This window comes from Biomphalaria glabrata, chromosome 9 (genome assembly GCF_947242115.1).
Source record: "Biomphalaria glabrata chromosome 9, xgBioGlab47.1, whole genome shotgun sequence".
Classification (NCBI taxonomy): domain Eukaryota; kingdom Metazoa; phylum Mollusca; class Gastropoda; family Planorbidae; genus Biomphalaria; species Biomphalaria glabrata.
Genome location: NC_074719.1, coordinates 4107499 through 4168446, shown reverse-complemented (window position 1 = coordinate 4168446; position 60948 = coordinate 4107499). Strand labels below are relative to the sequence as shown.

The window sequence follows — 60948 nt, the reverse complement described above, 5'->3', positions numbered from 1 at the left end:
ATATATTCTAGATCAGTGTTACCCAGACTTGCTCATCCTGCGGGCCATTTTAATTTCCAACAGTCTTGTCGTGGGCAACATCAACGAAAAGATACAAAAACACACACACACACACAAACGAAATGTAAATAGCCTGAAACTATTAGAAAGTAGAAACCTGTGGATCTAGTACCCGTAGTTTAACTATCTTTTATTAGCGGCTAGAATCAAGAAGGCCGTTTTATGTTGTTCTATTTTTAATACAGATATTTCTTAATGGAACAAGCTTGTTGGCTTTTTATAATGTTCCGCAAACAATTAAAGATCAGTGCGGGAATAGAGTTACAACAATATTCTACATTCAGAGTCCCATCTCATAACATATGTTTGTTTGTAAAATGTTTTACATGTTTCGGATGTTCCTTCAGAGTTGAAGATAGTTTACTTCCTAGTCCAAACCTCCCGCAGGACGACGGGGAATGGGAGCGGGCAGGGTTTGAACCCTCGACCGTCGATAAATCCGAACGACAGTCCAGCGCGCAAACCGCACGACCAGGCAGCCATCCATATAAATGTTAAAGGCCATGGTAACGATCCATTAGAGAAAAAATTAGAGCCCCTAACTTAGGTGAAGATAAATTTTTCAACCACTTAATGTTATACACAACTTTTTGGCGTCGCGAGGGGTCACGGCCGGAGGGAACCACATCACTTGCTGGCCGTATTTTTGGGCATCACTGATCTAGATATATGAACAGAACACTGTGGCCCTTGAAGTAAAGTTGAGAGCAGTATTGACAAGGGAGATCAATCTGGTTTATTTGTAACTTAACCAAGACAACAAAATATCATTGACTTAGATCTCGATCCAAAAAATAAATAAATTAGAAATGGTATATAGATCTACAATCTAGATCTAGAAGTCTATATATCTATGTTCTATAAAGCATTTTCATCTTCTTTCATTCTTAGATTCTATTATACATTTTTATGGGTTATATGAATATATCTAGAAATACCGGTACCATAACTTAATCCATCATTATCATAAGATGATAAGGGCCGTAAGTCGTAAAGGCTAAAGCTAAGGGCAGTAACTTCAGTAAGGCCCTAATTATAATTTATAATAGGCTAAGGTAAGTGTCTCATAAAAATTCAAATATTATAAGTTAATATAACATTAACAATAATTCAATAATAATGATATTATTATATTAGTCTTCTTAGTCTTTAATAATTTCTTGCCTGCAGAATCTAGTCTAGTCTCATTACCAGTATTTGATTATATATTTATTAAATTAGTATATCTGTATATGTTATATGATAATATTACTCCAATATTATATATGATTATGATATATTAGATGAAGATGATATAGATATAGATAGAAATTGACAGATTAATATAGATATCTAGAATTTTTAAAATCTAGATTGTAGTTCTAGAGTTAATTAAGTTAATAACTCAGTGACAGCTAACAAACACCAGTCCTCTTACTTATCTTATATAATACAGTGATTACAGACGTTACTTCAGTCAAAAAAAAAAGATGATTACATCCTATGCATCATGCATTCAGTGATGCATATTAACCAATGACTTAAATTCCTCTTCTACTCCCACCAACAAATGACTTTAACTAAATAAACTCTCATACAAGGACAACTAAAATTAAAAGCATTACAATAAAAATCATGTGTACTGGTACTGTTCACATTCATCTTGGGAATATAAAAAATGAATAAAATAAACACCTATCACTCTTAGTATTAATAGCCGGAGATGTAGAAACCCAGGACCTAGATCTAAAGATAGATTATCATAGATGCAACATCTGTAAAAAAGTATGCACCATGAAACAGAAAGCCAATCAATGTGACACCTGTGATGAAAGGTACCATTCATCATGTCTCAATAAAAATACATCAGTGTAATATGCATTAGGCAACAAAGATCCATCATGGCACTGTGTACCGTGTGGGTTACCTCAGTTTACATCAGGACTGATGACTCCTTTGATTTAGACACTTGTAACCCATACAACATCCTAAACACCATCCCTAACCAAACTCACCAATCACTAGCCAGATCCACTCCTGTTAAAACTGCTAAAACTTATAAAACACTCATTAAAGAAACCTACTTATGCAGTAATACCAAAGTACCGGTACTTTAAAACCTTAGTGATAAATTTTCAAAACATTAGAAACAAATCAGCAGACTTAGAAATCTTATTAGAATGTGAGAAACCAGACATAATTGCAGGAACAGAAACTTGGCTACATCCTGAAATTTATAATGCTGAAATTTTCAATACCGGTAGTGATTATGAAATATTTAGAAAAGATAGGACTGATAGTCATGGAGGAGTTCTTTTAGCAATAAAAAAACACTCTTATAATAGAAGAAATTACCTTACCTAACTCAAAAAATAGAGAATAAACATGTTGTAAAATTAACACCACCTCATAGTAGGCAGTATCTACAGACCACCTAATTCTAGTTTAGAGGACATACAAGAACTATGCAATCAGTTAACTACACTTAAAGAAAAAAATAAAAATACAGTATTTTGAATAATGGGTGACTTAAACCTACCTGATATAAATTGGAAAACACTAACCATAGAGAAACACCAAAACCTTAAGAACATAAATGAGCTTTTCATAGAAACGTTACACTACCTAAGTTTATATCAAATCATTAAAAAAAAACAACTAGATTAAACAACACAACAGATCTCTTCTTAACCTATAGACCTGGATTAGTGGTAGAATATGATATTTTCCCTGGTCTATCAGACCATGATATCATTAAAATACACAGTCAGATAAAAGCAGTAGCCCATATAAAACCCCCCCAAAAAAATCTTATTCTGGAACAAATGCAACCTAACACAACTACACCAAGCTGCATTAAACTTTCAACAAACATTCTTATCAGAAAAAAAGATTAACCAACCAGTCAATGGTTTTTGGAATTTCATTAAAAACTATCTCAAAAACATTATAGAAAATCATAAACCAACTAAATACACATCAAACAAAATAAATAAATGCTGGTTTAATAATAGATTAAAGAAGCTCTGTTAACAGAAGGAAAACCTATAAAGAAAATTTAAAGAAACTAAGGCAGACAGAGTTTATAAAAAGTACCAGGTATATTAAATTAAACAACTAACCAAAAAGTAAGCAGACAGCTGCTGAGTAAATACATAAACAATGTAATATCTAAGGATAACAACAAAAACCTATGGTCATACATATTAGTCTAAGAAAATGGAAACAACAGGCATAGCATAATTAAAGGAGAAGATACCTTAACACATAATGATAATGAAACTAAAACAAACATCCTAAATAAATACTTTGCATTGATCAGCTTTCTCAGCCCTAGGAGACAAAGACATATTACTTATTTGAACCAAGTAGACAACATGAAAAGGGAATCCAAAAACTATTAGCAAACATTTAACAGAATAAAGCATCTGGACCTGATGGTATTCCAGCTAGATTACTCAAAGAACTGAGCAATGAGCTAGCACCAGTGTTCAAAATACATTTTCAGGCATCTCTTAACTAGGGCAGAATACCAAGGGACTGGAAAGAAGCTAATGTCACCCTCCCCCCATTTAAAAAAGGAGAAAAATCTGACCCAGGAAACTACAGACCATTATCACTAACCAGCATCACATGTAAAATCCTAGAACACATAATATGAAGACCTAGACAAACATAATGTTTTTACTCGATACCAACATGGCTCTAGGAAATATAGATCATGTGAAACACAACTAATAGGACTAATTGATGATTTTTGAAAAGTTTAGATAATAGTGAGCAAATAGATGCTATCTTATTAGATTTTTCCAAGGCTTTTGACAAGTTTACCACCATGGTTTGCTTAAAAAATTAAAATATTTTGGCATTGATGGTCCATTACATCAGTGTATTAAGGATTATTTGATAGGGAGAGAACAAACTGTAATAATAAATGGCTCTAAACCAACACCAATAACAGTAAATTCAGGTGTACCACAAGAAACAGTATTGGGTCCACTACTATTTTAAATTTACATTAATGATTTACCAAATCGCATTAGTTCAGGAACAAAAGTCAGATTATTCGCAGACGATTGCATAATATAGAGAACAATAAAAACAACACAAGATACAGAAATGTTACAAAGAGATTTAGATGAATTACAGAAATCGAATCAAATTGGAGCATGTCTTTCCTCCCAGAATAAATGTCAGTTTTAAGAGTAACAAAAAAACTAAAACAAATTAATTCCACATATATTATTCATGGTAAACCAGTAACACTGACTAAAAATGCAAAATACTTAGGTGTTATTTCTGTTTATAGTTGGAATCTGATTAGTGAGTTAGGTCAATATTTACTGGTTTTGATCAATTTATTTGCGGCAAACAATGATTTTTTTAACTGCTGGAACATTAAGTACACCCTTTTTATAGTCTTAAGACTTATTATTGAGATTTAATTCTAATTCAACATCTAGACCTATATAGATCTAAAAGCATTAGGATAACCAACTCTAGAAAAACAAATCTTAATCCACACCCTCTCTGACCATAAAGTAAATAGACTGTGTCCAACTGATTTTAACTACCTGGTCAGCTAGACATACACATGTAGGCCTAGTGTACTTTATGACTGTATGACGTACATATGTAGTCGATGATATTACAAGACTACCCTGCATTTTTTCATTATGCATTATGAAATAGTGTTTGCTTAATGTGGAGTGGTCAGACAAGAAAATAACACACTGGCGGGGCTAGTCAAGCATGTTTGTAGATATATATTTACACTAAAATAGTTACACACCCTCCCAGCCCAGAAAGTAAATAAACGGTGTGTCCGACTGATTTTAACAACCTGGCCAGATAGACGTACAAGTGTAGGCCTATATAGTGTACTGAGTGTGCAGTCCATAATGACAAGACCACCCTGTTTTTTTTCCCTTGTGTATTTAACGGTTATGCAATAGTGTTAGTTGTATTTTTAGAAAATAGCACATCAGCATGGTTAGTCAAGCATGCATTTTACTCTATAAAATAGTTCTACAGGTCAAATGTTTTTAAAACTCCAAATATTTCGTTTCTATTTCTTTGGTATCTAATTGAAATTCTAAATCTATGTTATTTATTGAGATTTTAAACTTTACCGGTATAAGTAAGATTTTCTGTTATATAATATTATAAGTTAATATAAAAAAAATTGTTTAAAAAAAGGGTACCATTCTTTTCTACAGGTTTTAATTTAAAGCAAAAAAATACAAGCACACATATTTATTTAGACATTTTTTTTATTTTATTGTGCATTAACATCTATGTAAGAAACATATTCTTTATTACTGACTTTATTATGGATAAATATTACTAGAATGTTAAAAGAATAAGATTGAACCGCACCGTAGGTATAAAGTCGGATGATTATATCTATATATAGGTCTAGTAGTTCAACACCCCCCCCCCCCCCCAAAAAAAAAAAAGTTCTGAAAAGTTTGTTATAGTTTAATTAATTTTCTTTAGTTTAGTTTAACCATATATTTGAAATTCATGAACTAATAGCTTAACTACTTTATTTTAGTTGAAAACTAGTTTTAGTTTAACTTTTAAAAGTTAGTTTAGTTCCCATCACTAGAGACTCATAACAAATGAATATTCACATTTGACTAAAGAAACACCTTTAGTAAAATCACTAAATTTAGAAAGCCTTCAGGATAGAAGACTCAAAAGTAAAGTAGCAATTATACATAAAACACTGAACCATAATCTTCAAATACAAAAACAAAATTTAATAAAATACTCAGAAAGACACAAAGATAAAGGCACATTCCTCGTCCCATATGCTAGAACAAATGTGTACAAATGCTCTTTCTTCTTTAGTGCTATTAGAGCATGGAATGGGTTGCCTGAGCTAGACAAGAAAACCAGTGACTTGGCAGAATTTAGGTAATTGTTTAATATGCATGACCCCTAGGACATAATCATCTTCTTTTTTGAAGTAACGTCTGTATCATATCAGATAAGAATATATATAACTCTTTCATACCTAAATAGCAACACAGAAAGAACACATTAACTCTTGCCATACCTGCCCCTGACAGCTACATTCTACTTATTCAAAAAAATGTAGATTTAACAAAAAAATTTATAATGTTTATATTACACATTTCTTTAAATTATTTTTTGGGATGTCAGCGGAAAATTTTGGATTATGAAAGTGGCACATGGGTCAAAAACGTTTGTGAACCACTCGTTCAGTCTGTCTTATCTCTGCCTGTGGTATCGTCTGGGGCATAGGCTATCATCCAACTTCTAATCATCTTGGTTTTGTGTAAGTCTCTCCAACTGTCCCCCACATAATGGCTATCTGCTTGGCATCTGCAAAAAATTTCAGTGCCATGTATTTCTCCCCCATTTTCTTGAAGGTACTAGGGGATAGCTTGTCAACTATTGTTGGATGCAGACTTGCAAAGGGTGTGGCCTGTCCATCTCTAGTATCTCTGAAGGATAATAATACTACTACTATTTATAGAGCTGTTAACAAACATGAGCTAGGCTCAATTAATTTAAATTTTTCTTTTCTTGACAACAGGAATATTAAATGTAGCTGAAAGTCAGACCTCGATAGTATTACATGATGACAGACACAGAGCTCGATTCTTTTAATCTAAACAATTTATTAAAACATGTGAAGGAAGAAGTGGACGAAGCAGTTACTGTAACACAAACCTGTGAAAATGAAGATTTCAAAGCATCTGTAATAAAAATGGAGAAAAAAGAATTGGAAGGAGACGTGTATACCCATCATTCAGAAAATTGTTATTCTGAAAAATCTTGTAATGTAAATCTTGGGCATGAGGTATTTCCATAATGATATTATTATTATTATAGCTTTTATATAGTGCTACTTTCATGCTTATAGCATGCTCAGAGCGCTTTTGGTCCAATCTCATTTGTGGACCGGTGGGGGGTATCTAGGAGTTGGTTTTCCATGCTGCCTTTAGGCGCTCAGTAAACACAACTCTGCCCGAGTCGGGTGTCGAACCTCGAGCCCCCTTCTAGGTAGCCAAGCCAAGTTCAAGCGCACTTGGCCTCTTGACCACGCTTCCCATGATATCAGTGTATTGTGACATATAAACATCTTTTTGCTAATGTTATACATAGTTTAAAATTATTTTGTTTTTCAAATTGAGAGAGAGCTAAAAAAAAAATCTTGCACAATAACCTTTGTCACTTGTGAAGGCTTAGTGGCTGAGTGGTAAAGCACTTAGCATTTGAACCAAAGGGTTCTGGGTTTAAACCCTGGTGAGGACTGGGATTTTTTTTTTTGGGATCTTAAGAGTACATCTGAGTTCACCCAGCACTTAACATTAGTAGGGGAAAAGTTAAGTTGGTAGGTTGTTGTGTTGGCCACATGACACCCTTGTTTACCATGGGCCACAGAATCGGGTGTCGAACCTCGAGCCCCCTTCTAGGTAGCCAAGCCAAGTTCAAGCGCACTTGGCCTTTCGACCACGCTTCCCATGATATCAATGTATTGTGACATATAAACATCTTTTTGCCAATGTTATACATAGTTTTAAATTATTTTGTTTTTCAAATTGAGAGAGAGCTAAAAAAAAATCTTGCACAATAACCTTTGTCACTTGTGAAGGCTTAGTGGCTGAGTGGTAAAGCACTTAGCATTTGAACCAAAGGGTTCTGGGTTTAAACCCTGGTGAGGACTGGGATTTTTTTTTTGGGATCTTAAGAGTACATCTGAGTTCACCCAGCACTTAACATTAGTAGGGGAAAAGTTAAGTTGGTAGGTTGTTGTGTTGGCCACATGACACCCTTGTTTACCATGGGCCACAGAATATCAACAAATGACCTTTACATCATCTGCAAAGTAGACTGTATGGTCTGAAAGGGGAATTATTTGTCACTTGTATATCAACTGGTGACCACTTTGATAGATCTGTTTTGTTAGTTTTACATGTTTGGGATGTTTCTTCAGAATTGAAGATTATTACATTCTAGCCCAAACTTCCCAGCAAGGCGATGAATGATGGCAGACTGAGTTGGAACCTGGTATCATCATTCTATGTCTCGGATGCAAAAAAAAAAAATTTGTTCAGGGTTTAAAATAAAAAGTTAGTATAAAACTTAGCTTTGTTAGGTTAACTAAATCTTGAGATCTAGTCTTTAGAAAAATTCTATCTTCAAAAAAAAAAAAAAAAAAAAGGACCAAGATTAACCTAACTTGTTTATTGTGTAAAATATATGTAGTATTGTTTATTTATTTTTTTCTGAGCTACCTATCAATGTATTTTTTTTCTCACAGGATGATTCTATAAAGCAAGAGATGACCAATGGTACAGACAGTAATAAACCTTGGTGCTTGGCTTCAGGATTATTGGCTGTGTCAATGAAGACAAACAACAGTCTTTATCCTGTACCTATTGTTATGCCAAATTCCACTCGACCTGGTCACACATATGGTTCAGAAGTTTCTGTGAGTCAGGTAAATGATTATTGACTTAAAAGAAAGTTTAGTAGAAATTTCAGTTTGCAAGTTGCTTAGTTGGTACCAAAATTGTCCATTAAAAGGAACTAATAGGATTTTTTCATTTTTATTACTGAAAGAGCTCTCTGCCACCTATTAAATCTCCATACAGTGAAACATGGTCATCCTAATCGTGGCAAAAAAAATCCTGAATATCTCCGGATTTTTAAAAATTAGGTGGCAAGATAAAATAACCAATGAGGAAGTGCTGCAAAAAAAGCAGGACATCCACGCTGTCATCAGCAGTAGACACCTTGGCTAGCTTGGTCACGTTCATAGAATGCCACAAGCTTGACTTCCACAAGACCGTCTGTATGGAGATTTAATAGGTGGCAGGAGAGCCACTGGTCACTTTTAGATATACTGATGTATGTAAATGTGAGAGTAGACACCTTAGCTAGCTTGGTCACGTTCAAAGAATGCCACAAGCTTGACTTCCACAAGACCGTCTGTATGGAGATCTAATAGGTGGCAGGAGAGCCACTGGTCACTTTTAGATATACTGATGTAAGTAACTGCGAGAGTAGACACCTTGGCTAGCTTGGTCACGCTCATAGAATGCCACAAGCTCGACTTCCACAAGACCGTCTGTATGGAGATCTAATAGATGGCAGGAGAGCCGCTGGTCACTTTTAGATATACTGATGTATGTAAATGCGAGAGTAGACACCTTGGCTAGCTTGGTCACGCTCATAGAATGCCACAAGCTTGACTTCCACAAGACCGTCTGTATGGAGATCTAATAGATGGCAGGAGAGCCACTGGTCACTTTTAGATATACTGATGTATGTAAATGCGACATGAAACTCTTCAAAATTGACACAAACAGTTGGAAAAAAGAATCACTGGATAGATCCATAGTGAAAGCAAGCATAAAGAGAAAGAAGGGAGAAAGTGCAACAGCGCCTGGTGATTACACATGATAATCAAATGTGTAATTTCTACACTTCCTTTGTCCCATTCATAAGGTCCACACTATTTCTTTGTTTTTCCCCTTCTCTTGCAAGTAGCTTACTAGGTGGTCAGCAGAATAAAAGTCATTTTTTTAAATTTTCACTTGAAGAAAAAAAAATTTGCTTTTGAAAGGAAAAATATAAAATAAGAAACAAAAGATAATCAGTTTAGAAATTGAAAAATCTGAGACAAAAGATTTTTATTAGCCCTAGCTCTATAAATTCCTAGATACTATTTGTACATAAAAACAATTTTTATAGATATTTTATTTTTTATTCATATATATATATATATATGTATATATATATATATATATATATATATATATATATATATATATATATATATGCTGGTAAAATCATTGGCAAAAAACAAACCTCATTTGGGCAGTTGTTTGAGACAAACATCTATAAAAAAGCTAACAAGATCCTCGAAATAAAGAATCACCCTTTGTGTCAGGATTTTGTGATTTTACCATCACAAAAGAGATACAAGACACTGATAGCAAAGACAAACAGACACAAACACTCTTTTGTTCCCCTGGCAATCAAATCATTAAATAAGAACAATCTGGTATAAACTTTGTCACATGTAAATTATGAGTGAGTCTGGTGTGAATGTACATTTTGGTTTCTTATAGTTATAATGTTTTTTGTTTGGTGTAATGCACAAATTGTAAGACAAATTTCCATACAGATAATAAAGATTATTATTATTATGTTAGAAATGAACGAGTAGTCATTCTCTGGCGCTGCCAGGGTCGAGTTTCGCTAAAGAGAAACAAAATTCATTGTAGTCCCTTTAACAGTTTCCACTGAGGAATTTTCTGGTGATGTGGCAGGTCTGCAGCAGTACCGCCCTCTGACAGGCAATGAAGATGTTCCTAGGAATGTTAAGGGCCTTGATTATTATATATATATATATATATATATGTTTTTTTTTGTTTTTTTTACAGGACTTTAAGAAAGAAAAGAAAACGACTTCAGAAGTAAATATACCCACTGAAAACATACAAGATCAAATTGAAGGAAGTCATTCTAAAGAAATACAAACATCTTGTCATCAAGCTAGAAAAAAACACAAATGCCAGATATGTCTTAATGAATTTGCTAAACCTTCTTATTTAAAAATACACCAGCAAATTCATACTGGAGAAAAGCCGTTCAAATGTCAAATATGTCTAAAAGAATTTTCTCAATCTGCTAATTTAAAAACCCACCAAGTGATTCATACTGGGGAAAAACGGTTTAAATGTCAAATATGTCTAAAAGAATTTTCTCAATCTGCAAATTTAAAAACCCACCAAGTGATTCATACTGGAGAAAAACGGTTTAAATGTCAAATATGTCTAAAAGAATTTTCTCTATCTGCAAATTTAAAAACCCACCTAGTTACTCATACTGGGGAAAAACGGTTTAAATGTGAAATATGCCAAAAAGTATTTAGCCATTCTGCATCTTTGAAAAATCACCAAGTGATTCATAGTGGAGAAAAGTCGTTCAAATGTCAAATATGTCTAAAAGAATTTTCTCAATCTGAAATTTTAAAAACCCACCAAGTGATTCATACTGGGGAAAAACGGTTTAAATGTGAAATATGTCTAAAAGAATTTTCTCAATCTGCAAATTTAAAAAGCCACCAAAGGATTCATACTGGGGAAAAACGGTTTAAATGTGAAATATGCCTAAAAGTATTTAGCCATTCTGCATCTTTGAAATATCACCAAGTCATTCATAGTGGAGAAAAGCCCTTCAAGTGTGAAATATGTCTAAAAGAATTTTCTCAATCTGCAAATTTAAAAACCCACCAAGTGATTCATACTGGGGAAAAACGGTTTAAATGTGAAATATGTCTAAAAGAATTTTCTCAATCTGCAAATTTAAAAACCCACCAAGTGATTCATACTGGGGAAAAACTGTTTAAATGTGAAATATGCCTAAAAGTATTTAGCCGTTCTGCATCTTTGAAATATCACCAAGTGATTCATACTGGGGAAAAACGGTTTAAATGTGAAATATGTTTTAAACAATTTTCATATTCCTCAACTTTGAAAAATCACCAGCTGATTCATACTAGCGAAAAAAACATTTAAATGTGAAATATGTCTAAAAGAATTCTTTATAATATCACACTTAAAAAATCACCAGCTGATTTATACTGGCGAAAAAACATTTAAAATCCCAAATATGTCAAAGCTATTTACTAGACCTTCAGGGTTAAAGCAGCACTTACTGGTTCATGCTTGTGAAAAACCATTCAAATGTCAACTATGTCAAAAAGGATTTACTACTTCTAGAGATTTGAAACTTCACCAAGTTATACATACTGGGGAAAAACCATTTAAATGTCTGGTTCATACTTGTGAAAAACCATTCAAATGGCAACTATGTTTAAATGGATTTACTACTTCTAAAGATTTAAAAATTCACCAAGTAATCCATAATGGTGAAAAAACATTTGAAATGTCAAATACTGATATGTCAAAAGGGATTCACTAGATCTTCAAACTGTTGAAAAAAAAAAAGCATTAAAATGTTAAAAAGGAAGGATTCTTACTTCTCTATGCTTGAACAAACACTTCAGGAAGTGGACTGTCATTGTTATTATCACAACTACCTTAAGCATATGAACAGGAGACTCAGACATATCATGGAAACATGATCCTAGTCATCTGTTAAAACCATCTGTACCTGAGAATGGCTTGCATACTTTACCCTAATGAATGACAGATTGGAATGACGGATGAAAAGTAAAATGAAACTTGATAATTATACCAGTTTTCCTAAAGATTTCTATTGACATATGAGAGGACAAACAATTGAAGAACATAATTAAGACTAATGATAGAAAAACCTACAAGTGAAATCAAAGATTCTAAAACAAGAGCTTAGATAAAGCCGTTACTATTTAGTACAAGAGATGAGGACACTGAAACTGCCAACTATTCGAACTACCAAAACAAAAATAGTTGTAGACCTATGGTTCCAGAACTTGTTGTGCCAGTCAAGATAACCAGGAGTGGACAAGCTGTCCATTCCCTAAGTAGCCATCAACCTTAAGAACTTTAAAAAGGAAGAATCTAATAAGATCTTAAAAAGGAAAGTTGGGATAAATTGTATATTACATTAGGCCTATTTCTTATTGATGTATTGTGAAAACTACTACTATGTATTAAAATAGTGACTTTTAATGTCTTTTCTTACCGAAGAGGAAGTCTCTATTAATTCATTCTTTGGGTTACTAGACTACATTAAACAAGTTAATTGGTCAGGATAAGTCAGCAGGTTGGAAGTGATCAGTTGATCAAAAATATATATATATATATATACACAAAATAAGTATCTACACCATAAATCAATTAATGTCTTTAATGCATACCAATATGACTTTAGGAAATTTAGGTCCTGTGAAACTCAATAGGTCTAATTGATAACTTTCCAAAGGGCTTAGATTTTTATTAGACAGGCATTTGGCAAAGTTCACCACAATACCTTCACTTAGAAAAAGTAAAATATTGTGGCATAACTGGTTTATTACACCAATGGATTCAACTGATAGGTAGAGAACAAACTACACCAATAATGGTAAAGTCAGGAACTATTTGCGTTGATAACAGAATTTATAAAACAAATAAAACAGCAACAACGTACAAGACATGCTCCAATTTGATTCCCTGATTCTAATTTCTGTACTGCTTAGGGTTAGGGTTAGTTACAAAGAGAATCCGAAGCATTACAGAAATTAGAATCAGGGAATCAAGTTGGAGCATGTCTTTCCAATTATCAAAATGTGTAATATAAGGGTAACAAAAAAAAACAAAAACTAAACAAGGTTACAATGATAGTTTGTATAGAAACAAACTTCACATTCCACTATGAAAATACGTAGCGCAGACAGATATGTCTAACAGTATTTCATAAAACCTACGTCATTTCCTATCATATTTCACTAATAAACTGTAACTCACACTAGTATGGTGAAACTGCCCTGATGTTAGATTATATACGACTACCTGCGTTCATTAAAGAATTATTGGGAAAAAAAAGCGTTGTTTGTAATTAGTGCACAATTAATGTTCAAACTTAGTAGGGGGTAAAAAAAAGTAAAGTTCCCCTTTTAGACATTGCGATGTATAGGGTAGATGATGTAAAGGTCATATGTTTCTGCGGTTGATCGTTGTGCTGGCCACATGACACCCTCGTTAACCGTGGGCCACAGGAGTTACTGTAGCTAAATAAGATCCAAGCGTTGCCACATTTTTTTTAAATAATTGAAAACATATCACTTTTTCTCACGTTCAATATCAAGTTTGATAGCTTTTCCAGTAAAAAGAGCATAGACCTAAAATAATGTTTCTCATAAATTTTAATAGTGGCTTCACTCCTCCAACCCAACAACAACAACAACAACAAAAAAAAAATTAAAAGAAAGAAAATATGTTCGCGCCTCTCTCTCCTTATCCAGCTAACAGGTCTGTAAGCATCGGGATCAAGCTTTTTCCTGCATTGTAATATTCCGAAATAGACTATGTTTTGGTCTAGAGCACACATTAGGCCCTACTTTTTAGAAAGAAAAGCGCGTCAAAGTCAAAGTAAATTTAAGCTTGGGACAGGTTGATACTGAATTGTGAGATATATTCTAGGCAACTGAGCATGTACGTACGTAATGGGCTCGATCGAAAGACCCTACTCGTGTTCAGAAAGATGTCTTGTGGTGTGTGCTTAATTGTTGGCTTTAAAAGTGTCCACTGAACGAAGGTGTCACTTGGAAGAAATTTGGTGTCACGTGACAAAGTACTGGCTTAGAATCTTCTTTGATGACTTGATGTTTGTAAAATGTTTGTAAAACGTTTTACGTAATTAGGATGTTCCTTCAGAGTTGAAGATAGTTTACTTCCTTGTCCAAACCTCCCGCAGGACGACGGGGGATGGGAGCGGGCAGGGTTTGAACCCTCGACCGTCGATAAATCCGAACGACAGTTCAGCGCGCAAACCGCACGACCAGGCAGCCAGTTGATCTTGTTGCAGACGCTTCTCACAAAAGCAGTAGGAAAGGCCCTAATTAGTAGACTTCACCTAATGTAATAATTTCTTTTTTAAGCATTGATATTAATATCATTTTTACTTAACGAGTAATCAAATCCGGATTATCACCAAAAAAAAAAAATAAATAATAAAACCAACTTCGCGTCCATTTGTCAGCACCAAAAAGGGGGGGGGGCGCACCACAGTTTGAGAAACGCTGGCATCAGAATTTGAACAGCTCACAAAAAAATAGAACTTACATTATTCTAAACTGAAATAAAAATTAGTGGCTTTGAATTAATCGTTTACATATGTACATATATGTTGGACAGAACCTGGAGGCTTTCTGGGAGCTACCAATTTAAAACTACAATCTGAATTCAGATGTTTGGTTATATCCACTTGTGCGACAGAATACTGTGATCGACATTTCTAGCACTGCACTCCACTGTAGGCCCTAATTGTTGAAAAAATCTTGTCTTCTTTACAAACGGGAACTCTATTTATAAGTCCTTATATATTGTAATAACTGAAGGAAGGCAACTCAACGAGGCACATCGATGTTTATTTACAGGACATCACAAATACATGTAGAACAGAACAACAAGTCTTGAGCACAGCATCTTTACATCAGCTCTCCCTTGGGCGGAAATCGTTCTCTCTCTCATGTCAACATCCGACTTAGTCTTGTCACTAATAGTGCGCACCATCTTTCTGCACTATCCTGGATTGCGGTGCGCATGGCAGAGTTATAACAATATGAGCTTCGAAGTTTTGTGTACGATATCCATCACCCTGTCATCGACAGGAAGGACAGCCAAACCAAGGAATACTGTATGCTGGAATTGATAAACAAAATGAGCGAGCATCATGCGGAACGACAACACTCCAAGAGTCGACAGGAAACGTCATGCTGATGTCAGTTTCTGAGTAAAGGGCAGTTTGCTGTAAAGTAAAAGCACTACTCATGCTTCTAACACAGGGGTTTGCTGTAAAGTAAAAGCACTACTCATGCCTCTAACAAAGGGGTTTGCTGTAAAGTAAAAGCACTACTCATGCCTCTAACACAGAGGTTTGCTGTAAAGTAAAAGCACTACTCATGCCTCTAACAAAGGGGTTTGCTGTAAAGAAAAAAGCACTACTCATGCCTCTAACACAGGGGCTTGCTGTAAAGTAAAAGCACGTACTACTCATGCCTCTAACACAGGGGCTTGCTGTAAAGTAAAAGCACTACTCATGCCTCTAACACAGGGGTTTGCTGTAAAGTAAAAGCACTACTCATGCCTCTAACACAGGGGCTTGCTGTAAAGTAAAAGCACGTACTACTCATGCCTCTAACACAGGGGCTTGCTGTAAAGTAAAAGCACTACTCATGCCCCTAACACAGGGGCTTTCTTGGCAGTTAATATGGATCAAGTAGAAATCGCTGAAAAGTGGTAACTTTAGATATTAGCTAGATTTTGAAAGATTTTAAAATAAAGGTTGATATTGATCTTTTTTTTTTTTTAAAGCGGGACACTGGCGGTCCCGCCTGGACATTTTATGAAAAGCGTGAAAGACGGTCCAAAGCGGGACTGTCACGCCCAAATCAGGACGTCTGGTCACCTTATATGAACAGTACACGTAAATATCACCCTTGATAATGTCATATGTCAAACGCCTTAGGGGACCAGATGCTGGGACAGAGTGCGTAAAAGAGGCCGCCGAGTTTTCAGCACATATCTTGAAGCTCTTGTTCTAAAGTTCTTGAGTTTGTTGTGTTGAGTAGTGTTTGTAGAGTGCCTGATAGGAAAGATCTTAACAATACTAAATGAATTATTTCTCTTTTAGAACAAAATTGAACACTTCGTTAAAATATTAGTAGCTTGTAAGCCTATTATATAAAACACTTAAAAATACTTCTTACATTAATGGTAAACCAGTTACACTGTCTAAAAAAAACAACTCAAAACCATCCTCTGTTCGGGTCCTCTCATCTCAAGAAAACATTTTTAATTACATAGAACAGACGCAAAATACAACCGTCAGATTTATAACAAATTAATATTCATCTTTAACTCGAGCTGCGATTCTCAACCTTTTTAGTTCTGCGACTTCTTTAATTATTTTTCCATATGTGGCGACCGCAATTGTAAAATTACTTTCATTCAGTAACCTAAGTAGCTTATGTTAAATCTTACGAAAAAAATGTTATTACAAATAAATTAGCATTTTATCTTTATAAGTTGTGTTTACTTGGCCAACTTTTTTTTTATTGCCTACTCACCATTTTTCATGTTGCTTGAAATGTGAGACATTAATGAAGAAACTAACAAATTAATGTACAGATTGATATGGAATGTAAAACTGCGTTCTGCGATAGCTTTCAAAATTCAAGCCTGTGGTGTTCGCTCTGCATATTTGTCAAAATTCAAATCCTCGGGAGAAACAGCTCAATACCATGTTGTTGTTTTTTTCTGCCAGCAGTCTCATCTGACTTAGGATGTCATTTCTGTTCCTTAGCATGGGCATGATTGTTTTTAATTATGTCAATGAAACTGCTGCTTTGCTGTTGAGCACCAACTATGGACAGACTGCAACATCTGGGCAACTGATTCAAAAACAAATGAATTATTGGCAACAATGAAATGACAAATCTGAAATGTAGGCCTACGTGAGGAGCAGGCACTGCGTAACACGTGCAGTTTGTCTGCTTTCAACAGCAGTCGTCATTTCAAGATTGCGCCAAACAGTCAAAGATCTCAAAAGTTTAGACTGATAACGCAAATTGATTTGTATTTCTCAGTCCATTGTGTTTCATACAAGAAATTAATTTAGTACCACCCTCTCGTTGCTTGAGACTGTCTAGGAAGAAATAGATATTATAATCTTCAATCTTGATGTTACCAACAATAACATACAGGCCCTACACATTCAGGTCATTGACAAGGCCCGAAAAAAGGCTGCTTTTAGATATTTTTCGAAAATGTTTACCTTAACACCATTTTGAATGTTAGCCATCATGGAACAGCCATATCTAGACTCTAGACCAGTGAGTCCCAAAGTGGTCTATATAGACCCCCAGGGGTCTATGAAGACTTCCAGGGGGTCTACGAAAGTGAAAAAATAAATTGGGGGTCTATGAGAGGTCCACGGGGGTCTACGATAATAGATTCCATTTAAAGCAGATCATTTTAATTTTTACATTCATTTAATGTAATTATTTTATACAGTAATATATGATTTTTATCTTGGTAAATCATTTAAATATATATCCTGCTAATCAAACCAAAGAATTGTCTCAATACTTATTTAAACATTTTAATTTTGTCTACATGTAACAAATGTTTAACAAAAAGAAATGTACACTGTCCAGCGTTGATTATTTAAAACTGGGATTCATTCCTTCCTTGTCAAACAAGCGGTTGCCTAAGTGACTTTTTTAAAATAATGATACGAAACCAATTGCTAGAGGATCATCTGAGACAATGTCACCCTGACAAAATAGATAAAGATTTAAAAATTTTCTAGCACTCAAAGATAAAGTTAAGAATAGACCCACACAATCTCACTTCAACATCATATATATATAGAGAAGATGTTGGTTTGTGAGAGTCTTACAATATCTCTTTACTTATAGCAAAATACGGAAACATAGGTAAAACATTGATTTTACCAGCCGTTGTAGTTGTGAAAACTGTTTTACACACACCTACATCTGATATTATTAAAAGAATTTCTTTAAGCAAAAATACAGTTCAAGGGCACATCGGTGGCATGAGTTATCAAATTAAAAGCTTCTTATGTGATTCTTTGCAACGGAAATATATATATATACAGTTTGGGATCAGTTTGGGACCAGTGGCGTCACAGGCTCTGATGGGGTGTAGCGCTGTGTGCTGTAAACTGCCTAGGGGTCGCCAGCTCCTTATTTTTCCTCAGGGTTGACCCACGACAGCTTTCCCATGTTTGGGAATAGTTGCAAGGCAGCAGATTTTTAAATTCAGTTTTCCTTCTGCTATGTGGCTAATGAGCTCTTCCTGCTTGAAGCCTACTGGCTAAGGCGCCAGTTACTCGCCTTCGCCCCTTCTCCTTTAGTGAAAACAGTTCGGCGGACACGTGAAAGATACACGAGAAACTCTTTGCGAAAACTTTTACAATGATACTTAAAACAAATTGATTAATTAATATTTATTGTTTGAATGTCTTCTTCATAGAATGTATGAAACATGACATCATAGGAACAGATGATAAGCCTGGGTAAAAAAACATTTCCAGTGTGTTTGATGATTCCAGCAATACATATTTAATTGGTTAAATTTGAATTTTATCAATAAAAATGAGTTATTATTTAATACTTTATATGTATTTTTAAATTGCATTTTCACTCTTCAAATCACTAAAATTAGAAATTAGTTTTAAAATAAATTGCAAAAAAAAAAAAAGCAATATAAGTTAAGCAGGGGGTCTACCGAAAAGCAGAAAACATGGCAAGGGGTCTACGAGACAAAAAAGTTTGGGAACCACTGGACTGCTCTAGACCATATATATACTTTATGCATTTGCTGACAGCAATAAAACCAATGAAGCCTTCTCGAAAAAAAAAAACACCTTAATCAACCAATTGAACACTCAAAAGATATTCGCTTAGTACCTGCAAGGTATCTCAGTAGGCCTATCTGCAATTTCATCAGTCAAAATATTAACTTCAAGAGCACCAAACAATACAACAAACACTGGACAAACAATTAATAGGCTTATCCTTTCAAATCATAGGCCTACTCTTGCATTCCGCAAACAGCTCATTTTGGACTGTGGGAAGCTTTTCCTCTGCTGTTTCACTGCTCATCATATGCGCTGAACTGCAAAGGAGAATCTATCTCTAAGGAAATAGTGAAATAGGCGCCTTCGTTGTACACTGATACCCCTAGCCTTACTCTATGATGAGATTTTCAAAATCTAGATAGATCTAAAGACTTGGTCTAGATTTACTATAAGAGGAGAGATAACACCCTACTAATAAAGCGCGTGCAGGTGAGGTAATGTTAGTATACATGTCAATAAACAGCACCTTATTGGAATGGAAGCTGTGGTCCCCCCTTCTATAATCATTCGACGCTTGGGTACCGTTCGCAAAATGATACTGATACGCAAGTGGCAGCGCGCAGTCTATCCTTACGTTTACTGTGTCATACGTTTATCTACCGGTATGGTGACGTGACATCTAGATTTATAGATCTAAAGTGTAGTGACTAGAGATTTAGGATCTATATAGATTCTAGTAATAGTTTAAAATATCTAGATCTATCAATATTAATTAGATCTAGATCTATAAAGGTTAAAACTTTACATCGCAGACCCCTGACCCTGGCTTATCAATCAGGTCAATAAGTTGACAACTATGGAGATTTGGTGTATGAGACTCTAGATCTAGAAAATAGATCGAGATTCTAAATGAACGTATGCTGCCGTACTGACATGTCCTCACCTGAATACTGAATAGTAGCTAGAGCTAGATCTAATAATATATTATATAGACTCTATATATTAGACAATCTATATATACAAATCTAGACTCTGCTTAGTCTAGATAGATCTATAAAGTTTCATTTAATCTAGATCTAGAAATGGAAAAGTTAAAAGGTAAGTGTCACATAATCATAATGACATGGTCAATGATGGTCATGTATGATGTTATCACCTAAACTGTTATGATTAATATGATGACGATGATGATGGCTGGGGCTGGGCCCTGGGGTAAGTGGGGATTAAATAAGATTATGATTATCTTATCATTATAAATTTAATAGATTTAAATGACTATGTCCTATGTATGACACAATCATCAATGTGAATGTTGAAGTCATTGACATATTCAATCATATTGATATATCAATCATAATTTTATCATATATTTATATTAATCACATTATCATTAATATGAATAATTCAATAATATGATATTTTTGAGTGTAGTCACAGAGTGTAGAGATACAAGTTTACTGAAGTTTACTGTGTGTCACTGTGTGTAGACAGTGTCTAGTGTTTTGCCTTTACTAAGACGACTAAGATATACAGATCTATACTTGAAGTACTTAATTAGGTTGATATGATAGTAGATCTATATTATAGTATATTAACTATATTGAATTGATACTTGGCCTGACTCTCACTCTGTTACTGTTACTGTTACTATGTGGTACTATGCGCATGGGCCATAGCCATATATATGTAAAATATATTAATGATTAATATATTTCATAATGATTTAATGATAATCATAGAATGATAGATCATAATCATTAAAATTAAGATGATTAGAGGCTACTTTACTAATAATAGATAGATCTAACACATTTTTAAAAGCAAACAAAAAAAAACCCCAAAAACATTATATTAGATTTAGATCTAGTCTAGATATCAATCAGGCGGCTCAGGGCTCAGCAGCCATTCATAGTGCTATTTAATAATGATAATGTAGATTGTAGTGACTATAGCCGAGGTAAATCTAGTGAACAAGAATGCATTCTCTCTCCAACTCTTTTTTACATATTTCTGGAGCATGTTAGTTAAGATTTATTTTTATATTATGAATAAAATGTTGTAAAATGTTTGTTTGTAAAATGTTTTACATATTTCGGATGTTCCTTCAGAGTTGAAGATAGTTTACTTCCTAGTCCAAACCTCCCGCAGGACGACGGGGGATGGGAGCAGGCAGGGTTTGAACCCGGGACCATCGATAAATCCAAACGACAGTCCAACGCGCAAACCGCACGACCAGGCAGCCATCCATATGATGGACTAGATCTAGATGCCTAGGCCTAGAAGGATTTACTGGTAGCTTGACCATTTAAGTGGGCAGCCTATTTTCAATCTCATGTTTGCAGATGATGTAGACCTCCTTAATTGGAGACAATGTAGACCAGGTATACAGGATCTTACTTCAAAACTGGATGCTAAAGTTAGAGCAATTGGCATGGGAAAAAAAGCAAAGAAAAATATAGGCTTTTTTTAAAGTGTATAGTATTGCCTCTCTAATCATTGGGGCTTTTTCTTGTGGTCCAGTTGTTTGTTGGTTCAGGGCAGTATAGATGTTGGTTGGTTCCACTGTGTTGTCTGTCCAGATCGCTCAGCGTGAACCAGCTAAAAAATGCTGGAGGTTCTGGGAATGCTTGTTCTGTCGATAGGTATGGTGCTCGTCTTACCTGAAACAGGCAGGCTTAATGATGTCTGCTGTATTTCAGATCCAAGCTTTGAATAAAAAGGCTGAAAATACAATGGTTCAAAGCCTGAATGTTATGGACCAGTGGGAGGGGGTATCTGGGAGAAAGTTTTTCGTGCTGCCTGTATGTGCTCAGTAAACAAACTCTGCTCGAATCGTTTGTGGAACCTCGAGCCCCTTTCATAGGTAGCCAAGACAAGTTCATGTGTACTTAGCCTCTTGACCTTCACCCTGTGTGAATATGTTGTAGTGGTGTATGGTGCAAGTATAGGAAGTTAAGGTGTCTACTGGTCTAGTCAGAGTAAATGTGCTTACTAAGGGAGACAAAAACTGACACCTTTGCCATTCATTCTCTTTCAGTCACAAACACCAGACTGCAGCATTATTTTCTCAGAAGAATTTGAATAATTATATTTATAAATTTCTCTCACTACATAATCACACATGCAGGTTGAAAGTGTATCAATATTCACTGTCTGTATAAAAGATTTCTAAGTCTTATAATTTTACTTGTGCTAAATTTTTGTAAAAACATTGTTTCATTTTTTATTCACAAACTCTGACTTTTTTATTAATCTTTTTTTTTTCAATAGGAGCTTAAGATAAACAAGTTTAAATACAGGCCTGCCAGACTTTGATGATGTCTGACACAAAGCTTGATTTTTCTCTTGAACTGAACAATGCCTTAAAACATGTGAAGAAGGAAGTGGTAGAACCAGATTTAGTAACACAACCATGTGAAGCTCAGGACTTCCAAGTGCCGATGATAAAAAGTGAGAGGATAGATGAAGAGGAATCAGACTTGAGTACACAACCAACAGGAAACTGTTACTCTGAAACAGACTTGACACAACCGTGTGAAGAACAAAACGTTGAAGTCTCGGTAATAAAAAATGAGATGTTAGAAGAGAAATCAGACTTGTACACAAAGCAATCAGAAAACTGTGATTCTGAAAACTCTTCGAATGTCAGCCTTGGGCATGAGGTATTCCATTGTTTACTGACATACATGACATCAAACACATTTTTAATATAAACATATGTATCAGTCAAATATTAAAAATAACCATCTTTTTTTTAAATATATTTTTATGAATATTTACAAATTGACACGGGACTACAATTTCTCCCCTTTCATATGAAGCTAAAATAATTTAGTACATTATTTTGTATGTACGTATTTATTTATTAAGTAGCATTACCAACTTGCAACTCCTGTTGATTTGTTCTCATGTATTGTTTTTACTTCTGCCCCCCCCTCCCCCCTTCCTTTCTTATCTTTTCCACTTTCAACAATTGGTAGGAACCACCTTTTTATTGCGTCCTGCGCATTATTCTGCTCTTTCACATACATAGATTTCTTGCAGAAAACTCCCTCCACCTTATTTATTTTTTCATAACCAATTTCCACATGTTCTCCTTTCCCTTAAATTCTAGTATTTGTTACACCAAATTGGAATAGTCCAATTTATTAACACGCCCCCCCTCTCCTCAATCATGCACACACCTATTTTGTTAGTACTAGGAAAAAAATATTTAGACTTTATCTAGATTTACATGTAGAATTAAAAATGAGACCTATAATTAGGAATTAGAATCTTTTTAGCTAACAAAAAATAGGAAGCACACATTTTTGGCAATGTATCTTTAAACATTATATTAAATCATTTTTGATAACAGCTTTGGTTTCAATTGTGAAAATGGTTTAGTGTTGATAGGTTAAGGTGTATCGTTTCGTCTACCTGAAGTGGTAGAATTGTTGATTAGTGAGTGGTAGTGAATGAATGATGCCAGGGTATTTGTGTATATATATTTTAATTCTTATATTGTTTCTTAAATTATTTGTTATTTTTATTTGGTTTGACAGGAGAGTAATGTAAAGCAAGAGATAGAAAGAACCAATTTTAAAGAAAGCAAAAAACCTTGGTCCCTGGTGGTGAAACTGAAGACAAACAACAGTCTGGTAAATACTATCTGAAAATAAAGTTTAGCAGAGTTGTAAGCAGCAATTTTTGTACAAAAATGACTATATAGTCATTGTTTATTACTTAAATGTATATATTTTTTTTTTTGGTTTATTAGGAAACAAAATTTCTTTAAGTCTTCTTTTTTTTTTTCTTGGCTAGCTGTTTTAATTTTACACCTCAAGTGTCCCATAACTTCATGTTTTCTTTTTCTTCTTTGCAATTACTAGGTAGTTAATTTTTTTGTTACCTTTACATTACCCTTTCAGTTTTTCCATGCTCTGCTTTACTGTCATTCTTAGATTTGACCTTACACTTGGGCAGCGTCTCTTTTTGATTGATTTGACTTGTGCAATAAGTTCATTTCTCCTCGTAATATACTTTCTACTTTAGTAGTAACGTGTTACATTATCACTAATGATTTAGATTACAGCCACAGCAGTTTAAAATATCATTCCATTTTATTGACATACTTGGAGGAATATTAGAAGACTGTTACAGCACTATAAGAACAAAACATGTCAACACTCTGAATATTAGAGTGTTATAAATACTCTGAATATTAGAACAAGGGAGACAACACACACAAAATAATGAAAACACTTCTTTCTCAACCTGGAGTTAAATATTCACATAAATGTGACATCCTCCAGTGTTTAAGGTCAGTCATATTCATAGAAACTAGTTCTTGTAGATTTGACCACTCTGCCTGAGCTAGTTGTATATGTTGGTGCTTTCATATCAGTAGGCGGTGGGATTCTTCACATGTAAATTTAGATTTCAGTGATACATTCCTTCACCTGATTTATTCATCATAGTTTTTATATCTTCACTGCTGATTCTACTTCACCCTTTTATCTGTGGTAATGTGGACTGCTCATCAGGTGATTGAAACTCCAATTCTTGGTGAATTTTGTGAAGCTCTCAAATGAGAATTGAGGCCCATTATACCTGACCACTGTAGATGGGATGCCATATCTAGCAAATAAGCTTTTAGTTCCCTTACAAATGTTACTGCCCTGGTATTTCTAAGTGATCAACTTTGCAATAGTTACTGTAGTAGTCCACACAGACAAGATAGTCTTTACTGTCCAGTTTGAAAAGATCAACACCAACCTTTTCCAATGGAACTTAATGATTCATTTAAGTCTCTTTCTGTTGGTTAATTGAAAAGCTTGACATATTTCACAGGTTGAAATGTAATGCTTTATGTCACCAGCCATTCCTGGCCAGAATAAACTCTCACTTTTCAGACATGGCTGTGTTCCATTGCTGATGGTAGCGACTTTAAGCACAAGTCCCTCCTGAGTCAACATTCATCTCTGAAATTATAGTAAGGCATTAGTTTATAGGGTAGAAGTTGCTTGCTAACAAGCCAATCCTGATTAATTGTAGTTTGCAGTTTTTAAAGTGTTCTTCTCAGTTTTCTCTTGTAGTCTACAGTCTTTCTTCCCCAAATGGATAGGAAACTGGCCATAATAAGTTGTAACTCTCCTTGAAAGTCTTAAGTTTATTAGCTCTACTTTCACTTTCCATTTTTAAACTTTTAACAAGAAAAGTACACAAAAATTCTTTTTTTAAAAAAAGCTTATATTAAGTGTATCAATTAGTTTAGATCAGTCATGTAATTAAATTTGTAATAGATCTAGACTAACAACGACCAACCTCCTTTACTTTTCCCTAACTAATGTCAGGCTGGGTTGACTCAGAGGCACCCAAAGATCCAGAAATAAAAAAATCGTACTCTTTACCAGGATTTGAACCCAGGACCCCGGTTCGGAAGTCAAGTGCTTTACCGCTCCACCCTTTTACCACTAGATGTTCAAATATTTGTGTGAAATTTGATTATCACTTTTTAAGGCTTGCATTTAGAATGGGAGGAAATCTTTAGGTGAAAGCTCTAATACAAGAAATTAAAAAAAAATTCACATTCAGAAGGAAAGTTTGCACTTTTATAAGAAAAATAAAAAGTATTAATGTATAATGAGTAAGGGTTAGAATTTGGTTAAAAATTTTCTGAAACAAGATTTTTATTATCATCCTAGCTAAGAACTAGCTTTAAGTAACTCCAAAAAATGTGCATGCATTATTCTTAATATAAAAAAAAAACATGACAACCTAACTGTATATAGTTGTCTTAAGTGCTATCTAGTAATAGATAATAAAACACTGAACCATAATCTACAAGTACAAAACCAAAACTGAATAAAATACTCAGACACAAAGATAAAGGCACATTTCTTATTTCACATGCTAGGACAAATTTGTACAAGTGCTCCTTCTTCCCTAATTCTACTAGAGCATGAAATGGGTTGCCTAAATCAGCCAGGAAACAAAATAATTTAGATGAGTTTTGTCACTGTTTAACATGCATGACTAGAGTGATACATGAATATGCATAGTGCATAATTATCTCTTTTGGAGTAATGTCTGTAATTAATGAGATAAGATATAGTTCAGTGAAGTTTGTTTTTTTTAAGTACAAACATTATGGTATGCTTCTATTACAGCAATGGTAAAATGTGTGAAAGCTAATTAGTTTTTTTTTCTAACGCTAATCACTCAAAAACTCATTTTTGTAAATGATTAGAATGAAAATGAAGACTTAAACATGCCTATAATATTTACATATATTATTTGTAGGCATAGTGTGTGTCTGAGGACTTGAGCAGCCTACAGTGGATGCAACGACTTTTTTTTTTTAATGCTGGAAATAATGCTTGGTGCCGGGGCAGCTGAGAAACCAAACCTCCTAGCTTGAAAGGGCGGGGTGTCTACTATCTATCCACTAACTCCAAGAAGAACCTATTCTAGAGTACAAAAAATATCAGAAAGAATGAATGGTTGGAATTTAATAAAAATATGTACGCGTGCACATGCACACATACATGTACCGGTATATATAATTGTAACAATTCTCACTAAACAGGCTGTCTGCAAACTGCTCCATACAACACTACCTAATTAAAGAACTTAACAACTCAGGGCTCCAAAATAACATAACAGTTTGATGTCCAATAAATCACAGCCAATACTGTACTATTGGCAACATGTAGCACTGAAAGGACAACAAATGTTTCACCCTAAACAATTGTACCGCTGTATCAAACTCTACTGGCCTCTCTGCCTCGTCTCTGGCACTGGGTTCAGCTGTTCAGGACTGACTTCACACACTCGGCTCATTTTGTCAGACTTGATCACAGATCAAGATCAAGACATCGTCTCGTACTCACGAGGTGTCTTGACTCTACTCCGCACCAAACCATTGTAGTGTGCCGTACAGAACCACACCGCCAAACCACACCAAACCAAGTCAAGCATGTAGTGAACCATCTTGACTGCGACACTTCCTATCTTTCTATAGGGTCCCCGCTAACCTTCCAGAAACCAATAGAACATTGTTCGATCATTCGGGTTGATCATGTGGCTACATCTAACATGGCTGTCATGAGTGGTGTTCACTTTAGATGTTTCTTGAAACTTTGCCAGTCACCAAGGAAGACTGTTGCCATCGTCATGGTTGACCACTCATCTAGTGCTGACCTTGGGTAATTTGAGTCTGCTGACTACACACACACTACTACTCGTATCCAAACTAACACCACATTTACAATAATATATATATATATGGGAGAGAGGGGGAAGCAAAAGATCCCCCCCAATTACCCCCCTTTCCACAGAAAAAGATCCTGGCTATGCCCATACTTCTTTCATATCTAGAATCATGCAGATTTTCAATATCAATTCCTATAATAGGTTTACAAAATCAACAATTGACTGTTTAAAAGATTGCAAAAGGGATATGTTTCCTTGATGAAAATCGCTTAATTTCTTTTTCTATTTATCTCAAAATAAATATATTATTATAAATGATAAAAGACCTGTACTTACTATAATCTAAAAGGAGATGCTATTTTTATTATTAAATTATTAATGTAATAATGAATAAATTCTTTTTGTTACAGGATATTAAGAAAGAAAAGGAAACAACTTTGGAAACAAATGTACTCACTGATAACATGCAAGATCCAGTTGCTGGAAACCATTCTAAAGAAACAGTTTCTGGTAAAGAGATACCAAATTCTTGTGATCAAGTGGAAAAAAAAATTCAATGTCAGGCTTGTCTCAAAGAGTTCACTAAACCTGCACTATTAAAAAAACATCAGCGGAGTCATGCTGAAAAAATATTTCAATGCCACATTTGTCATAAAAAATTTACGACAACTTCACTTTTAAAAAGACATCTAGTCATTCACACTGGGGAAAAACCATATAAATGTCAAATCTGTCACAAAAAATTTGCGTATTCTTCGCATATGAAAAGTCACCAAAAGTTACATTGTGGTGAAAAGCCATTTAAATGTCAAATATGCCTCAAAGAGTTTGTTTATCCTGCGCATTTAAAAGCACACAAAATGATTCACTCTGGTGAAAATCCATTTAAATGTAAGATATGCTTAAAACAATTCTTGTACCCTTCACATTTGAAAATACATGAAAGGATTCATTCTGGTGAAAAACCATTTCAGTGTCAAATATGCCTCAAAGGATTTTCTAGAGCTTCACATTTGAAAAGTCACAAAGTGGTTCATACGGGGGAAAAACTATTTCAATGTCAAATATGTCTGAAAGAATTTTTTCTATCTTCACATTTAAAAACCCACCAGCTGATTCACACTAGTGCAAGACCATTCAAATGTCGCATTTGTCAAAAAGAATTCTTGTACCCTTCGTCTTTGAAATCACACGAAATGGTTCATTCTGGCGAAAAACCTTTTAAATGTCAAATATGCCACAAAGGATTTTCTCGAGCTACAAATCTGAGAGGTCACCAAGTGGTTCATTCTGGCGAAAAACCATTTAAATGTCAAGTATGCCTAAAAGAATATTCGTATCCTTCCCATTTGAAAACACATGAATTGACTCATTTTGGGGAAAATCCAAATAAATGTCAAATATGCCTGAAAGAGTTTTCTTATCCTTCCCATTTAAAAGCACATGAAAAGATTCATTCTGGTAAAAAAACATTGAAATGTCAAATATGCCTGAAAGAATTTCATTCATCTTCAAAATTGAAAACTCACAAAGTTGTTCATGCTGGTAAAAATCCATTTAAGTGTGAAATATGCCTCAAAGAGTTTTTGTATCCTTCCCATTTAAAAGCACACGAAAAGATTCATTCTGGTAAAAATCCATTTAAATGTCAAATTTGCCTGAAAGAATTTCATTCATCTTCAAAATTGAAAACTCATCAAGTGATTCATACTGGTGAAAAACGATTTAAATGTCAAATATGTCTGAAAGGATTTTCTCGTGCTTCAACTTTGAAAAAGCACCAAATGCTTCATGCTGATGTAACCATTAAACAGGAAATTTGTCCCTAAAAATTTTTTGCCCTCTTCAAATGTGAAAATTGGCTAAGTGATTCATTCTGGTCAAAAATACAATATTTAAATGTGATATATACCAGAAATAATTTCCACAATTTGCACATTGGATAAAACACCAATCAGTTCAAACTGGTTAAAAAACATATGTAAAACATATGTTTTACATGTTTCGGATGTTCCTTCAGAGTTGAAGATAGTTTACTTCCTAGTCCAAACCTCCCGCAGGACGACAGAGGATGGGAGCTGACAGGGTTTGAACCTGGGACCATTGATAAGTCCAAACGACAGTCCAGCGTGCAAACCGCACGACCAGGCAGTTTTTAATGTCAAAAGAATTGTACTTTATAGCTCTAGATTTGATTACGGCACACACAAGTTCAAACTGTCAATGTTAAATATGTCTTGAACATTTGTCTTTATCTTCATATTTGAAACGTTTCAACTGATTCATGCAACAAGTGTTTTCTTTTTTTTTTTTTTTTTTATGGATTTTCTGAACTCACTTTATGATTCACTTGTTTTAAGTCCAAGTGTTGGAAATATTTTCTGCCATTTCAACCACAACATTTGCTGTATTAGAATGTTCTTTATTTCTTTTCCCCAGTTTAAATTAAATAGTTTATTGTTAGGGAACAGTTCAGATACATACTTAAGAGTCTAGATTTGTTTTATAGATATAAACGTTGATTTCAGATTTGAAATTTCCGTTTGGCAGGTTTATAATAAAAATAAAACAACAATGTCAAAGATTAAAAAAAAATTAATGAATTAATATATATACTTTTTTAAATTTGTTAACTTATTAGATATTGTACACTTATGTACTTTAATGCCTAGCCAAACAATATGGGATTTAAATGTGTTTGGTTATAACTATTCATAGTTTTAAAAAAGGTTTACACATTGTCACTTATATTGTTTGTTATTGTGTGCTTACATGGTTCTAAAGAAATTGAATATTTGTGTTCTATGCATGAGTTTTTGTGTTGTTTATTTTTTATTTTAACCCTAGATTCAACTGCTTTAAACTTTACTACTATCTTGGCTAGATATGGTCTGAAGTATTTACAGAAATCTGTGGTTGATTTGATTTTAAACATCTAATGTGTATCAAGCATACTTACCAATGAAATGTATGTACATGTCTCTCAGAGAATATCAAAAAAATTATAGCAAGCAGAAGTTTATTAGCTAAAAATGAACATTTCAATTTATGTAGTGATTCTTTAGATTGTCATGATAAATAGTAAAGTATTGAAATTTTTTTTTCATAAATAAACACTTTTTTTTTAAATTGAACTTTGTCAGCTCTTTTGTTTTAAATATATATGCTTTGAATTGATATTTGTTTTAAAACCTGCCACCAATGCCATTTATTAAAAAAATGTGTATTTTATTTTTACATTTTATATGTTTTCATTTATATGTTTAATAGGCAATATCTTAAAAAGATATATTTTGTCTTCAATTAAAACTAATTGTGATATTATGCTACATATTTGTGCTGTTATACTTTGTGTTATCAATAACTGATATAATGTGTGTGGGGGCCCGGTGGCTGTGGTTAAGTGCTTGGCTTCTGAAGCTGGGGTCCTGGGTTCCAATTTTGGTGAAGACTGGGATTTTGAATTTCTGGATAAAGCTCTAAAGGGTACCTGACTTAATTGAGGAGAGTACAGGCGATTGGTAATTGTGCTGGCCACATGACACCCTGCTCATCAACCATTGGCCAAAGAAAGAGATGACCTTAACATCATCTGCCCTATAGATTGCAAGGTCTGAAAGGGAAACTTTGTATTTTTTAACTATTGCTTTGTATTCTGTTAGGCTTAGTGTAATGCAGCCAAAACAATCAATAACAATTTTTCTTTACAAATATAAAAGAAATAAAGGATACAATTTTCTACATGCTTTCTAAAACTCTCAAAACCGTTGCTATTAAGAGTTTAATATTAACTATGACCTATGCAGCCCTCCTTAGTTCAAAAACCTTGAATACTGCCAAAATTGAGTAAGGCATTGCGTCATTTCGTAAAACAGTAAAGCCAGAAAAGGAGGTGGGGGTAGTACAGACTGGATGTCAAAATCCACTCAACTCTAATGGCTACCTGGCTTTAGTTGGGGAAAGCAAATGCGGTTGGTCGTTGTGCCGGCCACCTGACACCCTCGTTAACCATGGGCCACAGAAACAGATAACCTTTATATGGTAACTACAACAAAAACAATTAGTAAGTTATAGTTTTGTGTTAGTATTTTAAAAAATAAAGCAAAACTACAGTCATCAAGTTCCATGAGTGAAGTCAAACCAGTTACACATCAGTTTTCATGGTAATAGCCAAGAAGGTTTTGATGTAGCCCCCACACTCCTTTTTTTTTAATCCAATAAAAAAATATACAAAAAACTACCGTCAACAAATTTCAGTGTAACCAATAATTGGGGGGGGGGGGGGAGGGCTATATCACCTTCAATAAAAATCGATACTATCGTAACCAAAACTCCATTTCAATAATAATTATAGAATAATAATAATTTCGCTGCCTGCACCATACGGTTATATGTCCTCAGGAGGGATGAAGGCAGTTGAATACGGAGCATATACAAACTATGTAGCTCCATCTCCACCCCTGCCTCATTCAACAAATCTTCCTTAGCAAATACGATTATCTGGCAAAAAAAACCAAAACAACAACTGATGTTAATAGTGGTTTAGATGACGTAGGGCATGAGATTCACCAATGGGAAAAAAAAAAGAAGCAATCTACTGAAAATTTCTGGCTCTATTACTTGGTGACGACTGACAAGGCTGCTTCATTAGCGCGGCTCAAAACACGCCATTCCTACGGTTGAGTCCGTTGTAGGCCTACACTTTATCAAGGTCGTCATAAGGAAGTCGTGAAACGAATACATCAACACCTGGCTTTGACACATTCTAATTAAGAAAGGTACGCCTCTTTAATACAAATACCGGAGGTTCTCGAGTTATTTTGACTGATGAGACGATGGATTTTTAATTGCCCATATTTACTGTTTATCGGCAAAAAAAAAAAAAAAATCAGCAACTATAATTGACATCGCCGTACCACTATTCCGTAATATACGGAAAACGGAAATTGAAAAATGAAGAACATATCAAAAACTAAGCGTAGATTAAACGACTATAGAAGCTATCTAAAGGAACAAGACACCATGTTGTTATAGGGTAATGAAACTCGCAGACACATTCGAAGCCCTAAAGAGAATCCTCATAACCTGTCAGAGGGCGGTACTGCTGCAGACCTGGCTAATCACCTGAAAATATATCAGTTGATGCTGTTAAAGGAACTACAATGATTTTGTTTCTCTCTGACGAAGCTCGACACTGGCAGTGCCAGAGAATGACTATTCGTTTGTTTCTAACATACTTTTATGAACCTTGGTTAGGCCAATAATAGAATATGCATCCTCCGTTTGGGACCCCTCAACTCAAGAAAACATTAAGAAACTAGAACAGACACAAAATAGAGCATTGCGATTCATAACAAACGAATATTCACATTTGACTAGAGTAACACCTTTAGTAAAATCACTAAATTTAGAAAGCCTTCAGGACAGAAGGCTCAAAAGTAAAGTAGCAATAATACATAAAACACTGAACCATAATCTTCAAATACAAAAACAAAATTTAATAAAATACTCTGAAAGACACAAAGATAAAGGCACATTCCTCGTCCCATATGCTAGAACAAATTTGTACAAATACTCCTTCTTCCCTAGTGCTATTAGAGCATGGAATGGGTTGCCTGAGCTAGCCAGGAAAACCAGTGACTTGGCAGAATTTAAGTCATTGGTTAATATGCATGACTAAATGCATGACGCGTAGGACGTAATCATCTTCTTTTTTGGAGTAACGTCTGTATTATATAAGATAAGATAAGAAGACATATGTGGGTAGTGGTGTGTGTGTAGTCAGCCGACGCAAATCGTCCCAGCCTAGGCCAGCGCTATTCGAGCGGTCAACCGTAACGAGTGTCTACATGACGGTTCGGCGTCGTGAACAGAGCTCAGAAGCGTCATGAGGGATGTAGTCATCTGACAACACAGAATGGTCGAGCGACGTTCTGTCCGGTTCTACAAGGACCCTATATAAAAAAAAACAACAATCAAAACAACAAGTGCTAATTCATGAATATTGACGGTGGTTTTGAGTTCCATTCCTGTTGTTGTCGGTCGTTGACTTATATAGCGCCAAACTGCTGGTAGACAACTCAACCAATGTAGGCGTAATATATCATAACTTACAAAGTTGAAATAACTTGAATATCTTCTTTGTGAACAAAACTCAATTTAACTCGAGATGAAATGAAATAAATGTAAAATACTTTAGTTTTAATATAAAATGATAGGCCTATTTTAACAAAATCTAAAAATAATATATATATATATATATATAAAGTTCCCTTTTCAGACCTTTCAGACCTTGCGATCTATAGTTCAGACGAGGTTAAAGTTATTTGTTTCTTTGGCCAACGGTTAACAGGATGACCAACCGCCATTACGTTCCCAAACTTACGTCAGGCACCCATAAGAGTTGGGTGGCCTCAGATGCGCCCTACAAATCCCAGTCTTCACCGAGATTTGAACCCAGGACACCAGGTTTTAAAAGCCACAGCGTGCCCAAACAAAACCTAACATCTTTACACTCTGGCATCCTGGACTTTTCCGATGTACACAAAACAGCTTACGACAGTAGGCCTACTGCTTATCTTGCATCGTTGATCATTGCCACCAACCAATCGCAAACTTCTTCTCACCGACATCATAGAAACACACACACTCCATAACGCTCCCACAAAAATAAAATCTAAAGCAAAACAACAATACCGAATCGTAACGAGGGGTAGTATAGTAAAACTATGACAAATTCCATCAATTTAAAAAAAAAATCTAAGTCGTTTCCTGTCACCAGATTCCAATAAAAGGTGAGGCTCACCCACCCTCCCTAAAAATAAAATAAGCAATAGTAATCACATTCTAGCCATTTGGAATAGGGGGGGGGGGTTGATATTCAATCTCCCAGTTACTGAACTCCATTAATGAAGAAAATATACGAGAATTTAAGCCACAGCTTAAAAACAAAAGGCAAACTACATCAGTTTAAGGTTCAAGCAAACCTTACATTGGATTAATTAAACATTTCACTCATTGACCTGTTTTTCTACAAGTCGCTACTCCGTTTATAAAGTGCATATTATTGCATAGGTAATTAAATATTTGACCTATTTCTATATTGTGCTGTAGACATCTTAGAAAATGCATTTTTGTCTCCGCCCCATACCCGGCTGAGGGAAATCACGTCGCTACCCCAGACCACCTTGCTGTTAAACTGAATGGTATGCACCAGTGTTTCCCAGACTTTTTCTTTAATGGAACACTTCGCGCATTCTGAGGGTTTAACGGAAGAGTTTGCTTATTTTTTAAAGAGATAAATTCACGTGACAGCTTAGTAGTTAATCATTCCAGTAGTTCGTGTAACACCTTTTCAGCCCTGGCGGAGCACAGTATGGTACATAATGGTTTACAGACCCTACTATCATTCCACTACCTCCAGAAACAGTCTGTTCTATGATACAAAATGCCACCGAAGAAAATAACTAGCTATAATGAACATGTAATATATAATGTAAATGTGTGTGTGCAAAAAAAAAGACACTGAAAAAAATGTTGCCCCCTCCACAAAACCTTATCCGAAAATAGATCCTGGCTACGCCCATGAATCATGTATAATACTATAATAATAGTTTATAACTTATCCTAACTTATCTAAAACACCTTAGTTGACACAAGGCGAGCTCTCACGAAGAAAAAGTAAATGATAGGTCCTTAAAAAAACAAGGGAGTGAATCGACTTTAATTTATTTTAATAAATTTGTAACATCAACAACAAGGCATCTCATCAGACATCACGCATGATGCAGTACCGGGTAGTGCCCTACATCTTTTTATAGAGTAGATCTAGATTTCTAGATCAGTATGCATAATATAGATCTATCTATAATTTAGTATAATCTAGTAATAGTATACTAGATCTATGAACGGATGATCCCCATAATCATGATAATGAAATCATAATGTCAACAATGAAGTATCCTGGACTATCCATATTCCCATAATTTCATAATCAATGATGATAATGATAATCATATGATAATGGTCAACATAAAAAGTGAAATCTTAATCATCTAGACTAGATTTAGATTCTAGATCTACTGATCTAGTCTAGTCCTAGTTTCTAGATCTAGTGACTAGTCTAGATCTAGAATCTAGTCATCTAAAAATAAATTTCTAGATGTAGCCCCAAGAATGCAAGATCATCTAGTCTAGATAGTAGATTTAGTCATAATCACTCACCAATGAGTCCAGTGTCATATTATTATTATTATTCTATAATAATATATCGACATCTAGAATGACTAGAAGTAGATATATAAAATATATATATATATATATTTAGAGGACTAGAAAAGTCACTAGATTGACAAGATTCTTACTTACTGTATTATATAATATATAGAATAGTATTAAATAGTCATTATATTCATCGATATTCTATGATCTAGAATAATCTAGAATAGATTTTATGATCTCTAGAGATGGGTGAACTCAGAGACGTCCTGTCTTAGGCTTAAGCTTAAGATCCCAAAATTATAAATCTTCCCAAGGATGTAAACCCTGGACTCCTCGGTTCGAGAGCCAAGAGCTTTACCACTCAGATTGAGATTCTATTTCTCATATATCTAGTTTGGTAGATCTAGCTAGATCTTATTTTCTAGAACTAGAAATTCAGCATAAAATAGAAATCTAGATCTAGATGAGATCTAGAATCTATATATAGAAATAGATGTAGTATATACATCATAATGGTCAACATAAATCATCTAGATTCTAGATCTTCTGATCTAAATTCTAGATCTAGAATCTAGTCATCTAAAAATAAAAATATAGATGTAGATCATCTAGATTTAGTTATAGATCTATATATAATCTAGGTCTATATTAGACTAAATTCTTACTTAAATACTATATATATATATATAATTAGACATTATGATCTCTAGAGCTGGGTGAACTCAGAGATGGCTTAAGTTCCCAAAATGAAAAATCTTCCCTAAGATGTAAACCCTGGACTCGTCGGTTCGAGAGCCAAGCGCTTTACCACTCAGCCACCACACCTCCTTTTTTTTAATCAAAGAGTTATTGATAAAATACTTACCTCCACACTCTCGGTATGTGTCAACAACATCCAGTTTTAGGATATATATGCTTTTCATACTTACAATTCTTAGAATTTCTTCCACTAATATGAAAAGAATTTATTTTTTTTACTAGAACTTAAAGGGACTTTCAAAAAGCTCACTGCCTCAGATTTTTCACTAGGATTGGCTCTTAGAGTCTGTTCTGTGTTTGGGTAGAACCACAATGCAGCAGAGGTTTGAATTCAAAGTTTTTCTTCTCCTGAATGGGCAGGTACGGTGGCTGAGTGGTTAAGCGCTTAGCTTCCGAACCTGGGTTTGAATCTTGGTGAAGACTGCGATTTTGAACTTCAGGATTTTTAGGGCGCATCTGAGTACACCCAACTCTAATGGGTACCCGACTTAAGTTGGAGGAAGTTAAGGCAGTTGGTCATTGTGCTGGCGATATAACAACATCGTTAACTGTTGGCCAAAGAAACAGATGACCATAACAACATCTGCCCTATAGACAGCATGGTCTGAAAGGGGAACTTTTTACTTTAAGTGTGTAGCCAGCCAAGGCTGATGAACCCTTCCTGCCCAAAGTTTAGTGGTTTAGGCACCAATTGCTCAGCTTTGCTCTTTTATGTAGTTTTATAGGGCTCCACACCGAGACAGATCATTATTGTAGGCCTCCCCCACTGACCTGTGATATCCCAACCTAAAGCTCCACAGTTTGCAACACTGCAGGTCAGTGTTCAGGCACACTATAATGGTTAGTCTTGTCCACAGTCACATGAAAAAGTGTTCTTGAGATGAACAATAGTCCTTCTACAGCTGAAGGAGGCTCAGACCTGCCTACTGTTAGGCCAAATGACTAGATCTAATCAATGTAGAAAGAAGTGCAATGACTAGGTCTAAGTCTAGATCTATCTAGATCTACTTGTCTTTTTCTGGTATCTACTCGACCTCTAGATCTAGATTCTAGACCAGATCTCCATTACTAGATTCTAGGCATTATAGAAACTAAACTGTCTAGTATGAGAAATTAATGTAAATTTATGTTGTATTAGTTACTTAGTAGCTAGGTAGATCTAGACTCTAGCTAGAGGTAGGCCTACTAATAGAGCTCTGCAACTACTAGAATCTAGATTCTAAATTTACTAGTGACAGTTTAACACAGATTTGATTTAAATTATAGATCTATGTCTGTCTATCTATACTATAGGCATATATATTATTACATTTGGCATAATGGTCGATAGCGCAAGTGTTACACTTTCTGGTGCCAAAATACACATTTTGACCATCAATATTACGCATTAGGACTTTTTTAGGTAGGCAGATCTGGCAGGCTAAAAAGTTCCCCTTTGTCTTTCATGTCCATTTTTTTTTTCATTATATTTTGCAATGACATAATGCTAGGACATTTATCCATTTGTACAACCTGTTAAGAAAGTTTTTATTGCATGTGTTATCAATGTTCAATCTCTCTAAACAAATTTCAGAATTTAACAAATATGTTGGGTTTTTTTTTGTACTTGTGAAAGTTTTTTGTGCTTAAAGTACATTATTGATTATTGATTGACATTGATTTTTTTTTACTACAGGAATATTAGTATCATTGACTGAAACAGAGACCTATGAAACCTTTATGATGACTCAGACAAAGCCTGATTTTACTGGTGAATTGAACAATCTTTTAACACATGTGAAAGAGGAAATAGAAGAAATAGAGGAAACAGATTTGTTAGCACGATCATGTGACGATCAAGACTTTGTAATCTCCAGGATAAAAAATGAGATGATAGACGATAATTCAGACTTGTATACACAGCAGTTAGAAAACTTTTACATTGAAAAATCTTCTAAGTTAAATCTTGGGCATGAGGTAGGCCAATGTTTCCTTAAATACATGACAACAAACACATTAAAATAGAATAATTTATCTAACTTTTGCATATATTTCTTCCTGATTAATAAGAGCTTTAGTATAAATTAGTTTTAATTTGTACACCTCCATTTCTTTTTGTCTGTTTAACCATTAGCACTACACATAATGTCAACATCCTTCTTTCATTCCCCTATGTCTTTTGCCCTGAATAAAATGTTTCTTTTATGTTGTCTTACCATCTCCTTCTCTGTCTCTTCTTCTTTTTCCTGGTACTGTTCCCTGAAGGAAGGCCATTGCGAGCCCTGCATCTTTTAGACATATTATATTTGAAGAGCATACCGGTATATAACTTAATTTTTGTTTAAAATTATTAAAAATATTCAAGGAGCAGCTAGTAACTTATAGGAATATGGAGAGTTTCCTAATGGGCTCAGCCTTTGACCTTTGCATAGGGGAAGGAACCTATGATGATAGCTTAAAGAGTCGTGTCTCATGAAAAAGAGGTGTGAAGAAATGATCACTTTGTTTTTGGGGGGCCTCCTGACAAGGAGGTTGGTGAAGAGTTAACTTGCAATCCTGGCCACTGGATAAAAGCCTTTCGAGGGATTTATCTCAAACCTTTTTGGACACTTCCAAGAGTACCTTACCGATATATATTTATTTCTGATTATATTATTATTAATGTGATTACCGGTATATTATTTCCCTAAGTGGTTACTGATTTTTTTTTTTTGTCTTACAGGAAAATACAAAAGAGACAGAAGCAACAAATTTTAAAGATAGATCTAAACCATGCTGCTTAGTTTCAAGACTCTTGGCAATGTCAATGAAAATAAGCAACAATCTACCTATCATTATGCCAAATTTCATTCCATCTAGTCACACCCTTGCTTCAGAAGTCTCAGTGAGTCAGGTAAATAGATATCATAATCTACCCTAAGTATCTTTTGTATTAAAATGACTATGAGGAAGATATGCTAGTGGTAGGATTTGTCATTTATTTATGACTCAAATGAAAGTTAGAACTCACTAGTTCTTAAGGCCAATTTTTTTTTAATAGATATTTTGATTCTAAACCTATTTGTCTTATCTCTCAATTCGTTAAGTTCACACTTTTTTTTTTCTTTCTCTTTATTATAGCTCAGTGTATCCCAAACTTTTTATTTAACTGAACACTTTGCACATTCTGAGTATTTAGTGGAACACTTCAATTCATGGTGTGGTTAGGGCTATAATCGGGGCCATTCCATTGAAAATGGCCATTAAAAAAAAGATGGGGGACTATGCTTCATTTCACCTATCCCTTAGTCCGTTGAACCGTTGGGGCACCACTCAAGATCTGTCAACCGTCTTTCTCCATTCCTCTCTGTCCTTTGCCTTGGATAGAATTTCATTCAATGACAGGCCTGGCCATTCTGTCTTCCCATCACTTCCTCTGTCTTCCTCTTCTTTTTTTCTTAGTTCTGTTCCCTGAAGAAAGATCTTTGTGATTCGGTTTAGAAAAATTTCAAAAACAATATATTACCCATAAACTTGTTCAAACAAGTATGAATATCATGAATACTAGAATTAACAGGCCAAAAAGATGTTTAGTAAGTGCTACAATGTAGGCAATAATATGCAGCATATTTAAAACTAGCAAAATAAACAAGAAAAAAACTATTAATGTACATAAGAATAAACATTAGAATAAGAAGCCCAAAAACTAACTCTAAATATTATTCTTAAATAAAAATAAACCCTAACCCTATAGAGTTATTGAATATGCTCAGTGAAAGAAAAAAAGTTCCCCTTTCAGAGCGGATGATCTTAAGGTCATCAGTTTCTTTGATCGACAGTTAATGAGCAGGGTGTCATGTGGCCAGCACTAGGACCACACACCTTTACGTTTCCCAATCTAAAATCATGGAACCCATACCAAAACTTCAGTAATATATATTTTTTTTTTATTTTCTATAGTCAGGTGCAGAGAGAGTTACCCTATGAAGACCAAATATGAGATGCTTGTACTACAGTAATGATACAATTTGTAAAAGCTAATTATTTTTTTTGTTTTTTTGACAAAATATTGCTAAGAACTCTAAAATTCTTACTGATTTGAAACTCTTTAACTTAAGTAAAATCACATTAACCTCTGCCACCATTTTTCTTTATAATGGCAGTCATGTTTTTTATATTATTTTCTACAAAAACATTGTGTTTTGTTTTTTATACCTAAATGGTGCAGATTTCTAGTATCAGTTTCTGCATTAGGTGTGCTGAATTACCAAATTACTGTTGTAAAACAATGTGGTAACAACTTTTTTCTGTTCCTAAAAATTCCTAAATTTCTTTTTCTATTTCATTTACTATTAATATTTTTTAAAAGTACATTCAATAATCTAAATGATAATGTTCATTTTATTATTAAAGTTGTCAATTGTAATGCTCATAATCAGACCAAAAGGCCTGATAGGATTAATGTACCTTTTTTTTTTTTTAAACAGCTGGAGGCCATTGAGAAAGAAAAGGAAATTACTTCAGAACTAAATGTGCTCATTGATATCATACAAGATCAAATAGTTGGCAACCATTCTAATGAAACTGTCTTAGGTAAAGAGATTCTTTAATCAAGTTGAAAAAAATACTATAATGTAAGGATTCACTAAACCCAGACCAGCCTAACATACGCATTAGTTGTTATGCAAAATCATCATATAGCTGAAAAATATTAAATGTGCATAATAGAAGTTTCTTTTATTTCATATATCATAATTTATGAAAAAAAGAAAAAAAATGTACAACATTTCAATGTCATGTCAAAAGTCAATACTCTCTACTATTGTTTTGTATACAGCTTCTTCCAATATTTTAATGAGCAAAGTACAATGAAAAAAAAATATCTCAAAGGCTGAAAAAAAGTTTAACATCTTCTCCTAGACATAGTAGATTTGCTTCTTATTCATGTACCATCAAGCTAATGGGCAAAGAATCTGTGTAATTTAACTAGAGATTTTAATAAAATGGAGGTAAATCCTTAAAATACTTTTTTTTGGTGTACAATATATGGACGTATAGATTTAGTATACATTTTTTTAAAACAACTATTTTAGCACCTCACTGTTAAATGATGGTTCGAAACCTGTTGAAGACTTTGATTTTTAATTTCAAGATCTTTGGGTGCCTCTGACTCCACCCAGCTATAATGGGGACCTGACATTAGTTGGGTTTAGCGAAGGCGGTTGGTTGTTGTGCTGGCCACATGACACCCTCTTTAACATTGGCCACAGAAACAGATGACCTTTTTACATCATCTGTCCTATAGTTCACAAGGTCTGAAAGGGGAACTTTACTTTACTTGCTTACATTTAAATGAGAAATCAAAATACAATACACTTAACAACTTTTAGCATGAAAATTTCCAATAAGTGTAGGCTAACTAAAAATTTGTTAGATTTGTTTCTTTGTTATTTGAGCTTACTAGTGTGTTGCACCTCTCTTCCTTTCGTAGTAGTGATCATCTGTGATGTGCATGTTTTATGTGTGAAGATAATGACCAAATGTGCACCAAATGTGCACCAAATAAACAAGATTTTTGGCATTATTTTAGTACAGTGCTCTGTCCTACAATCGTTAAAGGATAGATGACTCTTGCACTGATTCTGAAATTGATAAAATAGCATTATTTTTATAGACATTTATTCATGATAACATTTTTTCTATTGTTCTTTAGATTCGGAAATACCTTCTGAACATGAATTCGATATGATGTTACGGTACCAAAACAAACTCAGCCGCAGTGGTCATGTCACTAAAAAACAAAAAGCTGAAATTGTATCAAGATACGGATCAATGTCAAAGAAACAAAACCTGGACTCAGAGTTTATAAAAAATATCATCAGCATTATGCACGATTATGCCATGAAGCTGTCTTCTCGAAAGCAGGCGATTACAGCCAGCAGAGCTGAGTCCTTAAAACCATACGTTGGTGAAAACACACTTTTGTCTCCAAACTCTGGCACAAAAACACACCCTGAATCTCCTCAACCACCATCGATAGCTATTTCCACATCATCAGAATCATCTTTTGTATCTCATTCTTCAGAAAGCAACTCATTCTTTACAGAGTCCGCCATCTCTACATTAACAGAACATGATTATAAGATACTTCCTGCATCTTTAACCAGTACAATTCTTCAGATAGGACATTCCCCAACAACTGTCAAAAAAAGAGGTCGACCACGAAAGTCCGCCACCTCTACATCAGCAGAACAGGATTCTATTAAACATCCTGCATCTGTCACCAGTACCATTCTTCAGAGGGAATGTACTCCAACAACTGTCAACAAAAGAGGTAATTCACAAAAGTCTGCCATCTCTACATCAGCAGAACAGGATTCTATTAAACTTCCTGCATCTGTCACCAGTACCATTCTTCAGAGGGAATGTACTCCAACAACTGTCAACAAAAGAGGTAATTCACAAAAGTCTGCCATCTCTACATCAGCTGAACAGGATTCTATTAAACATCCTGCATCTGTCACCAGTACCATTCTTCAGAGGGAATGTACTCCAACAACTGTCAACAAAAGAGGTAATTCACAAAAGTCTGCCATCTCTACATCAGCAGAACAAGATTCTATTAAACATCCTGCATCTGTCACCAGTACCATTCTTCAGAGGGAATGTACTCCAACAACTGTCAACAAAAGAGGTAATTCACAAAAGTCTGCCATCTCTACATCAGCAGAACAAGATTCTATTAAACATCCTGCATCTGTCACCAGTACCATTCTTCAGAGGGAATGTACTCCAACAACTGTCAACAAAAGAGGTAATTCACAAAAGTCTGCCATCTCTACATCAGCAGAACAAGATTCTATTAAACATCCTGCATCTGTCACCAGTACCATTCTTCAGAGGGAATGTACTCCAACAACTGTCAACAAAAGAGGTAATTCACAAAAGTCTGCCATCTCTACATCAGCAGAACAAGATTCTATTAAACATCCTGCATCTGTCACCAGTACCATTCTTCAGAGGGAATGTACTCCAACAACTGTCAAAAAAAGAGGTAGACCACGAAAGTATGCCATCTCGGCCTCAGCAGAGCAAGATTCTAAGAAACATCCTACACCTATTACCAATACAATTGTTCAAAAAAGATTGACCCCTTTATTCGTCAACAAAAGAGGTCGAACACGAAAGTACGCTGCAACAGAAAGTGTTAGCAAAGTTCCTACTACGTCAAATAACTTTTTTACAATGGCTGATCTACCTCTTGTTCCTGAAACCGACAATGGCACCAATGGAATTTATCCTCCGTTAAGGTACTCGGTAAAACAATATTGGCTGAATGAAATGGAGAGACAAAGGCGAAAAGAATTGAGCAGTCTTTACGCCATGTTGAAAAGTCAAGTTCCATGCATTGCGAACGATAATTATGCCCCTAGGCAGCGAATCCTGGACAGAGCTACTGACTACATTTCAGTGTTGAAGAATCTTGACATTAGACAAGTGGATGAAATACAATCATTGATAAAGCAGAACCAAAGGCTAAACAAAATAAAGCTTGAACTAGGGTAAGAACTCTTGACATGATTCAAAATCAGTTTGTATCTATTGAATAGGACATGCCGATACTTCAGTTATAATTTATTGTGTGTAGCTCCTGCTGCCCCGATCTGTAGATCTGTTTACCATATATATGTATTTCGAGAGACAATCTTTTCCTTTTGCAGCTACTCATGTAACTAAATAGGCCAATCCCTGAGATAACCAATTCACAGATATAGTAGGCTTCTACGAAGTAATTACAATCTTGAAGACCTTTTGTTCCTATATAAATAAGTACATATGTCTCTTTCTTTCTTTTGGTTTGTTTATCTTTTTTTTTTTTTTTTTTTTTTTTTTTTTTTTTTTTTTTTCAGTTGAATGAAAGTTAAAATATATAATGATAATAAAGTAACAAAACAAAAAAAAAAAAAAAAAGAAATTAACACAAGGAGAGAAGAATAAGTTCTGGTTACCTACATGTAAATATAGTAACAAGTTTGACAAGTGGATGAAATGTGTGACTAAAGCTGTTGTTGAAGCAAAGAAATATGAGGATCTTAAAAGTTTATATCATTATTATTATTATTATTATGTTAGAAACGAACGAGTATTCATTCTCTGGCGCTGCCAGGGTCGAGTTTCGCTAAAGAGAAACAAGATTCATCTTAGTCCCTTTAACAGTTTCCACTGAGGAATTTTCTGGTGATGTGGCAGGTCCGCAGCAGTACCGCCCTCTGACAGGCAACGAAGATGTTCCTAGGAATGTTAAGGGCCTTGAAGGTGTCTGTGAGGTCAGTTGTTATTATCCCCTCGGTTGATATAACAATGGGGTATATTGTTATTTTGGACAATTTCCATAGACGCTTAATCTCCAAGCCTAGGTTCCCATATTTTCTTTTGTTATTATTCTTTCTTCTTCTTCTTATTATTATTATTATAGCTTTTTATATAGCGCTACTTTCATGCTCAGTTGTGAGACCAGGGGAAGGGGGTATCTAGGAGTTGGTTTTCCGTGCTGCCTTTAGGCGCTCAGTAAACACAACTCTGCCCGAGTCGGGTGTCGAACCTCGAGCCCCCTTCTAGGTAGCCAAACCATGTTCAAGCGCACTTGACCTCTCGACCACGCTTCCACGCTACATCAATAATCCTTAACATCATTCCTACTTCTGGTGTGCTGAGAATAGTCGTTTAGGGATGTCTGGCTTAATAGCTCAATGCCATGCCTACTCAGCTGGAGAAATTAATACTAGAAAGACATTAGGTACCCATGGCAATGCAGTGAATACCCTCCTATTGTGGTATCAGAGGAAACTAATAAAAGAGTCGACCGTTTGGCACAGCTCGTAAAGCTGCAAAACATTGAATAGAATCCATTTAGCCAATACAAACATTTCACTTGTTACTTTTGAGTGAAACTAGTGTGAATGTAATTGTATATTTCGTTTCTATCGTTATAATGTATTTTTTTTTAATGCGCAAATTGTAAGACAAATTTCCTCATGGATAATAAAGATCATTATTATTATTATCATCTAAGCAAATATCTGTGAGTGGTATAGGTTTAAAAGTCCTCATGTACCTCAATTCCCAAAATAGATGTGACGAGTGGTGGCAGCTTGTAACTTTACAAATAGTGCATTCTTCAGCCCAAAATGAAGTCAAGTGTTCAGCTAAATTTTCAAAATGTGAGAATAAAAGTGCCCCCCCCCTAATTAATATGGGACCCAGATTCAATTTTTCATTTATTATAACACCTAAATATTTGGGTTGTAACTGGTTAACCATGGTTATTTGTTTCAAATTTGTATTACCAGTACACTTAATACCGGTAATTTAAATTTTTCTGGGTGCAAAGACATGTTGCAATTTGATTCCCATTTCTGTTCTGTGGGACGCGTGGTCGAGAGGCTAAGTGCGCTTGAACTCGGCTGGGCTTGGCTACCTAGAAGGGGTTCGACACCCGACTCGGGCAGAGTTGTGTTTACTGTGCGCCTAAAGGCAGCACGGAAAACTAACTCCTAGATGCCCCCCCCCCAACCGGTCCACAAATGAGATTGGACCAAAAGCGCTCTGAGCATGCTATAAGCATGAAAGTAGCGCTATATTAAAAAAAAAAGCTATAATAATAATTCATCTAATTCTCTTTGTAGAATCTCAGTATCTTGTGTTGCAAATAGTCTTTTCTTCCCCATGGGCCGGTAATCAAATGGTCAAATGGGCCTAAAGGGTCTCATGAATGCCACTATGGCACGCATAAAATTGTTAAAGGTTTTATAATACTCTCTTATATGAGCGTCAAGTTAAATACATGTTTTACAGACTACAGTGTAATACTAATTTAATCTAACACATTTTCAAAAATAATGTAATAGCCTACATCCGTAGACATTGATAGGCTTCATCCTTTAGGGGAAAACAAACATAGCCATTCAAAAGCAACATAAGTCCTATATTTCTTTTAAAGATATAGAGTATTATAGAGCATGCATACAGTTATCGATACGCCATAAAAAAAAACATAATGATTTTGAGAACAGATAAGCCTATAATTGGAGACCCATCATATGATAGGCCTATACAATTTACGAAATGTACTGTTTAGAAATGCCTGGGCCGATTTTGACATCCAGTTCTCCCCTGTACATAACCCCTTCTCCTCCTTGATCCAAAAAAAAAAGTTTTTTTTTTTTTTTTTTTTTTTATAGATTTAGGGCTATGCAGAGGCGTAGTGATTGAGGCTGGCATAACAGTCTGCTAGAAACTTTATTTGCACCCTAACCACACACACACACACTGAACTGTGCTGTAGTCGACTGGGCTGTAGTGAACCGTCTTGACTGTGACACCTCCGCTCTTCATATAGGATCCCTAATGGCTTTCTAGAACCGGACAGAACGTCGCTCGACCATTCCGGTTGATCACATGACTACATCCCTCGTGACGCTCCTGAGCTCTATTCACAACACCGATCTTTCCCGAACTGTCTTGGCTGAACCGTTGTAACTCTTCACGGGTGACCGCTCGTCTAGCGCTGGCCTGGGGCGATTTGCGTTGGCTGTCTACACACACACCACTACCCCCATCTGTGTCACCACCAGGTTTATAACAGTATCAAACCTTAATGTAGAAAATGCCATGTATGGTGTAGACTTCTACACGCTATAGACTCTATAACCATAACTACAATCGTGCGAATAATAAATTGGGAAAATCCCTTTTTCGGTGAAATAAGTAGGCCTATATAATGTTTCAACCTAGTCATGCATCATCAACAGTTTAATACATTTTAGGCCTAAACGTAGTTTTTAAAGTTGTCTCTTTATATATGGCTTTGAAGGAGCAATGGCTGAGCAGTAAAGCGCTTATTCGATTTCTTGTTCGAATCCTGGGGTTTTTAATTTCGGGATCTTTGGGCGCCTCTTCTTCTTCATCGTTCTCATTGTTATGTTGGAGTGTTCAATGAACTCCAACATAGATGAGGTTGCGTGTCAATGTGTTATGCGTCAGGAGGCCCACTGACTCCGACTTCAGCCTGCTTTTCTTTCTGGGTGTGCTCCCATAGCCTTTGATCATCCAAGATCATCTGCAAGGCAGCAGGTGTTTATTTTCGGAGTTTTCTCTCCTAGATGAACTGCTATCCCTAGCTAACGAGTTTCATCTACCCGGGTTTAGAGTTAGAGCGCCCTAAACTCGCTTTTTGCAATCATTTCCCTGGATTTCTGAGATGTGTTTAGTAAATATTCTAACCACTGGAATACTTCACCTCATCCTCCATGACTGCAAACCAGTTGGTCCGCGGCTGTTTATTTGCTATTCACAGCTAACCCTTATATCTAAGGGTCTTTCCCCTATCCGCCACCTGGGGACGCGCTTGGTAGAAGGTGGTAACTCCCCCAAGTGGGCGCCTCTGAGTTCGCCAATCTCTAAGGGTACCTAACATTACTTGGGGAAAAGTAAAGGTGGATGATCTTTGTGTTGGCCACATGACACCATCGTTAACCGTGGGCCATAGAAGCAGATGATTGCAAAGTTTGAAATGGGATTTTTTTTTACTTCGCTTCGTACCCTACTTCCCCCTTCTCCTCCTTTCTGTGTTTTTGTAAGTCGATCCAAAAAAACAATTTAAAAAAAAATAGATTTAGGACTATGCAGAGGCGTAGTGATTGAGGCTGGCATAACAGTCACCCAACTGTTCGAAACTTTATTTGCACCCCCACCACACACACACACACGTTTTCAGAAACAACACTCGGATCTAGTCTAATATAAAGAATTATTTTTTTTCGGTTTAATACTAATATTAGTTTTTTAAAAATTCTTACTGATTAGTAAAGAGTGTTTTACAAGATTCTAAGCTTAGTAGGCTTTCATTAGAAATTGTATTCAAGACTTATGGCAAAAAAAATATTTAACAAATGAAAAAAACTCCATTTCCTTAACAGACATGTAGCTCTAAAAATAAGATAAGATCATTTTTATTGATCCATTCAAATGGAAATTCAGTTTTACTACAATTGACAACCTCAGCCTAACTATTGTACAGTAACAATGTAGATGCAAATTTTCAGTAACGATTGTTTCACATTTGGTTCTTGCAAATGTGTATTTTGGGTCAAACATTTTTTTAGCAAAAAAGTGCAGTCCATTGTTTGAAAATTATATGAAAAGCAAAAGTAGCTTTAGCGGCCTAAAATGAACTATTAAACAATTATTTAGATATTGTAGAAATACTTTAATGGGGGCTTACTAGGACCTTTAATTGAAAATTACGACCTTTTATACCCTGTCATCGACTTGAGCAGAAGGGAAAGCAAAGGAATGCCGGTAATATATGATTAACAGAATATGCGAGAAATATGCAAAACACATCAGAAGTCGAAAGAAGAGTAGAAAATATTTTTTAGCTAAAAAGGTGCAGTCCATTGTTTGAAAATTATATGAAAAGCAAAAGTAGCTTAAGCGGCTTGAAATGAACTACAATTATTTAGATGTTGCAGAAATACTTTAATGGGGGCTTACTAGGACCTTTAATTCTAATCGAAAATTACAATCTTTTACCCTGTCATCGACTTGAACCGAAGGTAAAGGAATGTAAAGGAAGGTAAAGAAATGTAAAGGAAGGTAAAGAAAGGTAAATGAATGTAAAGAAAGGTAAAGGAATGTAGAGGAAGGTAAAGGAATGTAGAGGAAGGTAAATGAATGTAGAGGAAGGTAAAGGAATGTAAAGGAATGTAGAGGAAGGTAAAGGAATGCCGGAACTAGATGCTGGAATTGATTAACAGAGTAAACGAGAAACATGCAAAACACACCAGAAGTCGAAAGAAGAGTGCTGACGTCGGTTTCAGAGAAGAAGGTAGAGTGCTGCAAAATAAAAGCACTGTTCATGCCTCTAACACAGGTGTCTGACTGCAAAGCATCGAACATGAAATAAGGATCAAGAAGGAAATGCTGCAAGGTGGTACTTTTTAGTTTTTAGTCCAAAGACTAAGAAATATTTTAAATCAAAAGCATGACATATTGTTCGACTTTTTGTATGAAAGTGGGATACCGGGGTATTTTATGAAAAGCTTGAGAAAAGGTCCAAAGCGGGACTGTCCCGCCATAGTCGGGCGTCCTGTCACCTTAGCGAAACTCTAGTTTGGCCTTTATAATTTTTCAAAGTGGAAAAAAATTGAATTAAAATTTGGCTAGAGAACGAGAAAATATCTAGTTATTGAGCAACAAACATCTAATCAAAGTAACAAACTCGTATCGCTCTCTTTAATATCAATCTGCAGCGCTTTATTCACTACTACGTTTCTATCTTACAAATACACTGAAAGGATCAGACGTTCAACTGTGATTCTGCCTTCCTGACATTACCTCCGCTAGGCTGACCCATTCAACCCCTTGATCAGGTACAGAACAGGGACGTAACTTAATAAGGGTGACAAGCATAATCCATGACAAACACACCCACACAGAAATTCACCGTGGTAAGGGAAAGTCGGACCCAGGAAATTCAAGGGGCCACTCTATCTGTTAATAATAATAACGTAAATTTTAAAACGCGTTAACAAACATAATGTGGCTGAAGGTGCTGTGGTAACATAAACGATAGTCAAAATACACAATACTTGAAGGAGCGCTGGAGCGTGACCTCCGCTGGAAAGGTTCGGCAGCAGTTCGCTAGCGTAACGTACTGATAGACAAAAGAGTTGCCAACTTGTTGACCTCAAAAACAGGGGTCGCATCCGTCGAAAAACAAAATTCCATTTTTGTTATGTTATCAGGTTCTGGGCCTGGAGATTTTGTTGGGTGACATTTACTTTAGTTCCTAGATCTATAGTTTTTGTAGAATACCAGTAGATCTAATATACAGAGCTATATATTTATATATATATAACCATAATCTTCAAATACAAAATTTAATAAAATTTAAATACTCCGAAAGACACAAGACAAAGAATTTCAAAGATAAACAATACAAAAAACATAACTCTAACTAGTCTAACTGAGTCATAAGATGATAAGTCAGGTCATAAAGTATGAGTATGAATAGTATGAATATGATAAAGCCAAAGGCACATTCCTCCTCATCCCATGATATGCTAGGACAAATTTTTATAAATAGTGAAATACTCCTTCTTCCCTAGTGCCAGTAGTGCTATTACTCAGTATTACTATTAGAGTTTAGAGCATGGAATGGGACTTATGGGTTGCCTGAGCTAGCCAGGAAAACCAGTGACTTGGCAGAATTTAAGTCATTGGTTAATAAATTAAATATGCATGACTTATTGACTGAATCATACTGAATGCATGACATGTTGGACGTAATCATCTTCTTTTTTGAAGTAATGTCTGTATAATATAAGATAAAATTAAAATATAATATTTATATTACAGATAATCAGATTATTATTATTATTATAATACTAATACTATGTTACGTAACCAACCGTTCGCCTCTGTCTCCGATCCAGTTATTTCGATATTTAATTTCTGTGCCGTGGTCTTACTAGACTAAGTTACTGAGTCTTACGGTTACTGTAGCCCTCTCTGGCCTAGGCCTAGGCTATATAATTGTTATAATATAGATCTAGAATCTTGACTCTAAGTATGGCTAAGCCTATAGATTTTCAGATTATTAGATCTATATATACTTATACTTATACTAGTCTAGATCTGATATGATTATTATTAAATCATAATAGATATCTATTTAAAATCTATTATAGGCTTAGATCTAGAAATTAAATTAGATCCTCTTTCTTTGGGCTCCCAGCTGATGGCTTGTCATGTGAAGTTGAATGCAGGTTTGCGAAGAGTGTTGCCACCCAACTCCAGCGTGTCTGAAGGATATATATTTATATATATATATATATATCTTTCGTGTTCCTAGAGTTCCAATTCTTTGACTCGACTCTAGGAACAGTTACAAAGACAAAAAAGACAAGACATCTGGTTTCTGATAATTTAAATAAAACAGTTACACAAACCTGGCATCAATAATTTAACATGATGCTATTAATTGATTTTTATACATCATCACATTGTTTGTGTGTGTACATAGCGTGTGGTATAACATACATAGATGTTGACTGGTCTAGTCCGAGTGTGCTCTATGAAGAAAAAAAAAACAACATATTTTTTTAATCTTAAAGGTTGCAAAACTAAATTTTCAGTCAATAGCTTTTCTTTTTTTTTTTTTTTTTTTTCATAGTTTCCCTTTTAATTACAGGCTTTGATTTTTTTTTTTAACAATGATAAATTCTTTGAAATATAGGCCTATTAACCTCTAATGATGATGGAAACAGAGCCTGATTCAACTCTTGAAGTGAACACCTTAAAATATGTGAAGAAGGAAATAGAAGAGACAGATTTGTTGACACAACCATGTGAAGAACAAGGCTTTAAAGTGTCAATGATAAAAATTGAGAAGATAGATGAAGATGAATCAGACTTGAATACACAACAAACAGGAAACTATTACTATGAAAAATCTTCTACTGTAAACCTTGGGCATCAGGTATTACAATGTTCACTAAAATATATCACACAAAACACTTCTACATAGCATCATTTATTATTTTTATTTTAGTTATTAGATTTATTATTGTCAGTCTAGATTTATTACAAATTTAATTACATGACTGATCCAAACTAATTGATACACTTTATCTAAGTTTTTTTTTTAAAGTGTTTTTTAGTATTTTACTTGCTAATGATAAATTGTTATTTCCTCTGCTATTAGTACATTTGTTTATGTCTTACAGGAAAATGCTATAAAGAAAGAGATAGAAATGACTAATGTCACAGATAGTAATAGAGTACAGTCCTTGCCTTCAGGACAACTAGCTGTGTCAGTGAAGGTAAACACCAGTCTTTCTCCTGTACCTAACATTATGCCGAATTTCAAATCCCCTTGTAAGACCTAAAGTTCAGAAGTGTCAGTAAGTCTGGTAAATAGATATTGTTGTTTTTAAAAAAAGAGTAGCAGACATTTAAGTATGCCATGTTTAGTACAAAAATGTCTATATTGATATGCAAGTAGAAGAATTGGCCATTTTTTATAACTGAAATGTAGAAGAAATTTTATTTTTTTATAATTAGAATACAAAACATCTTTTCATACCATGTTTTTTTTTTTAGTAGTTCTACAATTTATTTGTCAGATCTCTCCATTCATTATGTCAGCACTGTATCCATACGTTGTTATATGTATGTGTACTGGAATATCAATTCTGACTACCATTATATGGCATCAAAATATAATTACTAAATGAATTATTGATGTTATGTATATGAAGATGTAAACGATGAGTCAGGATGCCGATTTATGGACATATAACCTGTTTATTGAAATACAATACAGGCAGCGTTCTGGCTTAAAAATATATAACATAAATGAATGTCAAATATAAAATATATTTCAAAAAGTCAATTCTCTGCTGACACTAAATATTGATCAATTCCTATGTCTTCAACTTAACTAAGTTTAAATTCAACTTGTCTATACTTCCATTCAACTTGAAGTGACTCGACTTTTTTCTCTCTCTCTTTCTTTCTCTCTCTCTCAAAACACTCTTTGACTTGAACACTCAAACACAGTTCTTGTTGCATGAAGTGAACATTTCTTACAAAATAGTGTAGTATATTTAAAAATAAAATTCTGACCTCAAAAATCAATTTTTAAAATACCTCTTTTCAAGTCAGAACTTTTTAGAACCTGAATGTGTATCTCAAAAACGGCTCCAACAATTTTCCTAGAAATTTAACAATTCAAGCAAATTGCTAAGAAAAAAAATGGTAGCTAGTTGACCACACTGGGAAAACTCTAAGTCTAGATCTAAAGGCTTTCAATGGAAAAAGTGTAGTAGATCTATACATTTGATTAATAAGGATTCTTTCTCACGGGATTGGGGCAGGTGTAAAAAATGTTACATTGTTTTTTTTTAACGGATAATAAAGATTATTATTATTATTATTATTATTATTATTATTAGTTATTAAGAGCAAAACAATTACTATATGAGTTGTATAAAGGAGGTATTGGCTTTTAAAAAAAGTAATTTTAAATGTTTTTCTTGTTTGACTTAATTCACAGAAAAGAACTAACCTTTTATAATACAAAACAAAAATAGTTTTAGGGATTAGCTTTATGTTTCATGTCATGTATAGGTCTACAGAGCTGAATAATATTTGAATTTCACATCAGATTTAGAGGCTTATCACTCATTCTTTCTGGACTAGAATAAGTGAGCTTAGCACTGGAGCGCCGCAGGGGTGCATCCTGTCACCAGTATTGTATAACATATACACAAATGACATTCAGAGCCTATCAGCTGACACTCCCATCATAAAATTTGCTGATGACACATTGGCCTTATTGCAGGGGACAAAAATCTGTACCAATCAACAATTAACACTTTTTACCTATGGTGCATAGATAACTTTCTAATTTAAATGTTCAGAAAACTAAAGAAATGATTATTGATTTTAGGAAACATAAAGGCCATTTCACAGAAATTCAGATAAACAACCAAACCATAGAAGAAGTACAGGAATATAACCATCAACAACAAACTGAAATGGAGTGAAACTGTCAAAACCTTTACACCAAAATTCACCAACGACTCTTCTATCTTAGAAAGCTAAGGAAATTTAACATCGACAAAACAATAATTAACCTTTTTTTACACAGCAACCATCAGCAGTCTAATTAACTTTGCCATCATCTGCTGGTATGGTAATACTTCACTTGCACAAAGACTTAGACTAAATAGACTAATTAAAAAAGCATCATATATCACTCAAACACAGCTACCATCTCTTGAAGAGCTTTTTCATGAAAGATGCCTTTCCAAAACACTCACGATTCGTAAAGATAACCTGCACCCATTAAACCACTGTTACATAAGATCTGAACGAAGTGGTCGTCTCCTTTCCATTAGGATGGTCTTAAACTTTTGGAAGATCACAGCGATGACAAACAATATTTCTGTTAGATTATGGCAGACAGGTTTACACCTTGTTTTGTACATATAAAAATAGTTATATTTTTGATACTTAAGATGGCAAAGATTCACTGTAAAGTTTGTGTAAAATGCATAAAAAAATATAATTCCATAGCTAAAAATTCCTGAACTTCTTTTTCTATTTCATATTAAAATAAAATATATAATATATAATAAAATATTTTGAATGGTGAGGCTAATTTGATTTGAAAAATTATCATTTGTAATGAAAGAAATGTTTAAGATTTTACTCTAAAAATCTTAATATTATATTATAGTAGAATTTTTATGAAGCATGTTTTATTTTAAAACAGGTGGAGGTCATTAACGAAGAAAATGAAATGACTTCAGAAATAAATGTACTCACTGATAAAATGCAGGATGGAATGGATGAAGACTATTCAAAAGAAATTAATTTAGGTAAAAAGATATGTGATGAAATTGTAAGAAAGTCTCTCACAGGATTTCCTGAACCTAATCATCTACACCAGCTGATCTATACTGGTCCAAAAACATTTCAATGTCAAATTTGTCTTAAGGTATTTTCTGATCCTGCTCAGAAGAAAAAACAACGGAAGATTAATACTGAAAAAAAAAAAGTGAAATGTCAAATTTGTCTTAAAGAATTTTCTAAAGCTTCTAATTTGAAAGCTCACCTAGTGATTCATACAGGTGAAAGACCATTTAAATGTCAATTTTGTGAAAGAGGATTCACCCAAGCTTCAATATTAAGAAATCATGAAGCTATTCATACTGGTGATAAACCATTTAAATGTCAAATATGTCCAAGAGAATTTTATAGATCTACAGATTACAAAGCTCACCTATTGATTCATACTGGTGAAAAACCACATAAGTGTCAAATATGTCAAAGAGGATTCACTCAGGCTTCACACTTAAGATCTCATCAAAAGGTTCACACTAGTGATAAGCCTTTTAAATGTCACATATGTCAAAGAGGATTTTCTAAGTCTTCACGATTAAAAGTTCACCAAGCTGTTCATACTGGTGAAAAATCTTTTAAATGTCATATATGTCAAAGAGAATTTCATCGTTCTTCAAATTTCAAAGCTCACCTTTTGATTCATGCTGATGAAAAACCTCATAAATGTCAAATTTGTCAAAAAGGATTCACTCAAGCTGCACAATTAAAAAATCATCAACTGGTTCATACTGGCGAAAAACCATTTAAATGTCAAATATGTCAAAAAGGATTCACTCAAGCTGCACTTTTAAGATCTCATCAAATGGTTCACACTGATGATAAACCATTTAAATGTGAAATATGTCTAAAAGGATTTTCTCACTCTTCACAATTAAAAGCTCACCAAGCTGTTCATTCTACTGAAAAAACTTGTAATTAAATATAATATATACCATAAATGAATTTTTATTATTTACACTATCTTCATATTTAAAAAAAAACACCAGCTTATTCATACTGGTAAAAAAAACATTTCAGCGCAAAAAGATTTTCCCCAAACCTATATTTAAAAATATACCATTTGGTTCATACTGGTGAAACACTGTATGTTACATATGTCTGAAAGAATTTTTTCATCTTTCATATTTAAAAAACAACAACAAAAAACATAGCTTAATTAATACTAGTACAAAAAAAGTTAATCTCGTTAGTTCATACTAGTGTAAATTTGTTAACACCAAATTTGTTTAGAAGAGTTTTCTTTACATAATGAAAACTCCCCTAGCAGTTTACACTGGTGAAGAAACAAAAATATCAATGTATCAAAAAGTACCAAATTACATACTGATGAAGAACTGTTGAATGTTCATAATGGGTTTACTATATCCTTTCATTTTTAATAGACTTAGTTCCTATTAAAAAAACAAACTATTGAAAAGTATTTTGTCAAACTACATCTTTGAAAAAAAAGGTCAAAAAAAAATTATTTTTTTTTCATTTTATCCTCTCTTTATTGTTGTGTACTTGATTACACTGACTTGACTGCACTGACTTGATTACACTGACTTGACTACATTGACTTGACTACACTGACTTGACTGCACTGACTTGACTACATTGACTTGACTACACTGACTTGACTACACTGACTTGACTGCACTGACTTGACTACACTGACGTGACTGCACTAACTTGACTACACTGACTTGATTACACTGACTTGACTACACTGACGTGATTACACTGATTTGACTACACTGACGTGACTGCACTAACTTGACTACACTGACTTGATTACACTGACTTGTCTGCACTAACTTGACTGCACTGACTTGATTACACTGACTTGACTACATTGACTTGACTACACTGACTTGACTACACTGACGTGACTGCACTAACTTGACTACACTGACTTGACAATACTAGTAAAAAAAACAATCAAGTTTATTTTCTCACATCTCTGCAGCTGAAAGTAGATGCTATAGAGTTTCCTTAATATCCACTACTGGTAAATGTTTTTACATTTTTGGCCAATTATGCATCGTAAAATGGAAGTGTAAAGAAATTCCATTTACCTTCTCAGCAGATTTGACGTTGGCAAACTTTGAAATAGTGGGTTCTGACTAAATTTTTAAACAAACTTGTTTTTTTTCAATGAACATACTGCAAAGTTTGATTCTTTCTTTTCATGAGCAGGAAAAACAAAGATTTTTTAAAAAATTTTGTTTGATTTTTTTTTTCCTATGATAAACTCCTTGAAATAAAGAGTTTTAATGTACAGTTGATGGAAGACTTATTAGCCTAGCAAAGAATGACATGACATTTAATCTTTAAATCTAAACTATCAACAGCTGTCTTTACTTAGATAATGAGGGGACATTAAAAGAATCAGAAATATTTCTGCAGCCATAAAAACACATTCTGAACAATGCATTAAAAATGCTAGATTGACTCGAAAAAACAAAATGTTAATGTACTCAACCTTTTTAGTGAGAATTATACTTTTTTTTGTGTTTTGTATTTTTAAGGTTGGTTTTGAAATAGAGAGTAAATTTTTTTATTAGTAGTTTGTATAACATGAAATTTAGCAGAAACAATTCAAGGGAGGTAATAAAATAGGCAACCAAGCTATTTTTGCAAATATTTTCTGAATTTATTATAGAGACTTTAAGAGAACATAGCCAGAAAAGAAGTTTGTTGCATTTTTAATGGGACAGACAATTTTTTCTAGAAAAACGTTAAAATAGTAACATTGTTAATTATTGTTGTACATCGGTTTGTTGGTCAGAGATGTACAGATTATTTTAAATATCCTATTACAAATGTTTACATTTCAGGAAATATCTATTGACATAATAATGTAGAAACATGAAAGATGAAATCATGAATTTATACAATTCAAAATATATTTAGTTAAAAATATTGTTGTTTTTATAAAATGTCTTCAAAAGCAAGTTTCCATACAAGAAGTGAAGAGATTAACTATTTGACATGTCGTCTTTCATAAATATATTGGGTCCAAATGGCAAATAAACAATAGTAAAATTAACCATCATGGTTTCAATTGTGAAAGTTTCTTAAAATTAATTGCCCTAGGCACATGAAAGTAATAACTTGTTAAATTTTCTTCCATGGCAAGTGGGAAAATCACTTGCGTCAATCAGTCATTCTATCAGGGCCCTTCTAAGTATACTGTCAATCAGTCAATCCTTCAGGGCCCTTCTAAGTATACTGTCAATCCATCAGGGCCCTTCTAAGTATACTGTCAATCCATCAGGACCCTTCTAAGTATACTGTCAATCAGTCAATCCATCGGGGCCCTTCTAAGTATACTGTCAATCCATCAGGGCCCTTCTAAGTATACTGTCAATCAGTCAATCCATCGGGGCCTTCTAAGTATACTGTCAATCCATCAGGGCCCTTCTAAGTATACTGTCAATCAGTCAATCCATTGGGGCCCTTCTAAGTATACTGTCAATCAGTCAATCCATCGGGGCCCTTCTAAGTATACTGTCAATCAGTCAATCCATCAGGGCCCTTCTAAGTATACTGTCAATCAGTCAATCCATCAGGGCCCTTCTAAGTATACTGTCAATCCATCAGGGCCCTTCTTTTTAATGTACTTGGTTCTGGAATGGCTTGATGACTGGCTTACTCTGAATCCAAGTGTTGAATGTTTAGCATATACTACTATCGCACAATCAACATATGCTTTATTAGAATATTCTTTTTATGTATCGATATTAGGGAAATATATTGGGGAAAAGTTCATACACTTTAGAATCAAGATCTAGGTTCTAATATTATATTTACATTTAGCTGGATTGTGAAACGACAAAAATTAATTTGAATGTCAAGCATGTTAAAGAATAAATAAATAAATTTGTGTGTGTGTAAACTACTTTCTCTAATACCTTTTCAAACCATAGAGCAGTGATGCCCAAAATATGGCCCGCGGGCCAAATCTGGCTCTCAGCGTGCTGTTATGCGGCCCGCTAAAACATTGGAACAAAATATAGAAAATCACACATTCGAAAATATATCAGTCAATATGTTAGGGCGCCAACTCATTTTTTTTTTCTTGTAAGATATAACATGTTTTATGTTTTAATTTTTAGACGACATGAATCTAGGCTACAGTTTTTTTTTTTAATCCTTTGAGATTCCGCTGCTGTGTTGAGCTAGCCATGTTTTTACTAGCCATGTCTTTATCTATTGTGTAGAACACAAGGTGTTGAGCTAGCCATGTCTTTATCTATTGTGTAGAATACAAGGTGTTGAGCTAGCCATGTCTTTATCTATTGTGTAGAACACAAGGTGTTGAGCTAGCCATGTCTTTATCTATTGTGTAGAACACAAGGTGTTGAGCTAGCCATGTCTTTACCTATTGTGTAGAACACAAGGTGTTGAGCTAGCCATGTCTTTATTGTGTAGAACACAAGTTGTTGAGCTAGCCATGTCTTTATCTATTGTGTAGAACACAAGGTGTTGAGCTAGCCATGTCTTTACCTATTGTGTAGAACACAAGGTGTTGAGCTAGCCATGTCTTTATTGTGTAGAACACAAGTTGTTGAGCTAGCCATGTCTTTATCTATTGTGTAGAACACAAGTTGTTGAGCTAGCCATGTCTTTACCTATTGTGTAGAACACAAGGTGTTGAGCTAGCCATGTCTTTATTGTGTAGAACACAAGTTGTTGAGCTAGCCATGTCTTTATCTATTGTGTAGAACACAAGGTGTTGAGCTAGCCATGTCTTTACCTATTGTGTAGACCTTAAGGTGTTGAGCTAGCCATGTCTTTATCTATTGTGTAGAACACAAGGTGTTGAGCTAGCCATGTCTATATCTATTGTGTAGAACACAAGGTGTTGCGCTAGCCATGTCTTTATCTATTGTGTAGAACACAAGGTGTTGAGCTAGCCATGTCTTTATCTATTGTGTAGAACACAAGGTTTTGAGCTAGCCATGTCTATATCTATTGTGTAGAACACAAGGTGTTGAGCTAGCCATGTCTTTATCTATTGTGTAGACCTTAAGGTGTTGAGCTAGCCATGTCTTTATCTATTGTGTAGAACACAATGTGTTGAGCTAGCCATGTCTTTATCTATTGTGTAGAACACAAGGTGTTGAGCTAGCCATGTCTTTATCTATTGTGTAGAACACAAGGTGTTGAGCTAGCCATGTCTTTATCTATTGTGTAGAACACAAGGTGTTGAGCTAGCCATGTCTTTATCTATTGTGTAGAACACAAGGTGTTGAGCTAGCCATGTCTTTATCTATTGTGTAGAACACAAGGTGTTGAGCTAGCCATGTCTTTATCTATTGTGTAGAACACAAGGCATCATTTTGATCATGTTTTGGATCGTCTTTTGGTATGAGCACGAGAGGTCCTGTACCATTTACTAGGTCTGCGTTAATGAAATGGGAGATCCGAAGAAAGCAAGACTCTGAATGTAAAACTTCGAAGAAAAGTTTGGACTGATTTTGATTTTTTAAATTTGGAACTTGATTTGTAAAGCTGTTTTTAAAGAACATAATTTAAAACGACATATTGAAATCAAACACATTAACCAATATGGCGCCTTTTTTGAACTGCGAAAAAAAATGGCTAAGTCAACAAAGATTGTAGGATTGACGAGAGTAGTGTTATTAGAGCATGGAATAGGCTGCGTGAGCCAGCCAGGAAAATGCAGAAATTAAGTCATTGGTTAACATGCATGACTAGGTACATGACGCGTAGGACGTAATCATCTTTTTTGAAGTAACGTCCGTATTATATAAGATGGGACAAGGACATGAGTCGGCGGTAAGGGCAAGCTACAGAATTGCTCACATTTGAAGAACACCCAAATTACTGGGGAAAACATATGTTGACATAAGCACATTGGATGGCTGCCTGGTCGTGCGGTTTGCACGCTGGACTGTCGTTCAGATTTATCGATGGTCCCGGGTTCAAACCTTGCCCGCTCCCATCCCCCGTCGTCCTGCGGGAGGTTTGGACTAGGAAGTAATTATCTTCAACTCTGAAGGAACATCCGAAACATGTAAAACATTTTACAAATTTTTACATTCTAAACAAATCCTTCATGTATCAGGTGGAAAAGGGACGAAACCGATGTTACAAAATCGCCTACATCTAGATTCAGTGCTCCGACTTGGTATCTCATCAATGCGGCGGAATTTTAAGAAGTTGGTTTTGGAAAAGCTTCCAACATCCCATAATTAGTGTACGTTTTAAATCCACGTTGTCTTTTTAAATATAAAACTGCTTTAAAGTTTATTTTATATTTTGGTA

At 34.6% G+C, this 60948-nt stretch overlaps 4 protein-coding genes across 9 annotated transcripts; all 4 read left to right on the top strand.

The window, feature by feature from the left end:
• The first annotated feature begins 806 nt into the window (after window positions 1–806).
• LOC106052067 (zinc finger protein 235-like) lies at window positions 807–12721 on the top strand. Of its 2 annotated transcripts, none has more exons than XM_056040412.1 (4): window positions 807–1115; window positions 6608–6874; window positions 8339–8518; window positions 10470–12721. In XM_056040412.1, the coding sequence occupies exons 2-4, from the start codon at window positions 6650–6652 to the stop codon at window positions 11604–11606; spliced, it is 1542 nt and encodes a 513-aa protein (XP_055896387.1). In that variant the 5' UTR covers window positions 807–1115; window positions 6608–6649; the 3' UTR covers window positions 11607–12721. The 2 variants fall into 2 exon arrangements, with proteins under 2 accessions (XP_055896387.1, XP_055896388.1); XM_056040413.1 differs by lacking the exon at window positions 807–1115 and adding an exon at window positions 8035–8147 and having other exon boundaries at window positions 6734–6874.
• Window positions 12722–19723: 7002 nt separating this feature from the next.
• LOC106077876 (zinc finger protein 345-like) lies at window positions 19724–30544 on the top strand. 2 transcript variants are annotated; one of them, XM_056040396.1, is made up of 4 exons: window positions 19724–20152; window positions 22333–22724; window positions 23607–23702; window positions 27669–30544. In XM_056040396.1, exons 2-4 carry the CDS (start codon window positions 22377–22379, stop codon window positions 29085–29087), a joined length of 1863 nt encoding a protein of 620 aa, XP_055896371.1. In that variant the 5' UTR covers window positions 19724–20152; window positions 22333–22376; the 3' UTR covers window positions 29088–30544. The 2 variants fall into 2 exon arrangements, with proteins under 2 accessions (XP_055896371.1, XP_055896370.1); XM_056040395.1 differs by having other exon boundaries at window positions 19724–20160.
• A 4373-nt stretch (window positions 30545–34917) lies between these two features.
• LOC106052071 (mucin-5AC-like) lies at window positions 34918–44044 on the top strand. Of its 4 annotated transcripts, none has more exons than XM_013207313.2 (5): window positions 34918–35054; window positions 37913–38193; window positions 38939–39109; window positions 40683–40788; window positions 41909–44044. In XM_013207313.2, the coding sequence occupies exons 2-5, from the start codon at window positions 37957–37959 to the stop codon at window positions 43759–43761; spliced, it is 2367 nt and encodes a 788-aa protein (XP_013062767.2). In that variant the 5' UTR covers window positions 34918–35054; window positions 37913–37956; the 3' UTR covers window positions 43762–44044. The 4 variants fall into 4 exon arrangements, with proteins under 4 accessions (XP_013062767.2, XP_055896324.1, XP_055896322.1 ...); XM_056040349.1 differs by having other exon boundaries at window positions 35034–35101; XM_056040347.1 differs by lacking the exon at window positions 34918–35054 and adding an exon at window positions 35135–35549.
• A 5858-nt stretch (window positions 44045–49902) lies between these two features.
• LOC106052074 (zinc finger protein 235-like) lies at window positions 49903–57106 on the top strand. The gene is made up of 4 exons (XM_056040418.1): window positions 49903–50028; window positions 51497–51739; window positions 51987–52082; window positions 54542–57106. Exons 2-4 carry the CDS (start codon window positions 51512–51514, stop codon window positions 55589–55591), a joined length of 1374 nt encoding a protein of 457 aa, XP_055896393.1. The 5' UTR covers window positions 49903–50028; window positions 51497–51511; the 3' UTR covers window positions 55592–57106.
• The last annotated feature ends 3842 nt before the right edge of the window (window positions 57107–60948 follow it).

Bases quoted from the DNA above. Each gene is read 5' to 3' on its own strand.
- LOC106052067 (XM_056040412.1), top strand. From the start codon at position 6,650: ATGATGACAGACACAGAGCTCGATTCTTTTAATCTAAACAATTTATTA. The intron at 6,875-8,338 runs GTATTTCCATAA...TTTTTCTCACAG, and splicing joins ATGTAAATCTTGGGCATGAG to GATGATTCTATAAAGCAAGA. The intron at 8,519-10,469 runs GTAAATGATTAT...TTTTTTTTACAG, and splicing joins CAGAAGTTTCTGTGAGTCAG to GACTTTAAGAAAGAAAAGAA.
- LOC106077876 (XM_056040396.1), top strand. From the start codon at position 22,377: ATGATGTCTGACACAAAGCTTGATTTTTCTCTTGAACTGAACAATGCC. The intron at 22,725-23,606 runs GTATTCCATTGT...TTGGTTTGACAG, and splicing joins ATGTCAGCCTTGGGCATGAG to GAGAGTAATGTAAAGCAAGA. The intron at 23,703-27,668 runs GTAAATACTATC...TTTTTGTTACAG, and splicing joins TGAAGACAAACAACAGTCTG to GATATTAAGAAAGAAAAGGA.
- LOC106052071 (XM_056040347.1), top strand. The intron at 38,194-38,938 runs GTAGGCCAATGT...TTTGTCTTACAG, and splicing joins AGTTAAATCTTGGGCATGAG to GAAAATACAAAAGAGACAGA. The intron at 39,110-40,682 runs GTAAATAGATAT...TTTTTTAAACAG, and splicing joins CAGAAGTCTCAGTGAGTCAG to CTGGAGGCCATTGAGAAAGA.
- LOC106052074 (XM_056040418.1), top strand. From the start codon at position 51,512: ATGATGATGGAAACAGAGCCTGATTCAACTCTTGAAGTGAACACCTTA. The intron at 51,740-51,986 runs GTATTACAATGT...TATGTCTTACAG, and splicing joins CTGTAAACCTTGGGCATCAG to GAAAATGCTATAAAGAAAGA. The intron at 52,083-54,541 runs GTAAACACCAGT...ATTTTAAAACAG, and splicing joins AACTAGCTGTGTCAGTGAAG to GTGGAGGTCATTAACGAAGA.